Source organism: Calidris pugnax, unplaced genomic scaffold (genome assembly GCF_001431845.1).
Source record: "Calidris pugnax isolate Ruff unplaced genomic scaffold, ASM143184v1 scaffold418, whole genome shotgun sequence".
In the NCBI taxonomy this organism is placed as follows: Eukaryota; Metazoa; Chordata; class Aves; order Charadriiformes; family Scolopacidae; genus Calidris; species Calidris pugnax.
Window position 1 is genome coordinate 855,170 of NW_015091199.1, and position 70,279 is coordinate 925,448.

Sequence of the window (70,279 nt, forward strand, 5' to 3'; positions counted from 1 at the left end):
ATGCTGCTCCAGGAGAAGGGAGTCCCCAGGAAAGGGCAGAAAACTAGAGGGAATAAATTCTAGCAACACAGAAGCCTCCTGCCAGGATTTCCCAGGAACAGTGCGAGCTGGAAAGTCTGTCCTTGGAAGGCTGGACCAGGTGAATTGCCTGATGGCTGCCCAGGAGCATCAGGGCACAGGAAACTGGCACTTGTGCTGATGGCACCCTCCTAGCATTATGTCCTGTTACTTTGGGGATGGAGACAGCAAGCAGGCAGGACTCATGCTTCCCAATGGCAGCAGCTGTCTGGTCTCCCCCTTGGAAGATCTCTGTGTTTAATTAGAATGATTAAAAACATGTACATCCAAGATGAATTTGAGGATTGCTCAGAGCCCACAGGCAAGAGCTGGCTGACACCTGCTGCCTGCCTGGGGATGGCTGAGGAGCAGTTTTCCCCTGCCCTGGTCCTAATATGGGTGCATCTCTTTGCTGGGGTGGAGGTGACCTTCTGAATCCCTGGGGCCACAGGTTTCACAGGGCTTCTTGTGCAGTCGCTGACCCCTAAGTGAAGCCAAGCCTGATGAACACACGTGGAGTCCCCGTGCCCAAGCCCTGCCAAACCCTTTGGGGATGGCTGGCCTCTCCGCCCAGCGCTGGGCCAGCTTGCTAAAGAGGTGACAGCAACTGCAGGGGTCAGAAGTCTCTCTGGCACCATGTGGACTGAAGGGCTGCGTTCAGCCCTGTCACCAGGACCGGCTGAAACCTGATGCTGGTGCAAGGCCATAGAGATTATGCCATTCACAACAGAGCTTCTTTGCTCAGTGCTTTACAACCCTGGTCATTGCAGAGCAGTGTGTGACTTTCTAGAGGGATAAAATAGCACTTCTGAAAGACAATAAAAAGTTTGACTTTTGCTTTCCTGGACTCCCTGCCACACTGCAATCTGTGGGTGATGCATCTTCCTTGGTTGCACTCTGCAGAGCTTCTCTCCAGCAGGGTGCTGAGACTTGCATAGCTGAGGAGAGGTGAGACTCCCATCACTCCCGGGGACTCCTCCCCTGCATGCCCTTTCTGTCCAAGTCATCTGCATCACATTGGACTCTGTGTCAGGGCACAGCTCCACCGTCCCGTGTTTCTGGGTTTTGCTATGGTTTCCTGGTTTCCTCTGCTCACCCCTACATGTCCCTCCCAAAGCATCTCTGCTGTCGCTGTGAAAATTACTGTTTTTAATTCATCCTTTAACTGTTAAACCGCTTTAAATCAGCTACTGCTTCATGCATTTCTATGCATTTTTTGACATGGGCAATGTCCCATAAACGAGTCTAAAACGTCACTGCAATTCAGGAGAAATGCAATGCTCCTGGAGAGAAGCTTGTAAATGCACTGTTATTTTCTTCCCTAATGGCAATGTTAGTGGCTCATCCCTGGTGCTACACTGCAGTGCACATCCATTGTGTGGATTTTTACCCAGTCTTGAGCAGTCACAATTCACTGCTCAAGTTTTCAGGCCACCCAAGCCATTAGGAAAATAAATGTAAAATAAAAACCTGCTGGTACACTTGGCACAGCCCCTTGGGATAACAACAGAAGAGAAAGGCATTCAGTGCTTTCCAAGGCTGCTGTGTCCAGGCTAAGCTAGTGTGAGCTGATGCCTGAATGTGTGCTTCTCTGAACAAGAGCTGACTCTTTCCCATCCCCTTTCCCATCCTCTGCCTCTCCCCTTCTCTATCTCAGCATCATTCCTTCCCCTCCTATCCCACTCCTTTCCCTCCATACCTCTATCCTGCCCCCTTCCCCTTTCCTCTACACCTTTATCCAACTTCTCATCTTTATCTTATCCCATGAGCACGACAGAAGGCTCTCACCCCATCTAAAACCCACTCCAATCAGCATCCCATTCACATCCCACCCCATTCCTTTCACATCCCCATCCCCATACCAGAGCTCACTCCCCTGCACTCTGCTGCCTGTGTATCAGCTGCAAGAGGCAAAGGCATCCTTTGCAGCAGTTGGCTCTGGCCCTTCTCAGGCTGATAATTCACTGTTTAAGAGACTCGTTGGCCTGTTTGTACAGGGATGCACAATCCTGGTTTTGTCAGGGCCATTCCCTGTGGAGAGAGGCAGAGAGATGCTGGCATTGGCCATGAGGACAGCACTGGGATGTGCCCTACTAGTCCAGATGTCCAAACTCAAAACCAGTGCACCAAAGCATCTTGTCAACCTAACACAGCATCCAGGGAAGAGCTGATCTTATTTGACCACCCCATGTCAAGAGAGCTGCTGCCTGCCATTGTGGCAAGCTCTGCCATCAGGTCCTGGCACCTTGCTGAGCATGGCTGAACCAAGCTTGTTGAGCAAGATCAAACTCTGCTTCTGTGAATTTAACTCCATCAGGCTTTCAGAGCAATGCTGCCAGGGCTGGTGCATCTGGCAGGGGAGCCCAGCCTCCCCCCAATCTGCCATGCAGGACACGGTGCCCTGCTGTGAGTCTCTGAAGCCCACCCAGACCATTGGCCAAAGTACAGTGTTACTGAGCAGCCAAATGCTGTGACTATTGTGCAGCTCAGTTTCTCATTAGGTTCAACATCATTTGGGATGAAGTTGAGCGATCCCATTCCAGCCACACACTCTCTGGCTTTGTCCCAATCTGGGCTGGGAAGGAGAGACCCTGCTGGACCCAACCTAGCAAACTCTCCCAGTGTCTCTGTGGCCGGATGAGTCAGAGAAAAGGGGCTTCCTGAGCTAGCCTGGGTAGCATCGCCAAAGCTGGGGTTACACAACCTGGCAGCAAGCTCACCAGCTCTCGCATTCCAGTGGTGCAGGGGGAAACCACAGCTGGCTTTGCTCCTGGGGCTGGGAAGGACAGAAACAGCATCCTCACTGGCATCACATCTGGCAGAAACAATGCATAAACACAAACCCTTCTTGCTGTCTCACACAGTCCTTGTTTACACCTGGGGAAACTGCAGCACAGGGAGCTGAGGCTGAGGACTTGGAGCGGAGGAGGACAGAAGAAGGGGGAGCCCAGCTTGTGGCCCTCCAAAATACCTGCGAGCAATGCACTAGTCAGCACCAGCACAGCAGGAAGGGTGAGCGACCCAAGCATCCAGTGAATATACATAATTGTGTCATTAGAGGGTGCCAGTGCATTGCGCTGCAGAACAAGCCTGTCCCCTTGCCTGTCCCCTTACCTGTCCCGGCTGTGGCAAAGGGGCAGCCAGGGGCCGAAGGGGCCCGACAAGATGCTGCGAGGACTGCAGGTGTAAATTCCTTCGTCAGAAGTTCAAATGCCATAGCCAGCCCAGGTGTGGAGCCACGGGACTGGAGCAGCACAATGCAAAGGCCTATGTGTTCCTGGGAAGGGGATGTGGTACTACACAGGGATGCTACCAGTGGCAGCTACAAGGCTTATGCACTGAGCTGACCTATGCCAGAGGCTCCAGCACCTCTGGCAGATGTTGCTCAGCCTCATCCATGGTAGGACATCTGCACCGATGTGGCCATTAGCACACCCAAGAGGGCAGAGAGCTCACAACAGGCACAGAGCAACCGAAACACCACCTATCCAGCCCTGCAGCCCCCTCCAAGCTTCCCCATGACAGTGTAGGACTGGTGAGCCAAATAAATCACAACCAAAAGGTTTAATCAAAGCTATGCTTGGGCTTGGTTATCACAAACAGACCCCTGGATGGAGCCAAGGGCTTACACACGTTCCACAACAGAGGAGGAGCCATGGTTTGCTTTTGAGAATGTTTCAGTGTCAGGACCCCATTGGGACATGCCTCCAGAGCTCCCAGCAAACACAAATCTATATTAATTCCCCTGGAAGGAGAGTCCATGGGCTCCCAAACCTGTTCTGATGAGCTGCAGGGCTTGGCATGCTGATCAAGGTAGTGAGTGGCACTCTAGCCAGGTTTGGGGAACCTGGGGCCACATCACCCTGGCTGCACTGCTCCATGGGTGCCAATGATCATGACCCCAACATCTGGAAAGCCTCCTGCCACCAGAGGAGGAAAATTTTGGTCCTGTCTCCACTAACAAAACTACAGCAGGCACCTTGGAGAGACTTGGGTACAAACCCAGTCCCCTTTCCTGCTGGGGACAGTCCTTTGGCATAAAGCAGAGGTCTTCGCTGATGCTGTTGGGTTCAGCTGATGGACCCTCTCTCCCTGCACAAGTTCGAGGTCTCTAGAGTCATCCCATTAATCCAGGTGGGACGAGGGGCTGTACAACACAGGACAGGCCCTGTGAGGGATAAGCATCCCAGCAGAGAGAAATGCAGGTGTAAGAACAGGGAACAGAGCTGTACAAGCTGGCCTTTTTTCATGAAACCTCCCAGTCTTGTGTCAGAATTGGAGACTGGGCACCCTAAAGGGCCTGGGAACCACAGGGTCCCATACGATGGTAGCCATGAGCAGGGAGAGGGACTCACACAGTAGGTGGAGGAAAGAAGTCCATTCCCAACCTGCTCTTTTGGAGAGGAGAAGCCAGGCACCCAGGCCATGCAATTGGACTCAGTGGAGCAAACACTGCTCGGGGAGCAGCCAATCCCTCTGGCACAGCCTCCCAGAGCCAGCCAGCTCCTCCACACATAAACAACTCATCTGGCAGTGAAGGTCATTCAGATAGAGCCTTTTCTACAACTGGGATTTTCCCCAGGCTCAGCTGCTGCTCACAGTATTTCCTAGAGAGATTTCAGCCTTCAACTCCCTCCCTCTGACACCTCTCTGTGCCAGCGTGATGAGCAGCAGGAGATTTTCCTGAGATGCATGGTAGCACAACAGTGATGCTATTTGCACCAAAAAGTGAAGTTCAGGTGCAGAAGTTGCCATGCATGTCTCTCCAGCACAGACAAGGCTGAAATGACCTGTGTCCCACAGCTGGGAGGTGGAAAGCCAATGTGGGAAACAAACGAGAACACCCACAAAAGACAGACATGGACTTTCCCCGTGCCTTCAAGCTGCTAAATTGTTGCTGAGGTATCTGGAAGGTCAGTCCACAGCAATAGCGGAGCTGGCTGAAAAGAGCCTGGCATAGCCCTTTATTAATAGAGTGGTGCCTACATGCTATCCCATGGGATATAAATAGTGTGCAAATGAAATTCACATGTGCAAGGGAAGAGACCTGTCTGCAGCCAAGGTACAATTCTGCAAGGGTCTGATTTCAGCGTAGGGGTCAGGGTTGGCAGTGCTGGCAGAAGGGCTGTGGGCAGATGCTGTGGGTGTACTGTGAAATTTGGTATTGCTGGAGTCAAAGCCTCTTGGTTAGTGGCACAAGGAGCCTCCGACACCAGTCGTGGGTCTTGAAGCAACTCCTGTCTGCAACCTTTAGAGCCCTTGGACTTTAAAGCCTTGGCGGAGGTCTGTTCTCCAGGTATGTGTCAGGCCCAGTTCTTCCAAGAACAGGGCAAAAACCATGATAATTCCAGCTACTAATAGAGAAACACTGAACAAAATCAAGGTCCAGAGAGGACTGCTGCTGAGCCATAGCCTGGCAATGGTTGAGTATACCACCAAATGTCCCTGCAAGAACACTGGGTGTTCCAGGGAAAACCCAGCTCAGTATTTACTCTGAGCACCCCAGCATTTTGGCCTGGGGGGCTTAGGGCAATTTTTTCTTTCCTGCCCTGCCCATTGGGTCATGCTGCTATGGGCCATCCCAGACAGATGAATTTTAGGAGGGAGAGAGATATTTCTGGTTTGTGTGATACCAGTATTTAAGATCTTGCAAAGCACTTAACATTTTGGGCATAAAATGTTTTGTAGGAAGCACAGGGCACTGTTACAAGAGTGCCAATGTTACTGCCTTCTGTCTAATGCTCTTCTGTCTGCTTCCACAGGGTACCTGCAGCTGGTCTGCTCTGCAGGGTGGTGGTTTCCCTATTAACAGCATAAAACTGCATCCATCAAGATATAATCCCCTTGTGAAATCTCATCTCTTCCCCCTTTCCAGCCATCACGCAGAACCCTGGTAAATCCCACGCTGAAGCCTCCTGTGCTCAGACTCATCTTGCACCTCCTTCTCTCCCCAGACTTGCCTGGGCTTGGAGCATTGTGTCCACGTGCCATCCTCCACTCACATCACACTCTCTGCAATGGCAGCAGTTGACCTACTTAGGCCACCGCAAGCATTGTCCCAGCTTCCTGGTCATGCAGGTAGGTCTCTGTGGAGTGGGGAGTGAGTCAAGCCCAAGAGTGAGACAAGCCCCTACTCCTCAGTCTGACAGCACAAGGAGGGAGGAGGACTTTGAAGCTCTTCTGTACCAGTTCAGCTAAGAAAATCCTGTTTATAGTAAGATCAGTACTGGTCTGTCCTAACATCCTTCCAACCCCAGGCCTCTCCCTGCAGCCTGTGCAGTGTTCAGCATGAAAGAGGATCCTGATGGGAGATCAAAATCCTGGCCCCTTGGAGGGCTAGATCCACATGGCCCTGCTATGAGAGCCTGGACTACAGCAACAAGAAGTTATCTCACCTGCAGAGTAATGAAAGAGGATCCTGATGGGAGATCAAAATCCTGGCCCCTTGGAGGGCTAGATCCACATGGCCCTGCTATGAGAGCCTGGACTACAGCAACAAGAAGTTATCTCACCTGTGAGGCCCCTCTTAAAATAGCACATCTCAAGGACAATTCCCCTCTACAGGTGTTACAGCATTTGCTGCCTGGCCTCCCAGCAGCCTGTATGTCCTGCAGAGCAGCATCATGGGCATCAGGTACTCCAAATATGACAGATCTGCAAATCCCATGCCCTCATGTGAATTCCCCTAGCTATCTGGCTGGAAGTTGTTCTGGCTCCACAAAGATCACCTTGAGACAATTCCCATGCCTTCTCCACTCCTTTGCACCCAAGGCTCGCAGCCCTCCTGCTCTCCACATTTCCCTGCAGTCCCTGCAGGCTCTCTGGTGCTGCTCAGGGCTCCTGGAGGAAACCACACAGGCACCCTGTGGCCTGAACAAAGGCAAGATTTCTGCAGCCCACATCTGCTCTGTCAACCCTCAATCGAATTGCAGTCAGGCCAGCTCAGGAATGGCTTATTGTTGCTGCGTCTTGGTTTCCTGTGGCTTAAACACCTCTGGAGGAGAGTCAGCAGAACTGAAATGTGCTCTGCTTCAGCTGCTGCAGAGCACTCTGTCAAGGAGGTAACATGTATTTCCTTATCAGCTCCCTCGGCTCTGATTGCTGTAGGAACAATGGACTAAACCATCCCCCTGAGAGCGACCAGGGTTTCTCTGCCCAAATCCCTCAGTGACAGCCTGCTGCATGCTTTCTCCTGCACAAATGACACTGGCCTTTCAACAGCACCCAGCCTCAAGTCTCTTCACCTAAACGATGGTGAGTTGAAACCCACACTTTCAGGGGTGCCCCATGCTCAGTCTTTTCTTGCAGATAGGAAACTACGGCACAGCAAAAGTATCTACTTCTACTAGCCACTGGAGTGCAGGAGCATCCATGCATTTGAGATACATCCCAAAGATATAGCAGGAGCAAAGCTATGGCTCTAGCTGCCTCTGCAGTAGGCACCTTCACCATGAGGGTCTTTGAGCCTAAGGCCTTGCCAGGTGATCTGCTCTCTTTCCATTAGTGATCAGACTAGTCCTTGATGATGCTTTATTTTCACATACCCAAACACAACAGCCTTCTTATCATATTTTCCAGCATAAATCGTACTTTACTGGGTGGGAATGAGAGATGAGCATGGAGCAGGCAGAGATCCAAAGACGCTGAGATCCAAAGAGCACAGACTCAAGTCTTCAGAGAGACACAGTACCAGGCAGCAGCTTGGGAAGGACACAGAGCCCTGGGATGTGAGGGCAGAAGAGCAGATCAGCTTCAGGACCATCTTGCACTGGGTGAGGACACAGCGAGCAATGTAACCCTTCTGCACTGCTCTAGCATGTGGTGCTCCCCAGCCCCTTGAAGAGGGGAAGGGAGAGAGGGAGACACTGCTGGTAATCCTCCATTTCACTGCCAGATGGGGCAACTGACACAAGGAGCAGTTGGAGGGTTTCACAAGTCAGCGGGAGACACACCAGAACCCATCCTGAGGAAGGAGGGATGAACAACCACCACTTGTCTGTCACAGAGAACAGACTTTAGAGAACAGGGTTTAGAGTCACCTAGATGAGGCTGGCAAGATGTAAAGGGATGTTGTCTCTGTTTAACAGCATCATGCCAGGATGACTCAGGCTGGACCATCCAGTACTTGGGTTTTGCAGCCTGGCAGTTTTGCTGCTTCTCTGCTCACAGGACCGTGGTTTGCCATCAGGAGTACCAGCCCCATCCACTTCCAGAGCCAGTAGCGCTCAGTTGATTCGAATCAGACACCCGGGCACAGCTCCTGGCAGAGCAGGCAAATACCTCCTTCTAAAGCCATCTGTGTCCCTGAAAGAAATTACGGACCTAAACTTTTAAACTGCTAGTTTTTATCAAGTCAGAAAAATTTCCTGATAGTAAAGGTGATGGGTAAGAAAGACCTTTGTCCCAGGCAGGCCTTGGGATTTCAGCACAGAGAGTGCAGATCCACTGACTTTGCACTTACTTCAAATATTAATGCAGCAGTAGGAATGAACACACAGGCTGGTGGGAGTGTGGAGATGGACCAAGATCTCTTCCCTGATCTCTTCTGCCATGCAGACACTTCTGCCAAAACCAATAGGCAGCAAAACTCAAAACTGCCCTGCCTTGCCTGCAACTGTAGTCTCACAGAACCATCTTGCAAGACAGTGGGGTGTTTCACAAGGCTTTTGCAACAGGTTTAAACAAATGACTGTGTGGAAAGAGGTGCAAAAGGCAGCAAGAATGGGGGCAAGCAACCACAGCAAGAACTCTGGTCCTGCCCTCTGCTATTCCCTTTCTTATGGTTCACCTCTTCTCCGCAGCTTGACATGCTGTGTGGGTCCAGCTTCTGCATCCACCCTCTACAAGGTCAAGTTGTTCCCTCTGGCTTGTGCCTTTCAGGCAATCAGAACAAAAAAAAAAAAAAAAAAAAAAAAAAAAAAAAAAAAAAAAAAAGTAAACATCAAAGACAAAAGCAGATCAGGGCCACTGAGTTTGCCAGCCCAGGAAGGGCTGGGGGAGATAAATGTTGCTAAACCTGACATTCCAGGCAGCATGGATTTTCAAGTAAACAGGATTCACGTCTCCCTTCCCATGTCTGCCAAAGCAAGAGAGAAAATCACTGGTAAAAGAAAAGTGTAAAGGGGGCTGATTTCACAGGTGCAAAAGCTGGTTTGTCTTCCAGCATCTCAGACAACGTTTTTGAACGATCATATTAGTGTATATCAGGAAGTTTCCTGCCCTCGGCTGTGACTCAGTGTGGGCCACGTCGTACTTGGACACAGGTGCATAGCAGGCCTGTGTGGGAGCTCACGTGAAACTTTAGTTCTACATGTGTAACACCTCCAGAATGCTCCCACCACCTCTTAGCTAACTTCTGAGGATGTGCTGACACACCTGATGGAAACTGGGTGACTGTACCCTCCACATGTCCTTGCTCAACAGGAGACCTGTCTCTTCTCATCCCAGGGGACAGCTGGCTTGTCTTCTCTTTGTAGGAGCTAAATCCCAAGCTGTTGTATGGCATTAAATCCCAGCCTCACTTCCAGGGTACAGTAAAGATATCTGCACCTAGAAATTAATATATAATTTCTGTTGGAGCGCTAAAAAGAGTGATAACACCTGGACTGTATTAATATTTGAAGTAAGTGCAAAGTGGGTAATAAACAGATTTAAGCATCAAGTGCTATATTTAGATTTTAATGAAGCCAAGCAGTGTTCTTCAAGCTGCTTTCTCAGTTAATGTTTAACAAGATAATTGGCACTGGAGTAAAGGACAAGACAAGTTTAATGTTAACCAGTGGAACAATGTATATTGTGTCTGCTGCAGAGTACCTGGCCAGGCAGTATCATTTACAAATGCAAATGTAAATAATGTCATGGGACAAAGGGAGCCGTGCAGGAGAATGTGTCTGCAGCTTCCCAGGAGCAGAGCAGCAGCCCCTCCTGGCACCCAGGCATGGGGTGCCTTCCCCTCAGCAGCAGTAGGCCTGTTCCTCACCCCCTTTGTGCCAGTCGCTTGGGCTCACTTGCGCGGCACAAAATAACCCAGAGGAATGTTTTGTTTTGTTTTGTTCTCTTAGTTTTCTCCCATTTTACAGAGTGGGAGGTTCTGAAAGACGAAGGGAGGCAGCAGAGCTGGGGGGCAGCGGGTTGGCGATTCTCTCCCTGCAGCTAGGAAACCCCAGCCTCTGCCAGGGCAGGCGGCTGCGTGGAAAGGGCTCTCTGATGCCTCCCTCAGCCCCGTCAGCCAGAGGCTTTCATTTAGGAGGCACTTACGGTGCTGGGTTCTTCACGTAGAGCAGCGGCAGCTGCGTGTCTTTTCTCTTGCCCAAGCATGGAGCGTGTCCCACCGTCATTTGAATAACATCTTCCTGGCTGAGCCTCACTAGGGACCCAGTATTAAACTGGTCTGATTAGATTTACGAATCAATGCAGGGAACAAGGAAGCTGATTTTGGCACGCCCGGCAGTGCGGGAGCAGGGTCACCCCCCGTGGGCCATCGCCGGCCCCCAGCCCCGGGTGCCACTGCAGGCCCCAGCCCCGCGGCCCGCCCGCCAGGGACCGCCTCGCGCCGCGGGTGGCTGTCACCGCCGTGAGTCACTGCCACGCGCCCAGGGCAGGGGTGGCCATTTCACACTCTGACCTGTGTCCCTGACCCGTTTTATCAGGGCAAACCCCAGCAACTGCGTTCCCGGCGCCCGTCCCACGGCCGCGTGCTGCCAGCAGCAGGAGGCGCCGAGCCCTGCGCGGAAGGGCTGCGAGGGCGGGAGCCGCAGCAGGAGGTCCCCGACTGGCAGGGGACGAGCCCCCCCGCTTCCGCCTCGGCCCTGGCTCCCCGCAGCGGCCGCTGCTCCCGCTCGCACTCAGCCGCGCCCCGCACCCCGGCTCTCAAGCCCCCCGAGTCCGTGCCCGTCCGGGCCCCCGCCGCCCCACGGCGGGCAGGCCGCGAGGCCACGCCCCTACATGTGGGCACGCCCCCCAGGGCGGGGCCCGGGGCTTGTGACGTGCCCGCCCCCTCCTCGTTCTCCCCGCCCGCTCCGCGCGGCCAGGGGCGGGGCCTCTGCCCTCTCTGCCTGACGTCACCGGCCGCCGCGGAGTGCGCAGCAGGTGCTGTCGGCGGCGCGAGACGGACAGCGCCTGAGGTAGCGGGAAGGGGCGGGGGGCGCGGGGGAGGGCCGTGAGGGGCTGCGTGGGGCCAGGAGCGGGGCTGCGTGGGAGCTGTGAGCCCCCCGGGGGCTGTGTCCCCCCGGTTGCGCAGGGAGAGCCCGGAGCGGGCGGAGGGAGCCCGGGCGGTGGGCGGGACTGAGGGTGGCGGTTGGGCCCTTGCTGCGGGGAACGTGCTGGTCAGCGGTGCTGATGTGAGGAGGAGGAGGAGGTCTCCGGGTGAAGAGGGACCCGTCCCGCCTCTGGTAGGCCAGCTGCGGGGTGGCGGCTCTGGTGGCAGGGTCCCCGAGGTGTCCGCTGGGGTGGGTGCCGCTCCGGAGTAGGAGGGCGGGTCAGCAGGGAAGCCCCCAGGCAGGCCGGCGCCGTGGTGCTGCCGCCGCGGGGGTGTCTGGCCCTCTCTGCCCGCTCCGGCACTGCGGTTGTTGTCAAAGAGTGGCCTTGGGCTTTCTCAGGGTTCCGTGGCAGGGGCGAGGTGGCTGTGGGGTTCTGCAGCCCTGCCCCGTGCTGCTGGGGTTGTTTATGCAGCATCGTGGGGGGAAGGGGAAGGCAAGTCTGTGCTCAGAGGAGATGGGCACGTTTAATATTGATGGGCTTGTTTAGTGTAGAGCAAGAGGTCTGCTAGCACTCCCTGAGTAAAAACAATAATTCTGTATCGTGTGTTTAAAAGCCATTATGGTTGTCCTGGATTTCTGTTTCCTGTTCCTATAGCTGTTGGAGGCCTCAGGTGGATAATTTAATGTTGCGGTGAAATAGGAGAATAATTAAAGGACAACACTTGCCTCCTTTTCTCTGCCACACACATCTGGCAGCCCTCTCCAATAGCAGTGGGGAGACCCTCTCTGTCCAGGGCAGCTCCAAGGTCTGTCACGGTCATCCCTGATTCTTATTGAGCTCTGTCTGAAAGGAGAAGAAAAAAAAAGTGCTTTTTGCTTTTGGTACTTTCACCTTTGCTACGAGACCTGTGTGAGCAGAAGGTTCAATGTAATTGTCTAAGTAGGGTAAGTTTTGGTAGGTAGTAAGTGTAGGTGAGTTAAAATGTGGAGCAGCTGCCACCTCCTTTGTGCTGTAGTAAATACAGGGATGAGATGCAAGGTGTGGGAAGTGCTGCTGTGCCAGAAAACGGGTATTTTTTTTCAACTGCATCAGTTGTTTTAATAGAAAGACTAACTCTACAAACATTGAGTGGTAAGAATACTATTACTATATCAGATTAACTGAGGAGGAGACAGAAAACACTGAGACTTGATACATTTTAGTGATCATATTTCAGTGCTTTTTGAGGACAGTCAAGAACTAGTGCACATGTTGGATCTTTTGCACTGCACAGAGTAGTGTTTTTACCAAGTAGTGAAACTTTTTCAGCCCTAAGTCATCTACACTCTGCTTGTTATTCATGTGCTATAAAGGCCATCTTTGTTAAAATACTGATTTGTCATTCCCCTAACGGTTTGAGAGGGGTAACTGATAATCTGCAGAGTCTGGTGGGTGTCCTCTCTGCAGAGGCCAAGGAGGAAAAGAGAATGTCCTGTAATGGGTGGGGGGCTCTGATGTGGGTTGAGCAGCCCCTGTGAGGTGGTAGCCTGGTGTCAGTTTCAGGAGAGGGCTCCAATGCTTTGCTGCCGTGTGTCCCCCCAGGTCTATATTACATTTAAAAATAGCAGTGGTTTGCTGCTCAGAAAACCAGAGGTATTCCTGTAAGAGTAAGCAGCGATGTTCCTGCTCATAGAGTTGTGGTGGGATGATAGAGAATTGCCTGGAGGACTGTGTTTATGGTAAATAGAGGAGCTACCCATTTTCAGGGTAGTTCTGTGCATGATTAATATGTTACTTAATTTTTTCTAAGAGGGCAGAGCAAGCTTGTGTAACTCTGGATTTTCAACAAACAGGTCTGCATTTCTCCTGGTACCTGTTTGTGATTTCCTGTGGCGTGGCTGTAGGCTTAGCAGGGGGCTGTGAAAACTTCTAGTGGCCGCTGAAGACTTGAATGAAGAGGGTTCGAATGTCTGCCTTCAATATTGATGTTTTCTACTCCCTCCGCTGTGTGTTGTGTCTTTCTCAACTTCCTGCTTCTGCACTGAAACCGTATGGCTTAATGGGTAGAAAATAGCACTCTGTCATTTCTGGGAACAGGGGAAGGTAGCAAGAAGCCTGAGTCATTCAAGCAGACGGTCAGTGTTGCCAGGGCTGGCATCCTGCCGGCTGCAGCTCGGCTTCCCACGAGGCAACCTGGGGGCCTCCAACTCACCCGGGGAGGGGGGAGGTTGCCTCGCTCTAGACTTGGTTTGAAGTGTCTGTCCTGCTGCTGCCACCACCACCCTGCTCTCTTGAGGAGGGAGCTGTGCTGTGCTTTAGGGCCTGCCTGCGGCCCCTCAGGGCTGCAGGGGGCTTCAGGGAATGCTCCTACTTGGAAATGTCTAATCCCTGGTATTCCTTATGCCAGGCACTACCACTACTAAACACTGCTGCTTCTTTCACTTGCATATCAGAAAGATATATTTCTACATCAGCATTATAAGACATTGCTGTGGCTTTATTTGGTCTCATGACTTATTGAGGGCAGTGTCCTGAACTGTAATAGCTTCTCCTCAACCTCTGACAGAGTAAGGCAAAGATTTTCTTGGTTATGTGACAGCTAGGATCACTTGCTTGTGCCCTGTGACAAGGAGCCATTAAAAGATTCTTGCATGTGCCCTACAAGCATAAAAGCATCATGTTGCAACTGTAGATAGGATATGGAAAAGCAGAAAAAAATGAGGAAACGTGAGGAAAAAAATAATCTCTGAATCATTCAATTTTCCAGCCTGTAATTTCCAAAATATCATTCTGAGGTATGAGATCTTAGCTGTAGAAAATGCACGTATTTCTGTCTGCATATGCTGACTTTGCTGTGTCTGACAAGCTGTATGCTGCCCTTCAGTGTCTTTCCTGCTCAAGAGGGTAGAAAATAATCATGCAGTCGGGATAGTATCTTCCACTAAATCTGTCAGTGCATCATAGCTGGAGAGGTTATCGTGAAAGACTACTGCTGTTTCACTGCTGGGATGCTGCCAGAATACCATCTGAACATCACATGTGAATGTATTAACTGTGCTTATTAATTTTCTTGCCAGTCGTTTGTTTCGCCTTCTCAGTTGGACCAGCAAAGCTTTCTTTCTTAAACTAGACCCTGCAAATAATAGTTAAACTTAACAATCAGGTGCTTTCCTTAATTTTTGGTTTGGATATTTGTTCCACCTTAAAACTGTCTTAATACATCCCTTTAAGAACAAAATATATTTATGTATTTCTGGAAGTGTCTAATGTAACACATTATACAAAGACTTGAACAAGAGCATTGCACGCAAAGGCATTCAAAACCTGAAAGCAGGGTGTTAGCACCTGTATCTGGCACTGTGTGAAGGGCTTTGCTTTTTCCTACGTTTTGCCACAGGCACTTCTGTAACCAGGCAGAGTGCTGGTGTGTCAGCAGCAAGTGCCTTGGCTTATAACATTAGAGGGGCTGTGCTGTGTTACTTCCCAGCATAATAATTGTTAGTCTTTGGTGTTAAATTGCGTGTTCTTAAAATCTTTCCTCAACTGTCTGAAAAAATTGAAAATTTTTCACCATAAGGGTGTAGTTCAGGTAATAACAGTAGTAGACCACTGGATTTTATTTTTTTTTTTTTCATTAAGACTTTTGTTGTAGGAACTGTACAGGGAGTTCTTTCAGCTTCATCCTTTTGCCGTGCAGAACGTATAGGTGGACAGCAAACAGGAAAACTGGGCGGTAGGTTACAAGTAGAAGTTCTAAGTGTTTGTAGTGATTGAGGAGACATTGAAGCTTGTCTGCAGAAGGCAAATCCTGGCATTCAAACCAGCGTGGGCATAAGGCTGTGTTGTTAGAGAATCCCGTGGAGACAGCAGCAAGGACAGATCCTGTGACTGTGAAGCTCTGCAAAGGGCATTGTGACTGAGGCAAATACTGTCAACGTGACTACAGGCCCTTTAGAGTTGGTCAGAACCCTGGTATCCAAGAAGGCAGATGATGGGACTGGAGATGTGGGAAAGTCTGTAGTGTCAGCCTTGTACATCATTTGCACAGACTGGGCAAACCTCAGGCCTCTGGAGGGCTCAGGAACTTGAAAGGTTAAATGCCTGTTCATCCAGACCACTTCTGGTCACTCAGCAGAGCCGTCTCATCTGGTGGCTTCAGCCGCTCAGAACAGCAGCTGAGTACTTTTGTGTGGGAAGTGCCTGGCAGCCACTCCGGTGAAGGTGAGGAAATGCACATTTTCCCAATTTACCGGGGAGTATCCCAGAGACCTCTTAAGGAGGTTTGGTTTGAAAAAAGCAGCATTTTCTAGCTTTTCCTTTGATAGCACAATGCTGGGCTTTTCACTTTTGCCTAGACCTGCGTTTTAGGAAGTAAACCAGTTTTGAGCAGCTTTTGTCAGAAAAGGCAAGTGCAGTTATTGTGCAGTTCTCCTTCAGCTATTACCCTGGGCTGATGGCGAAGTGAGTGGGCAGACCTGGGAGGAGGCTCTTCCTGGAAGCAAACCATGCAAGAAGGCAATCTCTTACAATTTATCCTTAACATACCTTTCATGCAATCACTAAATGGCTTGCAAAGAAGCTGGTAAGAGGGAAACACAGAACCAGTGCCATTTAAAGGCCACTTGTCCTTTTTTTTCGTTTGCATACTGTTCATACAAAATGTAATTTAAATTCTAGGCTGGTTGCCAGGAGCTGGATTGTTGATGTTAAATGTACTTTCCATTAGAACTCTGTATTGGAAAACTACTTCCTAGTGCTGCAGGCATTGGAAGGGGTGGGTTACATGAGGGTGCCCTGGTTGCCCTTCTCAGGATCGGTGCCTCTCACCATGCCCTCCATCTTTCATCTGTTGAAAAGCCAGCTGAATCAATATCTGATATGCTCAAAATGTGATTCCTCCTGACTACAGCAGCGTATGAGGTGTGGTGCTTGTTCTGCTGTCCTAAAAACAACTTCTTGCCTTTTAAATTCCTAAAATCTGCTTTTTTTTTTTTTTTTTTGAGGGAAGGAGGTTGTCTAGGTGTTCCAAACTGCTAATCTGCTTTGGTTTTTTTAACTTATTAACCCCCCATTTGTTTTCAGAAGGCCATTTCTTGCAGTGCTCCCTATGCAACAGAAGGCATTTAACCCTGTTTCAGTACCCAGATTAGACTGTCACCTCCCCCCACATACACAGCTTTTTATTTAATTGATTGACTTGCATAAGAGATTGCATTTTGAAGGATGTGACTTGCAGGCAGCTGTTGGTAGGGACCGGTATTTCTTTGCAGGTGGATAAGCAGCTGTGAACACCCACTGTGTAAGATGGTTCTTCTGTGCATGCTCTTTTCAATTTTGCCAAGATAATAAGGTGCTGTCAGTGCCAACAGGTAGAAGCAGATTTATACTGGTCTCCAGTCACTTTGAAGGCCAGAATTATGCTGAGATGCTTGGGAGCACCAGCCTTGTAAGTGGCCTTTTGGAGGAGGAAAAAGCATAAAACGGGGTCATCTTGGCAGGGTGTGAAGGCTTTTTGTTTGGAAACTGCTCACACTAACGAAAGAGCTTTCCTTCCATCACGCCCTGCCTTGTTCTCTTCATTCTTGGTTGTTTTCCTGCATCATGTTATCTTCTGACCAAAGTCCTACCTGTTCAGGGCCTTGTACTGTGCTGCAGGCTGCTCTTGCGAAGTGAGATGGTGGTCAGATATCTAAATGAGGCTACTGACTTGGTTTTTTTCCTAGTTTGCGGGGGAAAAGTCCTTCCAGTGATTCTTAAACATAGATGGGATAAAGGTGGATCTCACTTGAATCATAATCTACCACGTGCTGATCTCTAAAAGGGGTAGGTTGTGGCAGGTTGTAGATGAGGAGACTTTCCCAGGTTGAAACTAAAGCTATTTTCAAAGACTTGAGGACGAGTCTGGTACCTGGTCAGTGAAATGGTGGACAAGACTGCGTTGGTACTTCGGTGAGCAATGTGCATGAGAAGGATGGTCCTAGCAGTACATGTGCAGTGATAGGCTCTACGTGAGTCGTTCCCACTCGGAAGGATCTTGCAGTTACAGTTCGTACGGTGCAGCTTGAGCTCTGGCATTTGGCTGTGCTGGGAGTGGGCTGGGAAAGGGGCAGAGAACAGAAGGCTGCTGCAGTACTGCACGGCAGAGCTTCCTGCAGCCTGCTCGCTCCCTCTCAGACAAATGGTAAAACTAAAGGTACAGCAATGGGTGGGAAGAATGACCAAGGAATAAGGCAGGCTTTGTAGAAGCAGAGAGTCCTCAGCTCAGGAGGGATGCCTGGAGGAAACAAAAGATAATAAATTGATGAGTGTGCTGGAAGAGGAGAGTCAGGAGCAGTGACCGACTAGTTCTGTGACAGCTGCATTGGTATGCTGACCTTGTATGAGGCAGTAAGTTTAAAGCACTCAGAAAGAAGTAGGTATTTTCAAAGCTTAATGATGAACTGTGTTTCTCCAAGGTGTATTGGTTGCCAAAATGAACAGGTTAAAAAAAAAAATAGATGTAGTGTATACAAAGCATCATAGTTCTGTACATTTGCTTTTGCTAAGCTTTGGTCAAAGACAGGTTATAGATGTAGAGGGACTTACGTTCTCGCATAGGACGGTAGTTCTTACATACCCATCTCTGCGTGTGTGTCTATATGTACATGCATATGTAGTGCCATATGTGTTCTCTGTATGACATACTCTGTGTGTATTCCTACTTCAGTGGTTTCCTTTCTTGCAGACCTTATGGAAGACAGTGCAGCCTTTTGGTAAGCTGCTTGTTTAAAATTAAAACCCTTGTTTTAGTGTAAGGAAAACAGTGGTTGCTCAGAAGTGTTGAACAAAGGACTTTGAAGATAGCTTAAGGAAGCTTAATGATATATTAACAAACTTAACCTCTTAGCAAAGGTATTAACAGTGAGGGGGAGAGGAAAGAATAGGAACATGTTTTGTCGTTCTCTTCAGGTGGACTAGTAATTTCTCTATTGCTAACCAACACCAGATAGGGCAAATGCTTAGTAACAGTCAAGACAATCTCTTTGTTTGCTGGGTTTAGTGCTTAATGTAGTTTCATATCAAGTGAGGCTGTGCAGGGCTGTACTTCCTGATGGACCTCCTGCAGTGCCATGAAAAACAAAGGGCTTTACTGATGCATTGGCTTCTTTCTTTTGAGGTTTGCCTCCAAGAGGTGCCCTTTGGGAAACCCACAGATATGAACCCTGATGCAAGCTCATAGGAGTTGGTTTTAGTTGCAGTTCACATGGAATTACTAGTTGGCGTGAGAACCCACAGCAAAGCTTGATTATACGTTTGACTAGGAGCTCAAGTATGTCTCTGAAAATTATGATTAATGATTCAAGGCTATGCCTTGCAAACACATACCCAGGTGAGTAAATAGGGCCAGTAAGCATGTAAAATCATGTATGAGTTTGTGAGAATGAGGAAAATATAAATATTGTCACATAGTTCAAAAAGGGCAAGTAAGAAAGGGTATATGCATGCCAGTAACTGGTAGTGGAAGTGGGTGACAAGGAAAAACTCTTTCCGAAAACGTAACTGGGGACAGAGACCCTTGTGAGAAGGTTGACCTTAGCAGCTGAGGCAGAGCTGGAAGGGAGTGACTGGAAGTAGTACTTATGGACCTCTGGAGGACCTGGTTTCCACAATTGCCTCCTGGTTTTGTTAAATGCCTTGGTAAATTCTTTAGGAGATTTCTGAGCTGACCTCTGGGGGTTCTTAAGAAAGGGTTTACGAACAAAAAACGTGAGCTGTGGTTTGCTGCCTTTGGATGCCTTGTGTGTATATATACACATACATATATACGTATCTAGGATGCCAGCTTACAGCCCAGAACAGGCCTGGAAGAGCTCAGAGAAGGGGCAGGTGGGTGGAGGGGCTGGCTCCTGCCTGAGAAGCAGACAGTGGGCTAGGGCTCTTCAGCCTGGAAAACAGGGGGCTCCCACATGCCTCGTCCCCTGTTTAATGAATCCCTAAATCCAGGAGGTGGCTGCTGATCCAGACCTCCTGCAGCCCCGGCAATGGGCAGGAGGCAGTTTTCTGCAGGGCAGGCAGCGGAGCTGTGTTGGGCTGGCAGCAGGCACTGTAGCTGTAGGGCAGCTCGGGGGGGCTGAGCAAACTCAGGGGGCGGACACGGGGCTCTGCTGGTTGCCGGGGCCCTGTCTGGCTTGGGCACCACATGGTTACCCTGCCATGTGCAAGGGTATGCAGGTATACACATGTTCTCTCTCTGGCCTTGTTCTTCCCTGGGAACTGCTATTTTGGGGATGATTTTCTGGGTTAGATGAACATTAGTGGCCCATTATGTCCCAATTCTCTAGTTTGTTTCATTGAAGTGAGTCGTAGGGCTTGCTGCTTGCTTTGTACTGCCTCTCTGAAGGGAGAATTTCCTTGCTGCAGACTTGGTGGAGGCATTGCAGTGCATTATGATGGTTAAAGAGCCTCCAGTTAAACGTATGTTGTGTTTGTCCATTTTAAAATGAGCAGTTAAGTGGTCTGGCCAGCCTGGCAATGGAAAAAAAAATATAAAATTCCTCTCATCCCTGGCATTGATTAAACAGTTAAAATTCTTGTCAAAGACATTAAGAAATATCATTTGAAAGGTACCAGCACTGCCTTAGCAGTTAACTGGGGCTGTGCGTGGCTTGCACAGCAAGAGGAGCAGTTAGAATGAATTCAGATGAATGACAACTGCAGGCTGGTGAGGCCTCGGAAGACTCAGCCTGCCGAGACTGAAGGGCTTCTTGGTGTCATTGTGGGAGGGACATCAGCCCTGTTCCCTTGGAGCGTGCCTCTGGAGTCGTTTGGAATCAGCAGTGCTTTCCTGGCCATCATGCGTGAGCAGGCTGGCTGTTACTGTGGGAGTGGGACGGCACTGCTTGGGTGGGAGAGCCCTGTGGTGCCTGCGCAGCAGTGAGCACCGTGACAGCAACACTCAGGCAGGAGTGATGTGTCCATAAGCAGAGAACCTGGGGATCTTTCCTTGGAGAGGAACAGACGGCACTCTCTGAGGTGATGAAACAGCAAGCCATAAACAAACAAAGCTCACTTCAACACTGTCAGGGACTGCAGCAGCTAAACATAGCCCCAGAGGCTTCACTTACTTGGCTTCTGCCTGGCAGATGACTGCTCTGGACTCGCTAAAGGGTTACAAAGGTGAAATTCTTTAATCCGTGGCATGTTAGAGCTCAGTCTAGATGTGCAAATGGTCTCCTCTGGACTCAAAATCTGCACATCCCTGAGAGTGGGTGCACACTACTTAGCATCCAGGTCTGTCTAGCCCAGCTGCTTGACCTTTCCAAAGAGGATCCTGGAGTGAGCCTCAGCAGAGGCAAATTATGCTCCTGGTATTTGTTGCTGAAGCCTGAGGTGTGTGGGAGGAGGAGTGCTGCACAGGGTCACCCTTATGCACCCTGTAATGAAAAAAGGAAATAGCAGAGTACAGGTACTTCAGTCAGGATGGTTCCTGAATACATGGTATTAAGGACACTTCTCTTCTTCAGGGAGAACCTTCAGAGACCTAACATAAGAAATGGTTTGCTTACTCATGCTGCTTAGAGGTTAATTAAAGTTGTATTATTGTGAAAGTCTTGTGTTTTGATGGCTGTACCATGAGTAATTTGTTAGATAGCTTTATGAACATCAACTCTCTGAGGTGCCATTAATGTTGCTTTTTGAATGAGACTGAGTCCAAGGTCCTGATTGCTTGTGGCTACTTAATGTTGCGTATTACTGGAAGAATAGGCAATGAGATGGGTTACAGTGTCATCAGGAAATTACTCATATCCAGTCTTGCTTCAGAGTGCTGGTCTAGATGCTTGTAACAATTAGCAGAAGTGTAATGGACGTTTGTGTTCACTCTTTCTCCTGTCAAGGCTATCAAACATGTCTGGAAAAGGCTGCAATTCTGCATGTTTGTTTTTATAATATCAACAGAAACATGAAGTAATCACCTCTAAATCTCTCTTAAAAGCAATTTAAGCATGAGTGGGAGTGGGTTTGCTTTGCAGGTGCAAGACTTTTAGATGTCTTTGGGTGAATAGTTGATGCATTACTGGAAAGCAGCAAGTTGCTCTGCTGCTGGACTCATGTCACTCAAATAACTTCAGCTCAGTCTCTGCCCCTGTGGTAGGGTTAAAGATAAATTCACTTCTTGATCAAATATTTTGAGGTCTGCTTCTTACACTTAATACAGGCCCCTCCGGAGAGTAGTCTGAAATGGGAATTATATGGTCATGGACGAAACAGACAAAAGCAAACCAGTTCTTCTGTTTGTTTTCCTTCTTCTGCAGGACAGATTGTGCATCCCACATGAACTACGAAAACCCTCCACCTTACCCTGGCCCGGGCCCAACCGCCCCTTACCCACCGTATGCACAGCAACCAGGTGGTCCTCCTGGCCCATACCCAGGCTATCCCCCCGGACCCACTGGGCCATACCAGCCAGGCCAGCCAGGCTATCAAGGTTATCCACAGTATGGATGGCAAAATGCTCCTCCGCCGCCTCCAGGACCGGTGTATGCAGATGGGCCTAAAAACACAGGTATGCCTAGCAGCCGTGGCGCCACGTAATTGTGACCCGTTCTGGTTTGCAAATGTATAAGTACATGTTGGCCTTAATGTGGTTACCAGTGTCTGACCATAATGGGGCTGGTGGAGGGGGAGACTTCTTTGAAGTAGCGATACTCTTTATAGCCTATTCTCTTGCTTCATTTTGCTGTTATGTCTTTAACATATGTTTCTGCCTGTGGGAAGATACTGCTGGACATCCTTAATGCTGATCCCTTAGGGGAATCCTTATGCTGAGGTTGTTATACATGCTTTTTGCTGGCTTTAGATTTGCCACAACTCTCATTCTGTCTGTCTTTTGGTTGATAAGTTTCAACCAAAGGCTGCGCAGTTAAAGCTTGTAATATTCAAATATACAGTTCCTACTGAATCAATGCGCATCAGTTTTCTTGAGCCCATCAATATCTATCCGAGTTATCTAATAGTGCCATTGGAATAATCCTGGGGGTTTGGGTTTTTCAGAAGCTATTATTGTTCTGTGGAAAAACACAGATTGCCAGGGAAGGGAAGGAGGGCATAGTAACTTATCTTGGCAGCTAGCTGGTCCATCTGTGTCCCATGTCCTGTCAATATGGTATGCTGCTTTATTCTGACACCCTTAGCTGTCGTGGAGCTCGCTGCAGTGCTTGGTGCAGGCCCGAGTTGTCAGAGGAGGGCCGAGAAGATGATTAAGGGACCAGAGCATCTTAATATGAGGAGAAGCTGAGGGAGATGGGACTGTTCAGCCTCAAGAAGAGAAGGCTTGGGGGGGCCTATCCATGTGTATAAGTACCTGATGGGAGGGAATGAAGAAGAGGGAGCTGGACTCTTCTCGGTAGTGTCCAGTGACAGAACTGGAAACAATGAACACAAACTGAAACACAGGTTGTCCTTTTGAACACAAGAAGACACTTTTCTACTGTGAGAGTGATCAGACACTGGCACAGGTTGCTCAGAGAGGACGTGGAGTCTCCATCTGTGGAGATACTCAAAACTTGATGGGACAATGCCCCTGGGCAGCCTGCTGTAGCTGATCCTGCTTGAGCAGGTGGGTCGGATCAGATGATCTCCAGAGGTCCCTTCCAAACTCAACAGCTCTGGGATTCTGACAAGGCTGGGTGTGGTCCCTGCCTTTTCCCCATTGGAAAGTGGAGGATTTAGCTTGGCTTTTTTTGCTTTGTCTTGCTGGTGGGGAAGGCTGCCAACAGGCTTTGGTTGTAAAATATCTGCTTATATGTCTTGGGGTGTGCTCACCCCCTGACTATCAGTACAGGGACTCATGCTGTCATGCCACCTTCAGTGCTACCTTTTAGGCTTCTCCATTGATGAAGATACTCATCCAGATTGGGAAGCCAGAAACCATCATCGCCTGTCTTCCTCTTTTGCAGTGAATATCACAAACAGAGCTATTGAGAAGAGTCTTAAGTACTTATAGCTGTTCTGGCTATCTTGGAGTGGTGGAGGATGTGGCCAGAGCTGTCAAAGGGACTGTTCTGCAGGAGGGAGCGCGGGGAGTGCTTCTGTAGAGGCACTGTGCTTTAGGTGGGACCTGCTCCCAGGGAGGAAAGGGTATTCACAGTTTCTATGTGCTTAGTGTGTCTGGCATAGTCATGGACAGACTAACATGGGGTGGAAAAAAATGAGACTAACATACCTCAAATCGAAACCTAGGTCAGTGCTTTACAGCAATGCAAGTTGTTAGCACTTTGGGCACTGCTGCTGTAAGGACCAACTGATAAAGTGGGTACCAAAGCTGACATCACTTGGAAAGTTGTCAAGACTCAGACAATTCCCATAAGGCCTTTACCACTATGCGAAGCTGTCTTTGGCCGTTACACATTAAGGTCATTCTCCACATACTGTTGTTGCCATGGCTTGGGACAACGTGCACTTGCACTTGGAGCCTGCTCAGGACTGAGGTCTATACACATTTGCTGCATTTTTGAGATAACTGCCTGCTGTGCCCTTCTACCACTTTGTGTGACTCTGTGTGCACTGTGACACAGGTCTTTTCAAAGCCCTTATTTTTTGGGAAGCTGGAGCTTGAGAAGTTCCTGGTTTTTTTCCCCAGTATTATTGGCTGTAAATGGTGGACTACTGGACCAGTGTATATACAAGCATCCCTGGATTTATATCTGATATAAGATGTCAGTGATATTCTAGTGTGGGTTTGCCAGAGGACCCAAACATAAGCAGTGAACTACGTGTGTGAGTGAACAGGAACCTGAATGTGTGCAAGTCATGAGTTCAACTTCCTATGTCAAAGAGTGAAAACCTCAAGAGTTTTCCTTTGAGAAGGAGGGAGCAGCAGCATGGTGATACTTCCCGCCACTACCACCACATGGACTTGAAGTATAATCAGAGCTTTCCCTGGGAAAGCACATAGTTTTGGGATGGCTAACAAGCATTTCTCAGTACTGAGGGAGGAAAAAAAATTTCCTTGTATCCCATGTACAATATCTCTGGTTAGTGCAAGTGTCACTTTGCCACTTTAGCCACAAAAAAGGGATATGCCAGCAGAAGCTGAAGGGAGAGAGGGTCTGCTGCTTTGGACAGTCTGGTTTTGAGCCAGATCTGCTGCCTTGGAGGCTTAAAGGAGCTCAGACTGGATGGGGGAACTGATGACACTGAACATCCTCTGCTCAGGTCAGGTCTCCACTTGCAAACCTGTGGGCCAGCACAAATGAGTGGGCTGAGAAATTGGAGAGGACAAGTGGCTAAATTTGAGTATGTCTTTCACTGAGAGGCCAGGCTTAGACTGCAGAAGGAATCGTTTTGTTGTTAAACCTAAGCTAACACAACTGCAGTTCTGCAGAAGCAGCACCCTCACCCACAAACCAGAGTTCTTCTGGTAAGGTCTGTCTTTGAACTTCCTTCTTGTCCGTTCTCTGAACCCACCTTGGAAGCCTCCAATTTGCATTGCTTTTGTTGAAGTGGATGTAATGTGCGAAACAATTTATTAAAGTATAAAATAGTCAGGGCTATAACTTTGTGTTTGCAAGAGCTTTTCCTTTTTCTTGATGCTCCTTCTGTCAAATACCTTTTTCCCTGCCTTGCTTCTTTTTGGCCAAGTCTGTCAAAATGCAGCCTGATGCTTGTCCTGTGCCACTTTAACAGAAGTCTTCCGAGACAGCTTTCAATGAGGCTTTGTTTAATGATCACCTCCAGGAGTGTCTAATATAGAATGGATATCCCTAAAAAAGATAATTTTTTAAAAGTCTGTTATACTAATGCTATATATCTGTTGGTGTGGCTGAACCTCTAGTATAAAAAAAATTGACATCTAAATTTAATCAAGTCATTACAGTCTGCCTAGCTGGTCTCATGGGATTTAATGTGGCTTATCAGTTCTCGTGGTGTTTCCAAGCAGTTATCTGGGAAGAGCTACTGCATGGCGTTTTGCTCTTCTGGGTGATTTTGCTTTATCTAATGAATTAAGCTACTCCAAGTATTTCTGAACATTAGTATTTCTGAAGAAATGTGTGTCCACACTGAAAACTAGGAAATTTGCTATACTTTAAATTTTACGCTTTAAGTTGTTTACTGTGTAGGCAAACTGCAAGTAGGCTTTTATGTTGTGCATCGTAGCCAGTGTGCTGATGTGTGGAAGTACTTATGCATTGTATTTTGGTCTTGAGTGGATCACAAAGGTGGAAATAATTACTGTAGAGCTTTCAAAATCTGACCGTAAAGTAGCATTTCATGGTGACAGTATTTTTTGATCTATCGATTTGTGGCCTGTCTGGAGTAGCAATGTCCAGTTGGTCTTTGGAGAAGAAAAAAACCCTCGTATCACTTGCTGTCTGTATTAAAAAGAAAACTGCATCTGAGGTGTAACGGGAAAACAGCTTAAGCTTAGTACTGTTTTTGCTACCCACACTGCAGAAGAGCTTGTGAACTGCTGAGTCTTGTTTCAAAGGCTGCTATTGATAGACTCTTCAGGTTGAGCAGTGCTGGCGGGAGTTACTCTGCCTGTGCGTGGCATTTGTGCTGCAGCCATGCTTCTCCCCAGCCACAGCACCTGCTCCTCTGCGTCCTCAGGAGATGGGAGCTGTGAGCCCAGGCTGGAGAGTTTGGTCCCTCTTGTTGGGGTCACACTTGGCAAGGTAGGCAACATCTAGGCTGGAAAGGGAAAGTGGGAGCAGGGACAGGTATCCTGGGAAAAGTATAGGGGTGCTGCCCAGTTGTGTAGGGATGGAGTCGGGAAGGCCAAGGTGCGTCTGGGGTTGAACTTCGCATGGTATGCAAAGACTAATAAGAAGGACCTCTCCAGGTCTGTCAAAGGAAGGTCAAAGAAAGTGTACCCCCCTCTATAGCAAGACTGGGAAACTGATAACAACAGACAAGAAGAAGGCTGAGGTACTCAACAAATTTTTGCTTCAGTCTTCACTGGCAATCTCTCTCCCCACACTTCTCAAGTGGATGGACTGCAAGGCAGGGACTGGGGGAGCATAGTCCCTTCCAACGTAAGAGAAGGTCAGGTTTGTGACCACCTGAGGAACCTGAACATACAGAAATCTATGGGACCTGAGGAGGTGCATGCCAGAGTCCCAAGGGAACTGGCTGAGGTAGTTGCCAAGCCACTCTTCATGATAGTTGAAAACTCATAGCAGACAGGTGAAGTCCTTGGTGACTGGAAAAAGGGAAACATTGCACCCATTTTTAAGAAGGGCAGAAAGGAGGACCCTGGGAACTACTGACCTTGCAGTGACAAGCAGTGTCCCTCAAGGGTCTGTGCTGGGACCAATACTGTTTAACATTTTTATCAATGATATAGACAGGGGGATTAAAGGCACCGTCAGCAAGTTACCGTCACAGTCAGCCAAGCTGTGTGGTGTTGTCGATACACCAGAGGGTGTCATCTCTGGATGACATCATCCATGTCATCCAGAAGGACCTGGACAGGCTGGAGAGGTGGGCCCAGGTGAACCTCATGAGGTTCAACAAGAACAAGTGCAAGGTTCTGCACCTGGGCCAGAACAATCCTTGCCATCAGTACAGACTGGGGGTGAGGTATTAGAAAGCAGCCCTGAGGAAAGGGATTTGGGGGTGCTGGTGGATGAGAAGCTGGACATGAGCAGGCAGTGGGCACTTGCAGCCCAGAAGGCCAATCACATCCTGGGCTGTATCAAAAGCTACATTGCTAGCAGGTCCAGAGAGGGGATTCTTCCGCTTTACTCTGCTCTGGTGAGACCTCACCTGGAGTCTTGTGTGCAGGTCTGGAGCCCTCAATATAGGAAAGATATGGACCTGATGGAGCGGGTCCAGAGGAGGGCCACTAAAATGATCAGGGGGTTGGAGCACCTCTGCTACGAGGACAGGCTGAGGGAGCTGGGGTTGTTCAGCCTGGAGAAGAGGAGGCTCTGGGGAGACCTAATAGCAGCCTTCCAGTACCTGAAGGGGGCTACAGGAAGGCTGGGGAGAACCTGTTTAGAAAGGGCTGCAGTGATAGGACAAGGGGCAATGGCTTTAAGCTGGAGGGGAGCAGATTTAGATTGGAGATTAGGAGAAAGTTCTTTACTGTGAGGGTAGTGGAGCACTGGAACAGGTTGCCCAGATAGATGGTTGAGGCCCCATCCCTGGAGATGTTCAAGGTGAGGCTCGACGAGGCCCTGGGCAACCTGGTCTAGTTGGGGGTGTCCCTGCTGACTGTGGGGGGGGTCAGACTAGATGGCCTTTGGAGGTCCCTTCCAGCCTAGACAATTCTATGATTCTGTGATTTGATGACCTCTCAGCCCCACCTCTGTGCCTGGGAAGATCATGGAACAGATCTTCCTTGAAGCTAGTCTAAGGCACATGGAGGACAGGGAGGTGATTTGAGATAGCCAGCATGGCTTCACCAAGGGCAAGTCTTGCTTGACCAACCTAGATAACTACATCAGTGGAGCTAGGGATGAGGGAAGAGCTATGGATGTCATCTGTCTGGCCTTTGACACCATCTGTCACAATATCTTTCTCTCTAAATTGGAGAGATACAGATTTGATGGGTGGACTGTTTGGTGGATGAGGAATTGGGTGGATCTAGAGGGTGGTGGTCAACAGCTCAATGTCTAGATGGAGATTGGTGGCAAGTGGTGTCCCTCAGGGGTCTGTATTGAGACCAGTGCTGTTTAATATCTTCATCAATGACATAGACAGTGGGATCGAGTGCACCTTCAGCAAGTTTGCTGATGGCACAGGGCTGAGTGTTGCAGCTGATGTGCCTGAGGAATGGGATGCCATCCAGAGGACCCTGGACAAGCTCAAGAAGTAGGCTCGTGTGAACCTCGTGAGGTTCAACAACAAGTGCAGGGTGCTGCATGTGGATTGGGGCAACCCCTGGTATCAATACAGGCTTGGGGGTGAAGAGACTGAGAGCAGCCCTGCCAAGAAGAATTTGAGTGTAGTGGTGGGCGAAAAGCTGGACATGAGACAGCAATGTGCACTGGCAGCCCAGAAAGCCAACTGTATCCTGTGCCACATCAAAAGAAGCGTGGCCAGCAGGTCGAGGGAGGTGATTCTGTCCCTCTGCTCTGCTCTCATTGAGACCCCACCTGGAGTACTGCTGGGGGGGCCTCAACATAGGAAAGACGTGGACCTGTTGAAGAGGGTCCAGAGGAGGCCACAAAAATAATCAGAGGGGCAGAAGAGCTCTCCTATGAGGACAGGCTGAGGAAGTTATGGTTGTTAAGCCTGGAGAAGAGAAGGCTCCAGGAAGACCTTATGCTCCCTTCCAGTACCTGAAGGGGGCCTACAGGAAAGATGGTGACACACTTTTTAGCAGGGCCTGTTGCAATAGAACAAGGGGTAATGGTTTTAAATTAAAAGATGGTGGATTTAGACTAGATATAAGGAAGAAATTTTTTACAATGAGGGTGTTGAAGCACTGGCCCAGGTTGCTCAGAGAGGTGGCCTATCTCTGGAAACATTGAAGTTCAGGTTGGACAGGGCTCTGAGCAACTGGATCTAGTTGAAAATGTTCCTGCTCATTGCAGGGAAATTGGACTAGATGACCTTTAAAGGTCAAACCATTCTACGACACCTAAATGTTTGTTGGAGAAAGGTGCAGTCCAGAACAGTGCTGAACAACGAAAACAAGTATATTCCACTCTAGACCGTCATCACTCTCATGATGACAGTCGGAGTTGCAGAAATCAGCTTGCAGTTTAAGCATTAAGACTTAGTGGTCTTGACCATATGACTCCCATGTATTTCAGCACTGTAGAAGAGTCTTGAACCCCTCCAGGGCATCCACAACTTCTCTGGGCCAGTGTCTCACCACCCTTACAGCAAAGAATTTCTTTCTAGTACCTAATCTAAATCTCGCCTCTTTCAATTTAAAACCATTACCCCTCATCCTATCACTCCACTCCTTGATAGAGTTCCTCCCCATCTCTCCTGTAGCCCCCTTCAGGTACTAGAAGGCCACTATAAGGTCTCCCCAGAGCCTTCTCTTCTCCAGGCTGAACAATCCCAGCTCTCTCAGCCTGTCTTCATAGGAGAGGTGCTCCAGCCTTCTGATTATTTTCGTGGCCCTCTGGACCCGTTCCAACAGGTCCATGTCCTTCCTGTGTTGAGGACTCCAGAGCTGGACACAGTATTTCAGGTGGGGTCTCACGAGAGCAGAGTAGAAGGGTGGAATCACCTCCCTTGACCTGCTGGCCACACTTCTTTTGATGCAGCCCAGATGTGGTTGGCTTTCTGGGCTGCCAGCGCGCACTGCCAGCTCATGTTGAGCTTCTCATCCACAAGCATTCCCAAGTCCTTCTCAAGGCTGCTCTCCAGCCGTTCTCCACCCGACCTGCATTTGTGCCTGGGATTGCTGTGTCCCAGGTGCAGGACCCTGCACTTGGTTTGGTTGAACTTCATGAGGTTCATATGGGCTCACCCCTCAAGCCTGTCCAGGTCCCTCTGTACGGCATCCCTTCCACCCAGCATGTCAAACACGCCACACAGCTTGGTGTCATCGGCAAACTTGCTGAGGGTGGGTGCACTCTATCCCACTGTCCATATCTCTGACAAAAATGTTAAACAGCACTGGTCCCAATACTGACCCCTGAGGAACACCACTCGTCACTGGCATCCACTTGTGAGTGCAGCCATCCAGCCAGCTGCTTATCCACCAAGTGGTGCATCCATTAAATTGATGAATTTCCAATTTTGAGACCAGGATGTCATGTGGGACAGTGTCAAACGCTTTGCTTAAGTCCAGGTAGATGACGTCTGCTGCTCTACCCTTGTCTACCAGTGCTGTGGCAATATTGTAAAAGGCCACCAAATTTGTCAGGCTTGACTTGCCCTTGGTGAAGCCATGTTGGCTGCCACCAGTCACCTCCATATTTCCTGTGTGCTGTAACAGAGGTTCCAGGAGGATCTGCTCCGTGACCTTGCTGGGCAAAGAGATGAGACTGACCGGCCTGTAGTTCCCCAGGTTTTCCTTTTTCCCCTTTTTGAAAATGGGGGTTATGTTTCCCCTTTTCCAGTCAGCGGGAACTTCACCAGACTGCCACGACTTCTCAAATATAGCAGAAAGTGGCTTAGCAACTTCATTCGCCAGCTGCCTCAGGACCTGTGGATGGATTTCATCAGGTCCCATGGGCTTATGCACACTTACTGCATCTTGCAAGGTCTAATAACTGACTTGGCTGTTGTTCATTAGAAATAAATAACTTGACCTTTACTTTTAGAGCTGATAACTTACGTCCTGAGCCTGAGGGATGTTATCCTTAAGAGTAACTGATTCATCTCCCCAGCTCTGTGAACTGACTCTTGCTGATTTCTGTCTGGCTCTTTCCTGCTGTAAAAACTGAGGGCTGTCTTCTTGTCTGTCCAAGCATGAGTGCATGAAACACAGTCAATCTGCTGTTTGGTGTCACACAGTGACAAGGGGAACTTACCAGCATCAGGACAAAGCTGGCAAATGCACAGGAGTAGGAGCGTGGTGCCTGCGTGGAGCGTGATGTAAGGATCTGGGCCTTTTTGAGCAGTAGGGGCTTGCTTATGAGGAAGAGAATACCTCACTTCCCCACCAGTATTTTCATTATAGAATAATTTGGTATCAACTCGCATAAGGAAACCACAGTATCTACTGACTGGTCAGCAGGTACTTTCTTGTCTATGTAAATTAGAGGTGAAATGTAATGCTTTTGATAATGGTGTGCTTTAAAAATGGAATGATCCAAAGTACAAAGTGGCATACTAATTTTGAAAGCACTAGCTGATGTTAGCAATTTGCCCAGCTTAATTTCTCCCACCCCCCCTGAACTTCCCCGTCCTGCTGATACAAAACGTAATGGATGAGGCTATTCTGTGCTGTGCCAAAGAGAACCAGGCTCTGTCAGCAGCCTGCCTTGCAACCCAAGGCAAAGTTCAGTGTTGCATTTGACCTATTGTACCCACAGGGTGGAAATCTTACTTCTGGAAGTTGATTACTTGTAGCAGAGCCAGCTGTGATAAGAGCAGCAGTCACAGTGATGCTGCCTGCCTCCTAATGTTTGCCCAGCTGCAAGAATAAACAGGTGACCTAGATACAGCCACTGCCTTCTGCTAGAGGGGTGGATTTTCCCTCTTAGCAGTTTCAGTGTGGAAAGGAGGGGATCCTTATCGCTCTGCTCAGGCTCCCTGGTGCCTTTCAGTGATTATCCCTCGCTTCTCAAACCCTATCAAGCTGAGCCTTCCCCAGGAAAAGTTTATTTGGAGGGCAGCACATAGCAATTCCAGGAGACTTTCTCTCTGTATATTGACCCTTTCCAAGCAGTCTGTTGGAGCATTTAGTTTAACTGTTACTGTACTTTCAGGACCTGTAACTCTACAGACAACTGATGTCCTGCCCCCCAAAAAAATAAAAATCTCATTTGGCAATTTTCCTCTGATCTGCTTCTCATACTGTAGTATGTGTTAAAACCTGGTGTTCTTGTTCAGCTAAGATTGCTGTATCATACCTCCCTCTTGTCCCTGGCTCATGCCAGCTGACTGCACAAACAGGGGGGGCCGTTTACTGGCGAACAGTGTTGTGCTGGGGCTGGTGTCTGACCTTATATTTTCTGTTTTCCAGCCCCAAGGAGGGCATAATCTGAGAAGAGCCTGATGCAAAGAGAAGGATTTCCAAATTCAAGTGCTCTATCTGAAAACATGCTTCAGACAAACTGGCTAAACAAGATGAAGGCTGGCACTGTAGTGGGCAGAATTAAATGAGGCTGCCCTTCTGGGTAGCCAGACGTTTGACACTGTCCCTTATGACATCTGCCCCTTCTTGTCAGCTGGGCACCTGGCCTAGGTGAGAAGAAAATTGCGTAAAGCCTTTTTTCAGCACTGCAAGCACAGCACGGATGTGGTACTTGCCCTGGGGGGACTGTTCAAGGAGACTCCTTCTATCCTGAGTGACTACTCACAGTGGCACATTCCCTTTGCTTAAAAACCGGACTTTGTCCTTCCTCTCTGTCTCCCAGAACACTCTTGCAAGACCCTTGTAAGACTAAGTTTGTGCTGTGTAAATCCCTCCCAGCCAGGTCTTATTTAAATCTAGGACCTGTGCTGATTTTTAATGAAAACACTGACTCAAGCTAAGGAATATGCAGTCCTTAGCCCTGTTGTTGACTTGGTGGACAATGCCTTCTTGCTTTAACAGTAAATACGGATTTCACTGATTTTAAAAAAAATATTAGAGCACGTTCTCAAATTCTGTAGTTTTGGGAGATATCTCTGCATCTCTTGCAGTCTAGAAGAAAACCGAAAGGTCTGAAGCCCTGTATTTACTGTTCTTTTGAGGTGGAGGAATCTGGTTTCTTATATGACAAGTCTCCTGTGTGCTTTCTAACTGGGCACTGGGGAGAGCTGGCTGATGCCTGCTGACATCCTGCAGAGACTTGAGTACTTAGTACGCAAGGTATGCTTTTCCCCTCTCAGGAGTGCTGGTAGCCCTGCTTTTTAGAGACATTGAATCCTTCCTGGACACATCTATACTCCGTAAATGGGGTTTACTATGACTTCCATTATCTCAAAGATCTGCAAATACCATCCCTGTGTGCTTAGGTGAGGAAACTCCCCTCTTTCCCCGCCCTGAGCTCAGCTGCAAGAAAATCTGCTGCCTGGTTTATGATCAGACATCACCCGTGCTCAGAGCACATGCAGCGTGTGAGAGGGGAACAACTTCACCCTTGGGTGAAATGTGGCCAGTGCCGCATTGGCTCTGGAAAACCACTCAATTGGCACAGTAATTTCCCTGAAACATGTTGCCTGTTCAGCTCCCTGAAAGCTGAAACAGCTCTCTAGGGTGACCATAAGAGCTTCTCAGACTAGCAAGAACTGAAAGGCAGGGATTTTCCTAACCTGCTGGACACAGTTGTGCAGCCAGGGAAGAGGGCAGGTCTGATACCACCGGGGGTAGTTACAGATCAGTCGATTCTGCTCAAGTCTGGGCTGAAATCTGGCCTGGGTCAGCAGCAGCTGCCTGGTGGCAGAGGGGATTTGCAGGTGAAACCATCTGTATTCACTGGCAGTTTGCTTCCTTGTTTTTTTGCTCAGGTGGCTCTGGCCATAGAGCTGTGTTTGGCGCTGGGGATTGTGAAACTTGTTCTGAGAGTGTTGCAACTTTGGAAGTTTTTTGCTTGGAAGCGGGCTTTGGTATCTGTTTCAGGAGTGTGCTGAGGTATTTCCTGAAATCTGAACAGGAGTCAGTAGAGGCTGGGCATATGGTGAAAGCCTCTGGGCAGGGAGGAGTTGGTGGGCCAGGGAATGTGATGTGACAGGTGTGAAGCTGTAAAGCATGAGCAAATATCCCCCAGAGAGGAGAAAGAATAATTAAATGCTTTTCTTGCCAAGGGAATTAGATCTCATCTGTGGCCAGGCTCTGCCCTGGAGGTCTTGTGGGCAAGAGACATCTGAGGCTGAGATGAGCCTTGTTGGCAGCTAGTATGAAAGTTTTAGTTGAAGTCCCAGCGTCCCTGTTCCCAAGTCGTGCAGTCTCTTCTTCTGCACTTGCTGCCTGTGTGAGATATGCTCCAGGACACATGGCTGTCTGGAAGGTCAGGGCTTGGGTGTTCCTTCCTCCTGCAGTACTGGGTCTGTAGACCAAGAGTGTGTGCCCCAAAGAGTGGCTCAGATACACTTGATTTATTGTCACTGTCACCTCTGCATCCCTTAGTTGCTACTAATGCCCTTGTGCTGACTTTCCCTTCTCTGGCCTCCATCCTGAAGGGAGAGACTTTCACAGGACTTGGGTAAGAATGTTTTCAAGGTAGAATCAGATGCACAGACTGACTTAGCAATCTGCTGGAGGCAGCACTTAACCCTGTAAGAATTTATTATTAGAATGGTATTGTGCAGTTTTAAGCAAGACTTCTTGCTTGCTGGCTGGACAAGCGAAAACAAAGCTCTTGGTGCAGAAGGGACTTGTGATTAAAAAGCACTTTATTCACATGTGGGAAAAGGCTTATTGGTCCCTTCTCTGCTGTGTACTTCCTCCCGAATGAGAAGACTGTGGTATTAGTACTTCTGCTCTAAACAGCTGTTACTATGGAAAACAGCCATTCAAATACCACGGCAAGAGTTTTTGGTCTGCAGTAGCAGTGGTTGATAAACTGCTTGTTGCTACTTCCTCGTATGTGCTCCAGGCCTTGCTTAATAGGAGTGTAGGTATCTTGTTTGCATGCAGATTGGGTCTGCGTGCTAGCATACAGCTGGGGCTAAAGAAGAAGTGAACTCCCGGATGTATTGCTTTTCTCATGCTCTTGACTGTCTCGCCTTGGGAAGAGGAAGGAGTCCTCAGTGCTGGTGCTGGGCTGGAGGTGCGCACACCTCGCTTCTCCCCAGGCGCTGCCGGACTGGCTTGCCTGAAGTGAGCTCTTGCTTGCTGTCTGTCTGCCTGGATGTCATACCTGGAATACCTAGACAGGGCCCCCATGACATGCAGTAACACTTATGGGAGGGCTTGAAGAGCTTGAGAGCTCTTGGTTGCCATTGCTGCCTACTTTTTGGGAGGGTAAATTAGTACCTTAATGGTGATGACTGTGCCTAGGCCCCGGGACAGGATAGACTGTTTCTGTCATCAAAGCCAGTGTTCTTGTAGACCCACTGCTATAAGGAGCACTAAAGTCTACGGTCACAATTTTAGTTTATAGCAAAACAGGTGAAAAGGACTGCTCATGCCTTTCCCTCATGGAGCTAATGATTAACATATCAATTAGGTATGAGAAGAAACAAAATGTGTATGCTTAAGATAAAGCAGGCTGTACATGAAATAACAAGGTATTGTAGTATTTGTTTTAAAAACAAAGTGGGAGTTATTTGCACTGGATTGTGCAGGCTGGTACTGTGTGATTACAGGGAGTGCTACCCTTTTCAGGGGAAGCATGATTCATTGTGATCTGCGCTCTTTAAGGTTGATTAGAAGATGGGAGGGTCTGCGCAGCTTACACCCTCTACCATTCTGTTTTAGGAAAAACAATGGAAGCATCAAAAGCTGTGCCTAAACCTGAGTGCTGTCTAGTACCTCTGAGGGACACTGCCCTTGTTTCTCTTCTGTATCAGACTTTGAGTTCCAAAGTGCTAATGCGCATCTAATGTGCATCTGCTCGTGGTGGCAAGGACCCTGGCATGCCATGGGAGATCTTTAGAGTGCCTGACCTTGGACAAAAAGAGAGGCACAAAGCAGCTAATGAAGTCCCCAGTAATGCTCGCCTTAGCTTGGAGGCATTTAGGCTTCTGACAAGAAACATACACAACCAGCAGTTTCCTTAATTGTTGTATTTTGGGTTGGGGTTTTGCTGGCAAAGCTATTCCAGTAGAAAAGCTGTTAATGGAAAACTGCTGGTTGAAGTGAATTGGGAAGTTGGGTGGCTTGCATCAGTAGTGTGTTGTATGAGGCTTCCTAACGAAATAGTTTTAAGAGGACTGAGTGAGGCACTATGGGTTTTGTTCTGCTGTCTCTTACTGTGCTGTTTACAGGGGATCCTCTGCATTTAACATAGCCCTAACACGTTGACTGGGAAGAGTGAATAAAGGTGCTACCATGCACTCTTGGTTTCCTTGGGCACTTCTGTCGCTGTATCAGTGTTAGTGCTTTGAGGCTGATGTTCAGTTGTGCAGTGTCCAAGATGAGGATTGATATTGGATGTCTTCATCTTAATGAGAGGCTTGGCTGGGAATAGTTTATCCAGCCTTCCTTTGAACTGTTCTTTACCCAGTGCACTTTGCTAGCTGTAAGTGAATAGTTCTGTTCTGCTCTTCTCCTCTCTTGCCCCAACACCCAACTGGTCGCTGAGAAAAGCTTTTCAGCATTAATGCTGTATGACTGTGGTTTTTTAAAGTTTCTCTGGCAATTTGTCTCGTGATGGCGACAGAGCTACAACTTCTGAAGGATTGATGAAGTTTCAAAGAAAATGATCATTAAACTCAAACTGTAAGGGAGAGGTGGTTGTTTTTATTTAGTAGAGTATTGCCCAGGGGCTCTTGAAGTCTGAAAACTTTCGGTGGCGATTGTATTTCTTCTCAAACCACAGCAGCAGTTGACACCAGCTCCTGTGAGCTGGCAGTGGCAGAGAGCTGCCCTCTTGAGACTCTTGCTTTCTCTGGGGGAGGAACTCTGTGGTGGAAGGGAGCGACTTCTCAAGTGTGTTTTTCAAATGGTCATCTTTGGGGCTTTCCTTCAACTTGGAAATGGTAAAGTAATGTAACCCCTGCATGGGGAAAAACACATTGTTTTCTCAGAGTGTTTCTGCAGGAAGGTAGTTGTGCCACAATGTATTCCTGGTTTAAATGACTTCCATTTCTTAGCAGAAGAGAGTGAAAAGATGTGGTCTCTCCCTACTGCTGTTTCACTGTTTCTAACAGGAAAGCACATACCTCCAAACCCATGGTGAGTCCTGGAAAGCTCTTGACGCGGCTGCTGTCCCTTTTTCTGCCCCAGTCCTGTCCCAAATCACTAGTGGGCAATTGTTCCTGTGTATCAGTCAGTTCAGTGCAGAGCCTCCCAGCACATGCTGCCGGCAGCAGGGCCGTGCAGGCAGCCAGAGGTGCTGGCTGGCTGGGGAGGAGCAATGCCCACTGCTGCCATGAACCACTTGTGCTGAGGGAGCATCACGCGAGTGGCCACGCAGCACAAGTGCCATTCTCCCTCTGCACAGCCCGGATTTGGAATAGCCTTTTTGTTGAATATTTCAGCAAGTGTTTCAATAGCAGCGCTTTATATATGCTTTGAATGTGCTTTGTCAGTGCATCCTTGGCACTTGGCTGTAGTTTAAAACTTCTAATGGAATAATCATAAGTACTTCAGGCAAACTTTTCTTGTATGCCTGGAGTCATGGACAGCTTGCTATAAATTGCACAGGGTGGCATCCATTTCAACTCTGCTTTGGGGTGGGGAAGGTTATACAGTCCCATCTTCCAGCAGAGTATGCAATTAGACTCAATTTCACAGACTTCTTTGCAAGTTGGCAACTAACCAACAAAAGCCTTGACTGGTTTGTGTGCTGTGATGGAGGACTGACAAGTCTCCAATGTTAGTCTACCACTTTAAAATAATGTGTGTCTTTTGTATGCCCCAGCATTGCTCCTCGGTATCTTAGGGCTGAGCTGCCAGAGAGTAACACTGCTTTAGCAGTAAATGTCAGTGGTGTGAGAGCTCTTCCCTGCATGGTGCCTTTGCTGCAGCTACAGATATGGCCACCTTCAGCCAGGTGAAGATGGGCTTGACCGTGGGGGCCAAAACTAGTAACTGCCCCCCAGCCCGTGGTTTGTGTTGCGGTGACATGGCCTCCTCTGGTCGGCAGATGCCTGCTGGCAGCCAGCTAGGTGTGCCTGCACTTGGTGTGAAGTGCCAGCCTTTGTGCTCAGAGAAGAGGGTGCTGTTGGCCTGAGAGCTCAGTCCATCCCAGCTGCTTCAGCAGGGGAGCTGAGGGCACTCCCGGAGCAGTGTAACCTTACCCCGGTCACCAGATTTGGGACTGTCACATGCTGCAGAGCTTTTTCTGGGGCAGGGAGGGGTGTCAGGTTCCCCTGGGTTTCACTCAGTCTGAAGTTGCAAGGACTTGCTCTAGAGGCAGTTCTGTGGTATCTGTTCTTGCTGGTGTTTTCCAGAGGTCAGAGTCACCCTGCTGCCTCCAAACCACCAGGAAACAGGGCTCCCCTAAGCATCCTCCCAGCCCCCTTCTGCTGCATGGATCTGGATGTCTCCAGGACACCGTGGCACACCTTTGGGTGTAGCAATGCTCTGGCAGCAGCAGTATCTAGCTCTCCATGGCTATGAAGCAGGACAGCTTGAATGGCACCTGGCAGCTGGTTAGAAACCAGAGCTGCCTCAGGGCTCCAGCATAAGGAGCTGGTTTGGGAGCTTCCTGAGAAAGCACCCTTGGCTGTTTGCTCTGAGGGGTGGCAGGAGCCAGTGAGCACCTTCTCCCACCTGAATGCTGGCAGGAGAACGTGGCTGGTACCCCATTCTGGTGAGGATCCCTGGCTATCGCTGCCTATGGTATCTGCGCTCTGCCCTGCCCAACAACTGCATGACATTGTCTTAAGCAGGACTGTTGGAACATTTGGTATGAGTTTTGCCTTTGCTCATTGTGACAGGGCCTTCTCAGAAGAAACAAAAGCACCAAAGCTTGTTCAGAGCTCCTGGATCCACCAGGGGAAGAAAAGCCAGAAGGTTTTTCCCAGCCTGAAACACACCAGTGCCTCCTTTGGCCCTTGCAAGCTGAACTCTCTCTCTGTGCAGCTCTGCCCTGCGGTTCCCCTTCCCCAACAGCTCCGTCCTGTGACTGGGTTTGCACAAAGGCAGTGTGTGACACCAGGGCTCACGTCTCTTCTTGTGGCTTAGTATGTTAAGCCAGACAGAAGGGCAGTGCTGTCTGCTGCAGGGAAGAATGCTGTGACACACTTTTTAGCAGGGCCTGTTGCAATAGAACAAGGGGTAATGGTTTTAAATTAAAAGATGGTGGATTTAGACTAGATATAAGGAAGAAATTTTTTACAATGAGGGTGTTGAAGCACTGGCCCAGGTTGCTCAGAGAGGTGGCCTATCTCTGGAAACATTGAAGTTCAGGTTGGACAGGGCTCTGAGCAACTGGATCTAGTTGAAAATGTTCCTGCTCATTGCAGGGAAATTGGACTAGATGACCTTTAAAGGTCAAACCATTCTACGACACCTAAATGTTTGTTGGAGAAAGGTGCAGTCCAGAACAGTGCTGAACAACGAAAACAAGTATATTCCACTCTAGACCGTCATCACTCTCATGATGACAGTCGGAGTTGCAGAAATCAGCTTGCAGTTTAAGCATTAAGACTTAGTGGTCTTGACCATATGACTCCCATGTATTTCAGCACTGTAGAAGAGTCTTGAACCCCTCCAGGGCATCCACAACTTCTGGATCTAGTTGAAAATGTTCCTGCTCATTGCAGGGAAATTGGACTAGATGACCTTTAAAGGTCAAACCATTCTACGACACCTAAATGTTTGTTGGAGAAAGGTGCAGTCCAGAACAGTGCTGAACAACGAAAACAAGTATATTCCACTCTAGACCGTCATCACTCTCATGATGACAGTCGGAGTTGCAGAAATCAGCTTGCAGTTTAAGCATTAAGACTTAGTGGTCTTGACCATATGACTCCCATGTATTTCAGCACTGTAGAAGAGTCTTGAACCCCTCCAGGGCATCCACAACTTCTCTGGGCCAGTGTCTCACCACCCTTACAGCAAAGAATTTCTTTCTAGTACCTAATCTAAATCTCGCCTCTTTCAATTTAAAACCATTACCCCTCATCCTATCACTCCACTCCTTGATAGAGTTCCTCCCCATCTCTCCTGTAGCCCCCTTCAGGTACTAGAAGGCCACTATAAGGTCTCCCCAGAGCCTTCTCTTCTCCAGGCTGAACAATCCCAGCTCTCTCAGCCTGTCTTCATAGGAGAGGTGCTCCAGCCTTCTGATTATTTTCGTGGCCCTCTGGACCCGTTCCAACAGGTCCATGTCCTTCCTGTGTTGAGGACTCCAGAGCTGGACACAGTATTTCAGGTGGGGTCTCACGAGAGCAGAGTAGAAGGGTGGAATCACCTCCCTTGACCTGCTGGCCACACTTCTTTTGATGCAGCCCAGATGTGGTTGGCTTTCTGGGCTGCCAGCGCGCACTGCCAGCTCATGTTGAGCTTCTCATCCACAAGCATTCCCAAGTCCTTCTCAAGGCTGCTCTCCAGCCGTTCTCCACCCGACCTGCATTTGTGCCTGGGATTGCTGTGTCCCAGGTGCAGGACCCTGCACTTGGTTTGGTTGAACTTCATGAGGTTCATATGGGCTCACCCCTCAAGCCTGTCCAGGTCCCTCTGTACGGCATCCCTTCCACCCAGCATGTCAAACACGCCACACAGCTTGGTGTCATCGGCAAACTTGCTGAGGGTGGGTGCACTCTATCCCACTGTCCATATCTCTGACAAAAATGTTAAACAGCACTGGTCCCAATACTGACCCCTGAGGAACACCACTCGTCACTGGCATCCACTTGTGAGTGCAGCCATCCAGCCAGCTGCTTATCCACCAAGTGGTGCATCCATTAAATTGATGAATTTCCAATTTTGAGACCAGGATGTCATGTGGGACAGTGTCAAACGCTTTGCTTAAGTCCAGGTAGATGACGTCTGCTGCTCTACCCTTGTCTACCAGTGCTGTGGCAATATTGTAAAAGGCCACCAAATTTGTCAGGCTTGACTTGCCCTTGGTGAAGCCATGTTGGCTGCCACCAGTCACCTCCATATTTCCTGTGTGCTGTAACAGAGGTTCCAGGAGGATCTGCTCCGTGACCTTGCTGGGCAAAGAGATGAGACTGACCGGCCTGTAGTTCCCCAGGTTTTCCTTTTTCCCCTTTTTGAAAATGGGGGTTATGTTTCCCCTTTTCCAGTCAGCGGGAACTTCACCAGACTGCCACGACTTCTCAAATATAGCAGAAAGTGGCTTAGCAACTTCATTCGCCAGCTGCCTCAGGACCTGTGGATGGATTTCATCAGGTCCCATGGGCTTATGCACACTTACTGCATCTTGCAAGGTCTAATAACTGACTTGGCTGTTGTTCATTAGAAATAAATAACTTGACCTTTACTTTTAGAGCTGATAACTTACGTCCTGAGCCTGAGGGATGTTATCCTTAAGAGTAACTGATTCATCTCCCCAGCTCTGTGAACTGACTCTTGCTGATTTCTGTCTGGCTCTTTCCTGCTGTAAAAACTGAGGGCTGTCTTCTTGTCTGTCCAAGCATGAGTGCATGAAACACAGTCAATCTGCTGTTTGGTGTCACACAGTGACAAGGGGAACTTACCAGCATCAGGACAAAGCTGGCAAATGCACAGGAGTAGGAGCGTGGTGCCTGCGTGGAGCGTGATGTAAGGATCTGGGCCTTTTTGAGCAGTAGGGGCTTGCTTATGAGGAAGAGAATACCTCACTTCCCCACCAGTATTTTCATTATAGAATAATTTGGTATCAACTCGCATAAGGAAACCACAGTATCTACTGACTGGTCAGCAGGTACTTTCTTGTCTATGTAAATTAGAGGTGAAATGTAATGCTTTTGATAATGGTGTGCTTTAAAAATGGAATGATCCAAAGTACAAAGTGGCATACTAATTTTGAAAGCACTAGCTGATGTTAGCAATTTGCCCAGCTTAATTTCTCCCACCCCCCCTGAACTTCCCCGTCCTGCTGATACAAAACGTAATGGATGAGGCTATTCTGTGCTGTGCCAAAGAGAACCAGGCTCTGTCAGCAGCCTGCCTTGCAACCCAAGGCAAAGTTCAGTGTTGCATTTGACCTATTGTACCCACAGGGTGGAAATCTTACTTCTGGAAGTTGATTACTTGTAGCAGAGCCAGCTGTGATAAGAGCAGCAGTCACAGTGATGCTGCCTGCCTCCTAATGTTTGCCCAGCTGCAAGAATAAACAGGTGACCTAGATACAGCCACTGCCTTCTGCTAGAGGGGTGGATTTTCCCTCTTAGCAGTTTCAGTGTGGAAAGGAGGGGATCCTTATCGCTCTGCTCAGGCTCCCTGGTGCCTTTCAGTGATTATCCCTCGCTTCTCAAACCCTATCAAGCTGAGCCTTCCCCAGGAAAAGTTTATTTGGAGGGCAGCACATAGCAATTCCAGGAGACTTTCTCTCTGTATATTGACCCTTTCCAAGCAGTCTGTTGGAGCATTTAGTTTAACTGTTACTGTACTTTCAGGACCTGTAACTCTACAGACAACTGATGTCCTGCCCCCCAAAAAAATAAAAATCTCATTTGGCAATTTTCCTCTGATCTGCTTCTCATACTGTAGTATGTGTTAAAACCTGGTGTTCTTGTTCAGCTAAGATTGCTGTATCATACCTCCCTCTTGTCCCTGGCTCATGCCAGCTGACTGCACAAACAGGGGGGGCCGTTTACTGGCGAACAGTGTTGTGCTGGGGCTGGTGTCTGACCTTATATTTTCTGTTTTCCAGCCCCAAGGAGGGCATAATCTGAGAAGAGCCTGATGCAAAGAGAAGGATTTCCAAATTCAAGTGCTCTATCTGAAAACATGCTTCAGACAAACTGGCTAAACAAGATGAAGGCTGGCACTGTAGTGGGCAGAATTAAATGAGGCTGCCCTTCTGGGTAGCCAGACGTTTGACACTGTCCCTTATGACATCTGCCCCTTCTTGTCAGCTGGGCACCTGGCCTAGGTGAGAAGAAAATTGCGTAAAGCCTTTTTTCAGCACTGCAAGCACAGCACGGATGTGGTACTTGCCCTGGGGGGACTGTTCAAGGAGACTCCTTCTATCCTGAGTGACTACTCACAGTGGCACATTCCCTTTGCTTAAAAACCGGACTTTGTCCTTCCTCTCTGTCTCCCAGAACACTCTTGCAAGACCCTTGTAAGACTAAGTTTGTGCTGTGTAAATCCCTCCCAGCCAGGTCTTATTTAAATCTAGGACCTGTGCTGATTTTTAATGAAAACACTGACTCAAGCTAAGGAATATGCAGTCCTTAGCCCTGTTGTTGACTTGGTGGACAATGCCTTCTTGCTTTAACAGTAAATACGGATTTCACTGATTTTAAAAAAAATATTAGAGCACGTTCTCAAATTCTGTAGTTTTGGGAGATATCTCTGCATCTCTTGCAGTCTAGAAGAAAACCGAAAGGTCTGAAGCCCTGTATTTACTGTTCTTTTGAGGTGGAGGAATCTGGTTTCTTATATGACAAGTCTCCTGTGTGCTTTCTAACTGGGCACTGGGGAGAGCTGGCTGATGCCTGCTGACATCCTGCAGAGACTTGAGTACTTAGTACGCAAGGTATGCTTTTCCCCTCTCAGGAGTGCTGGTAGCCCTGCTTTTTAGAGACATTGAATCCTTCCTGGACACATCTATACTCCGTAAATGGGGTTTACTATGACTTCCATTATCTCAAAGATCTGCAAATACCATCCCTGTGTGCTTAGGTGAGGAAACTCCCCTCTTTCCCCGCCCTGAGCTCAGCTGCAAGAAAATCTGCTGCCTGGTTTATGATCAGACATCACCCGTGCTCAGAGCACATGCAGCGTGTGAGAGGGGAACAACTTCACCCTTGGGTGAAATGTGGCCAGTGCCGCATTGGCTCTGGAAAACCACTCAATTGGCACAGTAATTTCCCTGAAACATGTTGCCTGTTCAGCTCCCTGAAAGCTGAAACAGCTCTCTAGGGTGACCATAAGAGCTTCTCAGACTAGCAAGAACTGAAAGGCAGGGATTTTCCTAACCTGCTGGACACAGTTGTGCAGCCAGGGAAGAGGGCAGGTCTGATACCACCGGGGGTAGTTACAGATCAGTCGATTCTGCTCAAGTCTGGGCTGAAATCTGGCCTGGGTCAGCAGCAGCTGCCTGGTGGCAGAGGGGATTTGCAGGTGAAACCATCTGTATTCACTGGCAGTTTGCTTCCTTGTTTTTTTGCTCAGGTGGCTCTGGCCATAGAGCTGTGTTTGGCGCTGGGGATTGTGAAACTTGTTCTGAGAGTGTTGCAACTTTGGAAGTTTTTTGCTTGGAAGCGGGCTTTGGTATCTGTTTCAGGAGTGTGCTGAGGTATTTCCTGAAATCTGAACAGGAGTCAGTAGAGGCTGGGCATATGGTGAAAGCCTCTGGGCAGGGAGGAGTTGGTGGGCCAGGGAATGTGATGTGACAGGTGTGAAGCTGTAAAGCATGAGCAAATATCCCCCAGAGAGGAGAAAGAATAATTAAATGCTTTTCTTGCCAAGGGAATTAGATCTCATCTGTGGCCAGGCTCTGCCCTGGAGGTCTTGTGGGCAAGAGACATCTGAGGCTGAGATGAGCCTTGTTGGCAGCTAGTATGAAAGTTTTAGTTGAAGTCCCAGCGTCCCTGTTCCCAAGTCGTGCAGTCTCTTCTTCTGCACTTGCTGCCTGTGTGAGATATGCTCCAGGACACATGGCTGTCTGGAAGGTCAGGGCTTGGGTGTTCCTTCCTCCTGCAGTACTGGGTCTGTAGACCAAGAGTGTGTGCCCCAAAGAGTGGCTCAGATACACTTGATTTATTGTCACTGTCACCTCTGCATCCCTTAGTTGCTACTAATGCCCTTGTGCTGACTTTCCCTTCTCTGGCCTCCATCCTGAAGGGAGAGACTTTCACAGGACTTGGGTAAGAATGTTTTCAAGGTAGAATCAGATGCACAGACTGACTTAGCAATCTGCTGGAGGCAGCACTTAACCCTGTAAGAATTTATTATTAGAATGGTATTGTGCAGTTTTAAGCAAGACTTCTTGCTTGCTGGCTGGACAAGCGAAAACAAAGCTCTTGGTGCAGAAGGGACTTGTGATTAAAAAGCACTTTATTCACATGTGGGAAAAGGCTTATTGGTCCCTTCTCTGCTGTGTACTTCCTCCCGAATGAGAAGACTGTGGTATTAGTACTTCTGCTCTAAACAGCTGTTACTATGGAAAACAGCCATTCAAATACCACGGCAAGAGTTTTTGGTCTGCAGTAGCAGTGGTTGATAAACTGCTTGTTGCTACTTCCTCGTATGTGCTCCAGGCCTTGCTTAATAGGAGTGTAGGTATCTTGTTTGCATGCAGATTGGGTCTGTGTGCTAGCATACAGCTGGGGCTAAAGAAGAAGTGAACTCCCGGATGTATTGCTTTTCTCATGCTCTTGACTGTCTCGCCTTGGGAAGAGGAAGGAGTCCTCAGTGCTGGTGCTGGGCTGGAGGTGCGCACACCTCGCTTCTCCCCAGGCGCTGCCGGACTGGCTTGCCTGAAGTGAGCTCTTGCTTGCTGTCTGTCTGCCTGGATGTCATACCTGGAATACCTAGACAGGGCCCCCATGACATGCAGTAACACTTATGGGAGGGCTTGAAGAGCTTGAGAGCTCTTGGTTGCCATTGCTGCCTACTTTTTGGGAGGGTAAATTAGTACCTTAATGGTGATGACTGTGCCTAGGCCCCGGGACAGGATAGACTGTTTCTGTCATCAAAGCCAGTGTTCTTGTAGACCCACTGCTATAAGGAGCACTAAAGTCTACGGTCACAATTTTAGTTTATAGCAAAACAGGTGAAAAGGACTGCTCATGCCTTTCCCTCATGGAGCTAATGATTAACATATCAATTAGGTATGAGAAGAAACAAAATGTGTATGCTTAAGATAAAGCAGGCTGTACATGAAATAACAAGGTATTGTAGTATTTGTTTTAAAAACAAAGTGGGAGTTATTTGCACTGGATTGTGCAGGCTGGTACTGTGTGATTACAGGGAGTGCTACCCTTTTCAGGGGAAGCATGATTCATTGTGATCTGCGCTCTTTAAGGTTGATTAGAAGATGGGAGGGTCTGCGCAGCTTACACCCTCTACCATTCTGTTTTAGGAAAAACAATGGAAGCATCAAAAGCTGTGCCTAAACCTGAGTGCTGTCTAGTACCTCTGAGGGACACTGCCCTTGTTTCTCTTCTGTATCAGACTTTGAGTTCCAAAGTGCTAATGCGCATCTAATGTGCATCTGCTCGTGGTGGCAAGGACCCTGGCATGCCATGGGAGATCTTTAGAGTGCCTGACCTTGGACAAAAAGAGAGGCACAAAGCAGCTAATGAAGTCCCCAGTAATGCTCGCCTTAGCTTGGAGGCATTTAGGCTTCTGACAAGAAACATACACAACCAGCAGTTTCCTTAATTGTTGTATTTTGGGTTGGGGTTTTGCTGGCAAAGCTATTCCAGTAGAAAAGCTGTTAATGGAAAACTGCTGGTTGAAGTGAATTGGGAAGTTGGGTGGCTTGCATCAGTAGTGTGTTGTATGAGGCTTCCTAACGAAATAGTTTTAAGAGGACTGAGTGAGGCACTATGGGTTTTGTTCTGCTGTCTCTTACTGTGCTGTTTACAGGGGATCCTCTGCATTTAACATAGCCCTAACACGTTGACTGGGAAGAGTGAATAAAGGTGCTACCATGCACTCTTGGTTTCCTTGGGCACTTCTGTCGCTGTATCAGTGTTAGTGCTTTGAGGCTGATGTTCAGTTGTGCAGTGTCCAAGATGAGGATTGATATTGGATGTCTTCATCTTAATGAGAGGCTTGGCTGGGAATAGTTTATCCAGCCTTCCTTTGAACTGTTCTTTACCCAGTGCACTTTGCTAGCTGTAAGTGAATAGTTCTGTTCTGCTCTTCTCCTCTCTTGCCCCAACACCCAACTGGTCGCTGAGAAAAGCTTTTCAGCATTAATGCTGTATGACTGTGGTTTTTTAAAGTTTCTCTGGCAATTTGTCTCGTGATGGCGACAGAGCTACAACTTCTGAAGGATTGATGAAGTTTCAAAGAAAATGATCATTAAACTCAAACTGTAAGGGAGAGGTGGTTGTTTTTATTTAGTAGAGTATTGCCCAGGGGCTCTTGAAGTCTGAAAACTTTCGGTGGCGATTGTATTTCTTCTCAAACCACAGCAGCAGTTGACACCAGCTCCTGTGAGCTGGCAGTGGCAGAGAGCTGCCCTCTTGAGACTCTTGCTTTCTCTGGGGGAGGAACTCTGTGGTGGAAGGGAGCGACTTCTCAAGTGTGTTTTTCAAATGGTCATCTTTGGGGCTTTCCTTCAACTTGGAAATGGTAAAGTAATGTAACCCCTGCATGGGGAAAAACACATTGTTTTCTCAGAGTGTTTCTGCAGGAAGGTAGTTGTGCCACAATGTATTCCTGGTTTAAATGACTTCCATTTCTTAGCAGAAGAGAGTGAAAAGATGTGGTCTCTCCCTACTGCTGTTTCACTGTTTCTAACAGGAAAGCACATACCTCCAAACCCATGGTGAGTCCTGGAAAGCTCTTGACGCGGCTGCTGTCCCTTTTTCTGCCCCAGTCCTGTCCCAAATCACTAGTGGGCAATTGTTCCTGTGTATCAGTCAGTTCAGTGCAGAGCCTCCCAGCACATGCTGCCGGCAGCAGGGCCGTGCAGGCAGCCAGAGGTGCTGGCTGGCTGGGGAGGAGCAATGCCCACTGCTGCCATGAACCACTTGTGCTGAGGGAGCATCACGCGAGTGGCCACGCAGCACAAGTGCCATTCTCCCTCTGCACAGCCCGGATTTGGAATAGCCTTTTTGTTGAATATTTCAGCAAGTGTTTCAATAGCAGCGCTTTATATATGCTTTGAATGTGCTTTGTCAGTGCATCCTTGGCACTTGGCTGTAGTTTAAAACTTCTAATGGAATAATCATAAGTACTTCAGGCAAACTTTTCTTGTATGCCTGGAGTCATGGACAGCTTGCTATAAATTGCACAGGGTGGCATCCATTTCAACTCTGCTTTGGGGTGGGGAAGGTTATACAGTCCCATCTTCCAGCAGAGTATGCAATTAGACTCAATTTCACAGACTTCTTTGCAAGTTGGCAACTAACCAACAAAAGCCTTGACTGGTTTGTGTGCTGTGATGGAGGACTGACAAGTCTCCAATGTTAGTCTACCACTTTAAAATAATGTGTGTCTTTTGTATGCCCCAGCATTGCTCCTCGGTATCTTAGGGCTGAGCTGCCAGAGAGTAACACTGCTTTAGCAGTAAATGTCAGTGGTGTGAGAGCTCTTCCCTGCATGGTGCCTTTGCTGCAGCTACAGATATGGCCACCTTCAGCCAGGTGAAGATGGGCTTGACCGTGGGGGCCAAAACTAGTAACTGCCCCCCAGCCCGTGGTTTGTGTTGCGGTGACATGGCCTCCTCTGGTCGGCAGATGCCTGCTGGCAGCCAGCTAGGTGTGCCTGCACTTGGTGTGAAGTGCCAGCCTTTGTGCTCAGAGAAGAGGGTGCTGTTGGCCTGAGAGCTCAGTCCATCCCAGCTGCTTCAGCAGGGGAGCTGAGGGCACTCCCGGAGCAGTGTAACCTTACCCCGGTCACCAGATTTGGGACTGTCACATGCTGCAGAGCTTTTTCTGGGGCAGGGAGGGGTGTCAGGTTCCCCTGGGTTTCACTCAGTCTGAAGTTGCAAGGACTTGCTCTAGAGGCAGTTCTGTGGTATCTGTTCTTGCTGGTGTTTTCCAGAGGTCAGAGTCACCCTGCTGCCTCCAAACCACCAGGAAACAGGGCTCCCCTAAGCATCCTCCCAGCCCCCTTCTGCTGCATGGATCTGGATGTCTCCAGGACACCGTGGCACACCTTTGGGTGTAGCAATGCTCTGGCAGCAGCAGTATCTAGCTCTCCATGGCTATGAAGCAGGACAGCTTGAATGGCACCTGGCAGCTGGTTAGAAACCAGAGCTGCCTCAGGGCTCCAGCATAAGGAGCTGGTTTGGGAGCTTCCTGAGAAAGCACCCTTGGCTGTTTGCTCTGAGGGGTGGCAGGAGCCAGTGAGCACCTTCTCCCACCTGAATGCTGGCAGGAGAACGTGGCTGGTACCCCATTCTGGTGAGGATCCCTGGCTATCGCTGCCTATGGTATCTGCGCTCTGCCCTGCCCAACAACTGCATGACATTGTCTTAAGCAGGACTGTTGGAACATTTGGTATGAGTTTTGCCTTTGCTCATTGTGACAGGGCCTTCTCAGAAGAAACAAAAGCACCAAAGCTTGTTCAGAGCTCCTGGATCCACCAGGGGAAGAAAAGCCAGAAGGTTTTTCCCAGCCTGAAACACACCAGTGCCTCCTTTGGCCCTTGCAAGCTGAACTCTCTCTCTGTGCAGCTCTGCCCTGCGGTTCCCCTTCCCCAACAGCTCCGTCCTGTGACTGGGTTTGCACAAAGGCAGTGTGTGACACCAGGGCTCACGTCTCTTCTTGTGGCTTAGTATGTTAAGCCAGACAGAAGGGCAGTGCTGTCTGCTGCAGGGAAGAATGCTGCTCAGATGAGGAGGGTAAATGATGAAGTATCAGGATGTCCAGCTGCTCCCGGCAGTGCGGGTTGGGGAAGGAAAGCAAAACACTCTGGGCAGCTCAGCTCAGCCAGCTTCTCCCTGGGCAGCAGGACACAGGTCCCTTCCTTCCCAGTGCTGCGCAGGCGGTGACTGCTGTGGCCCCGTGCTCTGGGCACGGACCAGCCGCCTGGTGACAGTTTGCACTGCACGGAGGTGTACGGGAGCCAGCGGACCTGGATCACCTCACCGAGGAGAACAGGCAGTGAATAGAAATCTGCTGCTATAATGCTGTGTAAGGTGAAACACTAAAGTCTTCATGCTTTTGAACATGAAGCCCTTTCAAGTCTTCCACGCATGGTCCTGAGTGTGAGTTTGGGGCTGCGGGCAGGTAGGAGGGAGCAAAGTCCTGTCTGCCTTGGGACAGATTCCTCCTTTGACTGGGATAGGTCTGTGGTCCACCCTGTCACAGGGATGAAATAGGCTCTCTTGGATTGCAGGAAGAAGCCAGGGTGCTGGGCTCACCGGTCTGACGTGGCTCTGCACTCCTTGCTGCTGTGGCAGTGCTGTGGCCCTGGGTGTGGGGAGGGGATGAGGCAGCGTCCCCTGATCTGTGGCACTGCCCAACAGCCCCTCAGGCCCCGGTGGGCTTCTGCTCAGAGGTGCCTGCTTTGGCTCCGCAGGGGCAGGCAGAGCCTGCGGGAGCAGAGTATGTGGCACCTCTTCCTGCTCCAGCACAGCATGTCACAGCACTGCAGCACCTGCCGCCTCCTTCTGGGGCTGGCTGGAGAAGTGCTTTGCCTGACATTTCTGGAGCCAGGGTACCCCAGGCTGTGACTGAATGCTCACAGGCAAAGCCCTGGAGGGAAGGATGGGAAGCGGGGCCGTGCAGTGGCTCCTCTGGAGCACAGCAGAACCCTCCCAGCCGTATTCCCCTGGGCAAGGGGGAGGCAGCCTGAGGCTGGGGAACAGCCCCTACCTGAGGGCAGGCAGTTGTGGGGGCTGTTCCTCTCTCTGCCCACCCCTGACGGTGGCAGGATTTTGGTGTAATGTAAGCTAGAGCACATCGTCCTCCACCCATCGCTCTTGAGAGGGGAACAACGTTTTTCTGAGCATGCTGTGCTCGGAATCAGGCTGTGGGAGGGCTGGGCTGATGGCCTGAGCCTCTCAACACCACGTGTGCAGCCACGCGACTTACAGCACCAGCTGCCTGCTTGGGTCAGACTCCTGTGTGAGGGCACATTTCCCACACAGACCACAACAAACAGACCTAAGGAAGCTTTAGGGAAGGAAACTGCTGCAGTTCTGGGTGTGATAGCCCAAGCTCCACGAGGGCAGTGGGGGAGGCAGGGAGGCACAAGTGCTCCCAAGGGGCAGCTCACTGGGAGCAGACACCATCCAGGCTGAGCCAGTTTTCTCGATCAGTAACTGTGCATGGCATAACAGAAATCTGGTCCTGGCTGACCTGAACCGGCTGCTTGTGTTGAGATCATGACGTTGTGCAGTCCCAGCAGCGTACGACCGGCTGCGGAAAGAAGTGCTTCTCCCAGGACCCTTCCTGCCCAAGGGGCTGCAAAACCCAGCACAGCAGTTCGGCACCTCCCCTCCCTCGAGTGCTCGCCTGTGCTGTCTCCAGCAAGCCTGGGCTACCTGGAGTGAGCGTGGGGACTCGGAGGGGCACCGCAGCTGTGCTGGGGCGGCAGAGGCGGGTGGTGGGATGCTGAGGGCATTGTGCGCTGCTCTTTGACTGACCAAGCTCTCCTGTCCCCGCAGTGTACGTGGTGGAGGAGCGGCGGAGGGATGACACAGGCGAGAGTGCCTGCCTGACAGCGTGCTGGACCGCGCTCTGCTGCTGCTGCCTGTGGGACATGCTGACCTGACGCCTCTGCGGCCGCGTCCTGTACCTCTCACTGAGTGCTATGCAGGCTCCCCACTCCCGTCCCAACTTCTTTCTGTTACTGTAATCAACGCTCTGCTTTGCACAGCCACGAGTTCCCGTCTGTCCGTCCTAGCGCCTTGTTGGGGTGGGGGGTGCACTCCTTTATTTTAGTAACGGAGAAATCCCTTTTTAACATTTCTAAGACTTTTGTTGTAACTTTGAAGAATGTGCTAATGGTATATTTCAGCCAAAGGCATTCTGATGAAATGTATATTTATCAGTGGAAATTTTCCTAGTCCTAGAAATGAAGACATATGCAATAATTAAAGGCAATGGTTGATTTTCTTTGCTAGGTCCTGACTGTTTCAATAAATTTCTGCCGTAGAGGGTGTGCTTACCCCATCGCTGTCTCTTCTCAGCCTCCTGCATACACTGACTCTGCAGCAGCAATGATGGACTTCGCTTCAAGCTGCTTCACTGCAGAAGTTCCTGCCTCAGCTCCTCTATGGGGTCTGGACCGGGGGCGTCTGGCCCTGCTCTTACCACCATCTGGGGGCTTTTCTGCAGCAGCCTGGTCCATGAGCCCTGACAGCGGCTGGGCTGGGCAGGGGTGGAGCACCTGTGTCCAACACTGCCACCACCTCTCATCCCACACCCAGCAGCTCAGGGCTGGACATGCAGGTCCCCTTCTGGGACCGGGGGCCTCTCCAGCAGCTCCTGGGATGGCTGCCAGAGAGCTGGGGGAAGCGCACGCAGAGCTGCTGCATGTGTGCCAGCAGCTCCTGGGGGTGACTGGTCCCACTGAGGGATTCTGAGCAGCAATCCATCATCCCCCTGCTGTGGGGGGTGTAAACTAATGGATACGAAGAAACAAGGCCGTGGATTAATTTAGTGCTGAGGATTTGTAGCTGAAGCTGTTTAATGGTATGCCTACCTAGAAGGGGAATAAAAAGCTTTCATCTGGAGAAAAGCAGAGAAGCCTGCTGCTAGTTGCTCGGGGGAGGTGGTGCTGATCCCCTGCCCTGCTGATCTCCCCGCCTGGGGTGCAAAACCCACCCTGATAGTCTGAACTGAATTGGCTTTGCCTTGTATTGCCTGAGAATCACTTCAGGGCTTCAAAGGGCGCTGTGCTTGCCCTCCCTTGCTTTGTGTGCACTGCATCCAGCTCCCAGGGCCCTGCCAGTGGGTGCTGGGAGAGGGAAGGGTGGCCTGTGCTGAGTTAAACGAGGGTTGTGCTCGTCTGGACCCTGAGGCTCTGCTCCCATGTGGGCCTGGGGCCGGCGTCCAGGCCTGAGGGAACAACGTAAGGCCAGGGCTTAGCTGCCAACTACATGGCAGGGCCAGGGCTGCCATGCTGCAAGGCTTGATGAGGCCTCACAAGGCACCTCGCTGGGTTCCTCTGTGCATTTTTCTCTGGCAGTTCCCCCTGACCAGATGCCTGTTGCATCCGGCACAGCCCAGACGCTCGGTGCACCTCTGCCTGGGTCTGAGAAGTGCGGTTTGGGGGCTCTGGTCTGGAGTGAGATGATTTGGTTTGGCCTGATGAGGGCGCCTAGAGCCCTCCAGCCCCCTGGCAGGCCGTAGCCTTAAGCTCAGCTCTGCTGCTGGATTCTTCCTGCCCTGGAAATGGTTGTTGTCACCTTCTGGATCACTCTGTCACCTCCCCGGCAGGGCAGCAGCGTGGTCCCTAGCTCACTCCGCCTTGGCAGGGGGTTAAAAGTGGAGGGTTCAGCTGCCCTGCACCCGTGCCCCTGCTTTCCCCTCCCTCCAGCCCCTGGTCCTAATGCAGCAGGCAGCCCACACACACCGCCCCCCCAGCCTTGGCTGCTCCCAGAAATGGCCTCGTCAGTCACAAGATGAGCCCCCAGCCCTGCACAGTCAGCCATGGCCACTCCACCACTGCCCTGGGCAGCCTCTTCCAATGTGTAATAATCCTTTTGGTGAAGAAATGTTTCCCAAGATCCAGCCTAAACCTCCCCTGGTGCAACTTGAGGCTGTTTCCTCTTGTCCCATCGCCTATTCCTTGGGAGAAGAGACTGACACACACACACACCCCCCCCCAGCTACACCCTCCTTTCAGGGAGTTGGAGAGTGCAAAAAGGTCTCCCCTTTTCTCCAGGCTGAACCCCCCCAGCTCCCTCAGCCTCTCCTCACAAGACTTGTGCTCCAGACCCCTCACCAGCTCTGTTGCCCTTCTCTGGACACGCTCCAGCCCCTCAATGTCTTGTCATGAGGGTGCAAAACTGAACTATATTTGAGGTGGGGAGCCTCACCAGTGCCCAGTACAGGGGGACAATCTGGTCAGACTGTTCCTGATACAGGCCAGGATGGTGCTGGTCTCCTTGGCTACCTGGGCACACTGCTGACTCATATTCAGCCTCTGTTGACCAAAAACCCCAGGTCCTTTTTTGCCAGGCAGCTCCACCCACTCTTCCCCCAGCCTGGAGCGTTCATGAAATTGGTGTGCCCCAAGTGCAGGACCCGGCACTTGGCCTTGTTGAACCTCATACCTTTGCCCTCAGCCCAACCATCCAGCCTGTCCAGATCCCTCTGCAGGTCGACACTCCCACCTAACAGCTATGAGCTGACGCACCCTGCCTCAGGACCAAACCTGGGGGGGGGGAGGACGGGGACACCAGGTCCAGGTGTGCCAACCCCCGCTGGGTGCTGCCATGCATGGTAGCTGGCAGAGGCCAGCCAGCACCAGAGCCACAGCTGGGAAGCCAGCAGACACGGGAGCTGGTGGTTGGTTATGGGCTGGAGCAGCTCTGCCCACCCACATAGAGACCCAGAAAGGTCTCCCCTTTTCTCCAGGCTGAACCCCCCCAGCTCCCTCACAAGTTCTCCAGATCCTCTCCTTGGTCTCCAGACCCCTCCCCAGCCCCGGTGCCCTTCTCTGGACACGCTCCAGCCCCTCCATGGCTTTCTTGGAATGATGGGATCCCAGTGCTCCAGCTGGGGCCTCCCCAGGGCAGAGCAGAGGGGCAGGATGACCTCCCTGGAGGTTCTCCACACTCTTCTTGATGCCCCCCAGGATGCCATTGGCCTTCTTGGCCACCAGGGCCCATTGCTGGCTCATGGGCATCCTGAATATTAAGATATACCGAATACTAAGAATACTAAAGAATAACCCAAACCAGCTGCACAGACACAGAATCTCTGTGGGCACAGAGAGCTGCTCCCTCAGCCCAACCATCCAGCCTGTCCAGATCCCTCTGCAGGTCGACACTCCCACCTAACAGCTATGAGCTGACGCACCCTGCCTCAGGACCAAACCTGGGGGGGGGGAGGACGGGGACACCAGGTCCAGGTGTGCCAACCCCCGCTGGGTGCTGCCATGCATGGTAGCTGGCAGAGGCCAGCCAGCACCAGAGCCACAGCTGGGAAGCCAGCAGACACGGGAGCTGGTGGTTGGTTATGGGCTGGAGCAGCTCTGCCCACCCACATAGAGACCCAGCAGGAGGGGAGCCCACGTAATCCCCAGCTGGGTCACTCCAGGGACCACCAGCCCCGCACAGGTCCAGTCACAGCCCAGATGAGCCCATGGACACAATGGCAGGCAGGAACCCCACCCAACGACACAAGGCCCTTATCTGGGGTCTTTCCAAGGGCTGTCCCCAGAGCGCCCACACTGGGTCCCCCGTGTGACCCAGAGCAGATGTCCAGACCACCTTTTGGAATAAGGGAATGATGCCTGGGGTGATTATTGGATTGCGTTATCGGATACAGGGAAAAGCTGTTTGGGATTGCACAGGATTTGCTATGGGATGTTTAGTGGAGGTGATTTTTTAGGAGTAATAAGTGTGTGGAAAATTAGTGAAGTGTGGGGTTGAGAGGACCATTGGGTGTAACCATCTGGGCAGTATGCGCAGCCAGTGCCTGATCAGTGCAGTCTGTCCGAGCTTATTAAATTCCTCTTAAACTCTGTCCTGGGTGAGGACTTCCTATTGAGTGTGCACATGTGCCTGCAGAGTGTGAGTGCACTGGGGGCATCAGCCCATAGCCCCCACGTCCATGGGGCAACAACTGCAGCCAGTGCAGGTGTGTGATCGCTGGCAAAGATTAAGCCAGACCAGCTGGTGAGGAGGTGATGTATCTGGGGTGGCAAAGGGCCAGTCCACAGTGATGGGGGTCGGCAGAGGGACCTGGAAACTCCTGCCCAGCTCCGAGATCCCAAGCAGCTGCTGGCAAGAGAGGAGATGTCCCTGAAAGCTCCATTTCAGAGAAGCACCAAAGCCAGGAGCAGGGGAAGGAGAGGCCGGGCTGGTGCACTGCAGGCATGAAGCACAGGGTGGCACTGGCCTTCCATGAGCTCACAGCTGCGCTGGGGCTCTGCCAGGCCCCTTTAAACAAGGAGGGAACCAGGGCCTGTTGTAGCCGAGACAGAATAAATGACCACCTGTCATGAGCCTGGAGGTGCCTGTGCCGGCTGATGCTGCTCTGCCCGGCCCTTCCCCACTGCAGTGTTGCCAGCCCGGCTCCAGCAGAGCAACACAGCGAGCCCTCCCTGGTGCCCAGGGCCGAGGAACATGCCGGGCCTTCCCAGAGGGTGAGGGCGACAGCTCCTTTGGAGTGAAGCAGGAGTCCCTGAAGGGCCCTCATCCCAGATCGCACCCCATCTCCTTTCTCCACCAAATCCCCACAGGGAGAGCAGGCACCGTGAGACGCCAAGGTGGCAGGCAGTGCAAACAAGCTCAGGCTTTGCAGCAGAGTTTTATTGGAGTTGCCACAGACTGGGGTCGCGCAGGCAGAGCTGCTCCCACCCAGGGGGTGTCACGGGAGGCCAGGGAGAATCACACAGCTACTGCGCCCTCCGCGCCATCAGCATTTCCCGGATGTTATCTTCTGCTTCCTTCACGCTCCGCTCCAGGTATGACTTCTTCTGCTGCAAGGCAGAAAACCCAGAGGAGAGTTAAGGTCCACCTTGGCACTGACAGCACGTGGGGCCAAGAGCTGCCCAGGGCTGAGCTGCAGGCAGCCTCTGAGGGCACGCACCACCCTGTGGGTTTCCCAAAGTGAGGACAGCAGTTACTCATTTCCAGAGGCATCCTGGAAGCATTAATATTTAGCCTGGGCAATGTTTACAGACTTTGAATTTTGTTCCCTCTCCTTGGAGCTGCAGGGGCTGTTGCAACAGCAGAGCTGCAAAAAGAGGGGATTCATTAACCATAGCAAGGAAGGAAAAGGAACTCAGATTCCATAACACTTGGAGCCTAGACAGGAATTCACATGCTGAGGTCTCCTTATGGAGACAACAGCAAAATCCTTTCACACTCGGGTAAAAAAGGCTCTTTTTCCCAGCTGTGCCAGTTTTCTAAACCCAGACACTCCTTTCTATCAGAAATTCCCTGGCATCATCACCAAATACATGTGTTTCCTTAATCATCTTTAATTAGGCTAGGCTTGGCAGGGAAGCAGCCCAAAACTGTGCATCCCAAGATAGGAATTCAGCATGCAGCGTTTTTTTCCTGCTAGTCTGGGTGCTCCTAGGTGACTGGAAAAATCAGCGCTTGGCTCTTTTGATTATTTTCTCAGGGTTTCCAAACAACAGACAACACAACAAACAACAGTCTCTGGTGGATGCCAGGCTGGCAGCAGGCGCTGCTGTGAGTGCAGGCAGCAGGGAGAGCATTGCTCCAAATGCATTTTGGTGTGGGCTGGGTGGGGCCCTGTGGAGGCTTCCCAGAGATGGGCTTGCAGAAGACCATGGGGAGAGCCTTCGGGGACACATGGGGCTCCACAGGTGGGACCTGCTCCATGCTGGTGTGGGGCCTGCTGTCCTCACAAGGTCCTGCTGGGGACGACTGCAGCACAACACTCCCACTACGCCACGGTGGTTACAGCCCCACACGGAGCACAGGGCTGGGGAGCTCCAGAGAGCTCGGTCTCCGGGCCAAGCAAAAAATGGCTTAGCCAATAAAAAAGCGTTGGCAGGATTATTATTAAATTACAGGAGTCTGGGCCTCAGACTAGAGCAATCTGCCGTGGGCTCCACTAATCATCTCCCCGGTCACAGGCAGAGGAGCCCAGTATGGTATGCATACCCTCCAAAACCCACCAAAAACCAAGGACAGCTAAAGGGGGAGAGCCAAGGGCCTCAGCACTGCTCAGCCACACTGGGGGGCTGGATGAAAGGCTAAAAACACATGCTGCTCTGGGATGCTCCCTCAGCTGCCAGCTGGCTGGAGCAGAGCAGCACCCATGGGTTCAAGCTGCAGCAAAAGCACCCTCCTGCTACTGGGAGCAGATTGGGGGACTTGTGTGTGCACCCACATGTGTGGACGTGACCACTGCCAGCTGGTGACAGGCAAGAACTGAAAAGTTGATGCTCTCCTGACAGCCTCCCCCTGACTCCTGCAAGCCCATGGGGAGCTGGGGCCCGTAACGCTGAAGGAAAATCCATTAGCACATTGGACAGCCCTGCTGCCATCCCTCCCCATGTGTCCCCTTGCAGTAGACCTGCAGTGACACTTCTGTGCACTCAGCTGAAATGCCCACGCCATGAGGACAGCTCTTCCAGACCAATTTCTAAATACCGAAGGGCTTTTATTTAAACAGCAAAGGATGCTAGCGACAGCTAGGGCCATGGCAAAAGGCTCCTTGTCCCTCTCACGTGGTCCCCAGGCACATGGCATCCTTCTCACTTACAAGAGCTGCTTTTCAGGAAACTGCTGGGAGAGGAGGCACAGCACAGGTTCCTCCTGCCAACGACTCACAAGTAGGACTTCTGCCACTGCCGCACCATTCTCATGCTGCCCAGATAGATGTTGAGAGATTTCACATCTAAGGAACTGAATCTGAAAGTTGTGAGGGGAGACAGGTCCCAGAAAACCTCCATGGGTCTGAGCTCCACCTCACTCTGCTCACTGCAGGAGAGTGCCATCAGCAGAGCTGACTTCTATGCATTCATTTATTACTAAAACATTTTTTAATTCAATTAAACTACCCTATGAAACAGTTCTGGCTTTCTGTCCTCTCCCCACCCCCTTCTGCCCACCAGGCAGCAAGAGGCATTTCCAGAGAGCAGGAGGGGGACGGCAAGGGGGGAGCCAGGCAGCCCTGTGCCGCACACAGACACCTCCAGACGCAGCCAGGAGCAGGCAGGCTGCAAACCACAGCTCTGCTCTCCGGACGCAGGGGGATTTCAAATGTCTCTGTTCAGAAGCCATGCTGACAACCATTTGCGGTCCACTTCCCCGAGGATGAGGGACCCTGAGCACTAAGGTGGCCTGATGCAGCACAGGAGCAATCATGTGGCCAACGTGGATCCATGGTGCCCACTCCTGCGCAGCAGCATGCTCTGCCCTCCCCGGGGGAGCAGGGGTGCTGGAGCTGCACAGCTCAGGGCAAAGGGACGTGGTTTAGTGCCATTTCTTTACTTAAGCATGACCTGCAGTCCCAGGCAGGGGAGCATTCAGGGAATTTGTATTTCTGTCAATCACTCTCCTAGATCATGTAGTTTCTGGGGTAAGAGGATCTAGGCTGGTCCTGAGGCTTTTACTCCTTCCTCCCAAAAATAGCCCCCAGCAAGCCTCCTCTCTGGGCTCAAGCAGCAGCCCTTGAGCGTCAAGAGAGACCTTGCACTAGCAGCCGGGGGGCTGCAAACTTCCCCAGCTCTCCTGCAGGCCAGCAGCATGGAGGCAGCATGGCAGCTGGCTCCCACCCGACTAACAGCCCCAATCAAGGGGGGGTGAGAAGCAGGTGGTCTCTGAATTTTCCAAGACATATGGCAGAAGTGAGGTGTTCCTTCCCAAGGAGCTGGGGCCTGGTTTCTGCTTTGGTAATCACAGGAGAAAGAGCAGGAGCTTGCGTGCAAACCCCTCTCACCATGATTACTGGGGTCTAGACAGGAAACTCGGTCTCCGACTGCTGTGCCTTTGCAGGGAGGAGCACTGTGAGCAGCCAGCTGACACACACACACTCCGCCTGCTCACACCAGCTGCCCAGAGCCTGTCTGGCAATGCAGCTCCTAACTCACTCGGAAGGCTGTGCCGGTCCAGCCAGCTCTGCCAGGCTGGTGGTACCTGCTCCCGTGGGAGGAACACTGCCCAGGCCTCCCAAACCCCACCTCCTGCTTCCCTGAACTCACAGGCTTTCATTTGCACTTGGTGGTGACTTGCAGCCCAGTTAACCCCATATCCTCTGACCCCGCATTTCGGGCCAGCCTGTGCCTGCTCGGTTTTGGCTCACCACCCGATTAGCTGCAGAGATTTCCTACGAAGGTGTGTTTACTGCTCTCGGCTGCCTGTGCCAAGGCAAGCACAGCTAGCAGCAAATCTCCAGTGTCTCTGGTCAGACAAGGTAATTACCCCAAACAGCAGTAGATAGCACTGCCTGAGTCACGGAGTCTCAGGGTAGGTCCAAGAGAGAAAACTGGATTTAGGAAGGCAATGGGGTGACTCATGCCACTCAGCTCCCAGAAAAGCCCAAACTCACGGCTTACAAACAGGGCCACACTCTGCAGCGAGGCCAGGCAGTACCATGAGGTGCTGGCATCTCCCCAGCAGTTACCCAAGACCATGGCATGGCTGGGATGGAGGAAACATAGAGAGCAGAGCAGGAAGAAGCTGGTTTGTCAGCCAGTGTCTCTGGCTGCAGTGAGGGCCAGTTCCTCCTCCTGGTTCATGATTGCCACATCCACTTGCTAGAGATTTATTTACCACACTGCAAAATACACTTTTTGAGTGTTACTGAAATTTACTTAAGAGGCATAGCTTCTGAATGCCCACTCGGCCAGGGCAGCGAGTGCACCCTTCCGCTGCCTCTGGGGCTTTTGGGGGTTTCAGAAATGTCGCTTTGTTTCCAAGACCCACGCACAGTAACTCCCACGGAGGGAGGAATGATCTGAGGTTGCAGGTCCCATCAACATGCAAGACGCCTCTCCACCGCAGCAGAGGCCACCTTAAAGGAAGCAAGATTTGCAGCTGCAGCTTTCCAGGCAGGCAGCACACTTCACATGCACTCCAAAATCCAGCTCGCTACCACTGCTCCAGCACAGGACAAGTTCTTGTCCTCACTTGTTCCCATCACAGACCACCCACCAGTTCTTATCAAAACTCTCATTTGCAGTGACAGTCCCTCAATCCCCTCCTGCCCCACTCTGTCCCCGCACAGAAAGGGCACTGCCACCTGCACTGGGACACAAGACCAAGACAGAGCTACCATGACAGGAGAGCAAGGTCTGGGACATGTGCAAAACAGCAGCAGATGCCCTTAAAAAGCCAGTGCAGCCAATGCCTCCCAGCCTGTAGTTTCACAATTCCTTTAAACTAATCCTGCTGCCAACAACAATCGCTGTCCCCAGCCAGGAAGGGCTGCAGCACTTGGGAGCAAGACAAACCACAGCTTCAATGATCCGTCTGAAAACTAGTCCAAAAGGAAATGTTCTCATCTAAATCTGCTTTCTGGAAGTAGGTTTGCCATGCTAATGGCTGCCCAGCACTGAGACAGAGGGCAAGAAGACATTCCCAAGAACTCTCCTTTGAGGAGCAGAGCCAACCCCACCAGCTGGACCTAGCAGCACCTACGGGGAACTCTGAGGCTTTCCTGCACCTGACCACAGATGGTGCCACCAAGCCTGGCCCTTCGTCTCCCCTCCCAAATCCCAGGAGTCTTCCCCACTTCCAAGCCTTCCTGTAGCCTTCCTAAATCAGGTGTGTGGAACAAGGGGCTACATGTGTGGGGTTTCAGTTCTGATACACAGAGTGAAAGCACCGTGATCAGAGATGCAGCCAAAACCAGGACTGGCTGCTCAGGCAGCCCCATCCAACAGGCAACACACTCTGCTCTTCTGGGAAGCCATCCTAGGAGAAAGGACAGCTGTGCAGCCACAGCCAGGCAGGGAAGACACCACTGACCCCAGCCTCAAGCAGAACCCCGTGACCCCAGCAAGGACCGGGGGTTGCGATGCTGCCACCAACATGCTCCGCTCTCAGGCAGCGCCAGACAGCTGCAGGCAATGGCTGCGGGCAGCTGCCGCCAGCCCTGCTGCCTCTTCGCTCAACTGCGCAGCAAACACAAGCTCTTGGAAGCGCCAGCTTAACCAGCTCCAGCCAGAGGCTACATACGGCAGCACCCACAAGCCACCCCTCACTCTGCTCACTTCTTGTTGACACGCGCTGGAGCAGTGAGCCTGTGTCCTGGCGCTGGTACTTTGGGGAAGAGCAGTGCCATTAACACTTGTCCCTGCCATTATCCCAACCGCAGCTCTCCCCTGCACTTCTCTCCCTGTCCCAGGCAACACTTGCTCCCTGACCAGCTCTGCGCTGTTTGCTGTTGGCAGTAGCTGTGGAAATACTAGATTTAATGCAAATACAATTACAGTTCATATCCTGAAGAAGAAAAGGAGTTGCGGTTAACAGAGGTGGCCCGTGGCCTTTTGACACAGTGGGAAATCACCTCCTGCTCGAGCCTCCCACCTCCATTCCCATTGCATCACGCTGCCAGCGCCTCACCGCAGAGGCACTATGACGCACATAGACCTTACATTCCTGACAGATTAAAGAGCCAGTATCCACAGATTCCACAGCAAGAGAAAACTATTAATCAGCTCCTTTCGGACAGGCTTTTAATGATCAAAGCAACATATTTCTCCCAGCACTGCAATTCAGATGCCTCTGCCTTTAGAGAGAGCCAGTGGCCAGACCCACGTGTCTGTGGAGCCTTGTCTGGCGCTGGTAGTTGAGCACAGCATTTCACAGCCTGCACGTTCAGCTCCAAAAGCCAAACCAGCACTTCTGCTCTCAGCAGGAAACCAGTGCACAGCAGCCACGCTTTATTCATGCTGTATTATGCCTCGCGCCCACAGGTGAGTCTTCTGTTTCAAGTAGCGGTTTCTCATTCAACATCTACTTCTTTGGCTCTTCAAATTCCACTTCTCTCTCTTCACCTCAGCAAGAGAAAAGGAGCTTCAAACTCTGACCTGCAAACATAAATATGCTTAAACCCAAACAAAAATGTTTCCATGGAAATTTAAGGATCTGGCATTGGAATGCACCTTCTCATTTCAGCCTTTTCTTTAATTTGTTTTTTAAACTGTTATTCTACAAACTTGTTTTACATCCAACTTGTGAGGATGAAGCAAGCCAGCAGGTTCCTTCCCAAAGGACACCTCCCTCCCCACAGCTCCCAGCATGCTAGGTCACCAGCTGCCAGATGCTGGCAACCCACTCTCATGCTTAGAAGGCTTTTGTTGAGGAATGTTGCAGTCTTCAGGCATGATGCAGTGCCTCAAATGGGAGCCCTGATACAACTCATCTTGTGACACCGTCTCAATAAACCTGATAGCCGAGAGTTTCTGTATCTCCCAAAGTTAACCCAGGTCATTTTTGGCATTCCTCGAGGGCTCTATGTGTGCACTATTTGGGAAAGTGATCAGCAGATCCCGAGATAGAGCTGGGAGCACAAGCCTGTCTGGGGAATGATCTTCCCCAAGAGGAAAGCAAGCTGTGCTGCCCACACGCTAGGGACCAGGTGGCAGCGGCAGCATGAACTGCCCTCACTCTTGAGGCCACCGCTGCCATCAGGGTGGCTGGAATTGTCCAAGCCCCCCTTGCCAGAGAACAGCACAGCCAACTGTCATTGCACACACCACAGACAAGGCAAACATTTGGGTCAGCCTGAGATCACAGAAGATGATGTGCCCAGAACATGCACTCTGTTCAACGACATGTTGATGGATGTTTGGTGGATGAGAAGCTCGACATGAGCTGGCAGTGCATGGTGGCAGCCCAGAAAGCCAACCACATTCTGGGCTGCATCAAAAGAAGTGGGGCAGCAGGTCAAGGGAGGTGATTCTGCCCCTCTACTTGCTCTTATGACAGCCCATCGGAGTACTGTGTCCAGCTTTGGAGTCCTCAACACAGGAAGGATACGGACCTACTGAAACAGGTCCAGAGGAGGGCCACGAAAACGATCAGAGGGATGGAGCACCTCTCCTATGAAGACAGGCTGAGAGAGTTAGGCGGTTGAGCCTGAAGAAGAAAAGGCTCCGGGGAGATCTTACAGCAGCCTTCCAGTACCTGAAGGGAGCCAACAGGAGAGACAGGGAGTGACTCTTTATCAAGGACTGGAGTGATAGGATGAGGGGTATGGTTTTAAATGGAAAGAGGGGAGATTTAGATGAGATATCAGGAAGAAATTCTTTACTCTGAGAGTGGTGAGACACTGGCCCAGGTCGCCCAGAGAAGTTGTGGATGCCCCATCCATGGAAGTGTTCAAGACCAGGCTGGATGAGGCTTTGAACAATCTGGTTTGGTGGGAGGTGTCCCTGTCCCTGCCCAGAGCAGGGGGTTGGAACTCTATGATCTTTAAGGTCCCTTCCAACTCTAAATGCTCTATGACTTCACTTGGAACCCATAAACAGGAAAGAGGTGGACCTGCTGAACAGCACCCAGCTGCTTCTGCTTCAGAAGAAATTGAAATAGTGGGCACCGGTGATGGGGCGTGGTGGGTCTGCAGGCAGTCCTACACCCTGATGGGTCCACCCAGCACTGGTCATCACCCAGTTCAACACTGTGGCACATGTACACATTTGTAATTACCATGGTACAGCAACCACCAAATATTTAGATGTACTTCAAGACTTTCCAAGCAGAGTTGTTGCTTTCAGGAAGTTGCACAGAGTTTGCTCAAGAGTGAGTTAACTGCAATAGGAAAGGAGCGCAGCTGGTTTCTGATGACAGCTGCTGACAGAAGCACGACGATACCTAAGAGGAGAAATGATGATTCAGATCCTTGGGTTTTCCTTTAGGCCTTCTTTCCAGAAGGCATCAGGGACCCTCAGTCACTTCAAAACCATCTGGATTAGACTGAAGAAAAGAAGACATCAATAATACAAGTGGACCTGCCAACTCAGGAGGATCTTTAGAAGCACCTGCCTAAAAAACTGCTGGTGCAAATCCACCTTCATCTTGTATTGATCCTACCTATAGCACAACCAGCAGGGCTTCCCCCATTGTTACCATAGCGCCTTGAAACCCTGAGAAACATATTCTGAAAAAGCTGATTTGGAAAAGCACCCACTGCTTCCCACACTTGGTACTAGGGAGGCCACCTTCAAGGGAAGGGGGAACAACACAATAGGAAAGAAAACCTGCTTGCAGAGCAGCCTTTCTTTCCCCAGATCCCAGCCTGGCTGGTAGGACACTGCACGTACCAGTTGTCCCAGCCACAGGACAGCATTTTCAGTGGAGGTGGAGGCAAATTGCTCTCTGTGACCAGGAAATGATGGATTATTCCAGTGAAGTCCTGCACCCCAGCCTGATGTTAACTACAACAAAAGCCAGACAACTGGGAACCTTTCAGTAGGTGGCAGCAGAAATTTATAATCAACACAAAGGATTGCTTTAGGGACATCCCTTCTTGGCAAAATTACTCATTTAGAGCAGTTTTTAGAAGCACATTGCTTCAGGTCAGATACTGTACCCTAACCAGACTTGCGCCAGCAGAGTCAGGTCAAACAAAGAAAGGGACCCTGACAAGCTTGAGAGGTGGGCCCATATGTACCTCAGGAAGCTCAATGCAGCCGAGTGCAAGGTCCTGCACATGGGTCATGGCAACCCCAAACACAAATACAGACTGGGCAGGGAACAGACGGAGAGCAGCCCTAAGTAGAAGGACTGTGGTGTGTTGATGGATGAGACGATCAACACACCCTGGCAACGTGCACCTGCAGCCCAGAAAGCCCCCCAAATCCTGAGGTGCATCCCCAGCAGCATGGCCAGCAGGGTAAGGTAGATTCAGCCCCTCTGCTCTGGGGAGACCCCCCTGCAGTGCTGCCTCCAGCTCTGGGGTCACCAACATCAGAAGGACATGAAGCTGTTGGACTGGGGCCAGAGGAGGCCCAGAAGATGCTGAGAGGGCTGGTGCCCCTCTGCTGAGAAGACAGGCTGAGACAGTTGGGGGTGTTCAGCCTGGAGAAGAGAAGGCTCCAGGGAGACCTCAGAGCCCCTTCCAGTCCCTAAAGGGGCTCCAGGGGGGGGGGGGGGGAAGGGGATGACTCTTAATCAAGGAGTGGAGCAATAGGACAAGGCGGAACAGTTTTAAACTGAAAGAGGGTACATTTATATTAGGTATTAGGAGAAATTCTTTACTCTGAGTGTGGTGAAACCCTGGCCCAGACTGCCCAGAGAAGCTGTGGCTGCCCCGTCCCTGGAGGTGTCCAAGGCCAGGTTGGAGGGGGCTTTGAGCAACCTGGTCTGGTGGGAGGTGTCCATGCCCAGGGCAGGTGGGTTGGAACTAGATAATTTTTAAGGTCCCTTTCAACACCAACCAATCTATGATTCTATGATAACTTGGGAAAGGGAAACTCACCCAGATTCTGAGAATCCCCATGTTTTGCTGTGGCGGAAGTGTCCCTCACTAAACCACCTCTTGCAAAATGTGGTAAATTCCCTAATTCAGTACCTTGGTTTCTATGGTCCTGCAGAGCCAGTATGGCTCATCAGAATACCTCCTAGCAATATCACTTTTGCAAAATCATACCACACCTTTCAACTCTTGCAGTCCTAGCGAAACAAGGCCATTTTAAAAGAAAAATTACTTCCATAAATTTCAAAGACTCAACAAATCAGCAAGACAAAGATGACAAACTCCCATCTAACCAGCATCACCCCCTAATTCAGACACCCTTGAACTCAGCTGCCTCACAGGCAGAAAGTAGCACGTCCCCCCTAGGAATGCACTTCCAGACAGAGGAGAGGAGCGAGCAGGGCAGCAGTGCGAGCAGGAAGTCGTGACGGCCTCCTCGCATACCTGGCGAGCAAGGTGTGGCTGGCTTTACAAAGCTGACTCAGGGCTGGGTCAGATCTCCTACACGCAGGAGCACGCTTTCCAAATAATTGTTTCCTGTTCTCCCCAGACAAGATGAAGGAGATGGGGGCCGGATGGAGGTTTATCGGGCATAGATAATCCCCCTCCCCAGAGCTGCTGGGTATAAAGGACAGCAAGGAGTGACTGCATGGGTCTGGTGACTAAGGCAAGGACAGCAGCTCCGGTTTTGTGACTAACTATTACTCATGCAAGGAGGAATTTGGAGAGGGACCCGCATCCAGCTCAGCTCATTGCTTTGGATACTTCTGCAGCCATAAGCACAAAGGAGAGCTTTGACAATGAATCAGACCCTGGTTTAAAATGACAAAGACAGACTTATCTACCAACTTTGTGTTAAAATGATTTCAGTGTAACCATAAAAGCAGCTTAATGCTAATCAGAGGAAACAAGCAATGTTTTCAGACCCAGATGACTAAACGTAGGCTCCTGAACGGACAAAACCACTTAGACACAGCAGCAGAAGTGTTTTTTTATTAATACATTTCACTTTCCCCCAAATTACAAAGGAATGTGAGCATACTGGCAAAGTTTGCTTGAAAAGCTTTTTCCATTAGGTGGTATTTTGTGGTTTTTTTTGTTTGTTGGTTTGGTTTTTTTGCGGGTTTTTTTGTTTTTTTTTTTTAATCAGAGCAAATTAAAAAAAAATCTTAAAACAATTTCAGGGATACATTTCTTTTGAAAGCATCTCTATAGCTAGCTTCTAAAGGATTTAAAAGGAAGCAATCAACACCCATGTTAGTTATTCTCCTGCTTTTAAAATCCACAGTTATCCACTTAAAAATAAAGGTAGGACCAGTGAAAAATAAAAGAGTCATCAAATTCCAGTTCTCCCTTCAATGAAGCCTTTGACCTCTCAGCTAGTTTGTGTGCTTACTTTGCAGTTTGCAGTGCAGGGAAGACTAACAAAGAATTACTAATTAAGCAGTTGCTTGCAAAAATCTGAAAGTTTGAAAACTTGTTGCGGTGAACAACTGCTCCAAATGAAAGATCCAGCCTTGCAAATGCTTACCCATACCCATGTGATGTTATAAATACACAACATTCAACCAAAACCAGCATCATCCACAATCATTCCTCACAAAAACATGGTGAGACATTAAAGTTTTTATAAGCTTTATAAGTTTTTATCCCAGGTCTAAACCAGTGGAATACCCTTTAGAGAGCCGGGAATCCCCTCTTAAATGTGATTATTTCTTCTTCCTATGACTCTAAGATTACAACGTCATGTTTTGCAACCAGTGATTTGTGCACTACACAGGACAAGCTTCTTACGCAATTTTCAAAGCGGAACATTCTTATTTTATCTTTATCTAACAAATCCAAAGGAATCAGAACCAGTATTTTTAAAAAATACACCTCCTTTCTTATGATTACTAAAGAATATCTGTGCCCTTTTAAAGGGGCTAGCTGCACACAATCAACTTTCATCTATCTAGGACCAGAGGTGATCTGATTCCAATAAAAAGAGAGCATAAAATACACATTAAGTTAGGCAGTAAGAATACAAAGCTTTTGCTATCCTCACTTTTGACAAATGATAATTAGACTGAGAGGCTTTAAACAAAGAAATAAGTTAAATCAATGATTCATCACCGCCTTGAAAGCAAGGAATAAGGCCTATTATTTAGGAGTTATTTATTTTATCAGCAGAGTCAGTTTAGGGGACAGAAAGAATTACAGCAGCATTAGCTATGCTAGAGTTCTTCCAGTTTTTACCTTAAATTTTTGTGCCCCTAGTCCAATGTCAGAGGGCTTCTCCATAAAGAAGGCCTGCTCCGGGGCTCTTCTCCCCAGCTCTGGGGCCACCAACACTAGAAGGACATGGACCTGTTGAAGCGGGGCCAGAGGAGACCACGGAGATGCTGGGAGGGCTGGAGCCCCTCTGCTGGGATGGGTGGCTGAGAGTTGGGGGGGTTCAGCCTGGAGAAGAGAAGGCTCCAGGGAGACCTTAGAGCCCCTTCCAGTCCCTAAAGGGGCTCCAGGAAAGCTGGGGGGGACTCTGGATCAGGGAGAGGAGCGATAAGACCAGATGAAAGGGTTTGACACTGAAAGAGGGGAGATTGAGATGAGATGTGGGGAAGAACTTCTTTACTGTGAGTGGGGTGAGACCCTGGCCCACATTACCCAGAGAAGCTGTGGCTGCCCCATCCCTGGAGGGGTTCAAGGCCAGGCTGGGTGGGGCTTTGAGCAACCTGGTCTGGTGGGAGGTGTCCCTGCCCAGGGCAGGGGGTTGGAACTCTATGTTCTTCAAGGCCCCTTCCAACCCAAAGCATTCTATGACTATGATAAAGAGTGGTTCTGTCCTAATAGAGTTAGCTCTACGTCCATTGCACTCTCAACCTTCTTACCATTTTGTTATTTTAAAGCCTATTTTTCTCATTGCTCAAAGTATTTTTTATTTCAAAAATCAGGAATGAGGATGCAGATTCTACTCCCTGTAAGACAGCTAGACCTATAGGAAAAAAAAAGTAGCTTTAGCTACTCCCTTCTTCAAAACAAGTGTCTCTGTGGAGGGCAGAGTGATGCTGACAGCCATGCAGGCTGTGTTCTGCTCTCCTATGGGAGTGCCTGAGGATGTTCCCCAGCTGACAGGAAGGTTAGGCAGGCACCTGGATCACGCGTGTCCTCAAAAAGCAAGCTAAGCCTTCAGCTTTGCAGCCTGAAAAGCAGGAGCAAGCCTTCAGTGAAGGCACAGCCTCAGGCTCAGATGACAAGCCAACAGAGTCAAGATAAAAGACATTTCCCAGAAACGTCACCACGTCCAAATGTTCGTACCCAGAAAGATCTGCTCAGACACCTGCAGCTGCCTCAGACACCCAAAGCCATGCAAGATGAAGGCTATTGCCTGAGCTGGTCCTCACAAGGGGCCTAATGAGACTCTGAAGCTCACTTCCACACCAATCTCCATAATTTGTGGAGCTCCCACAGCTTCCTCCTAAAAGGTCCACACAAGCCCAAATGTTAAACCTACAAGAGGAGAAGAGATATAACCACTTTGAATTCCACTGTAAGGCTGGGAGGGGAGAAGGAGAAACATATAGAAAAAAAAAAAAAAAAAAAAAACCCAAAACCAAAAAGCCAACCAACCCCACAACACACCACCTGCTTCCAGGACAAGCAAATTAAGAAAATAAAAATCAGTCTACTCCTCAGCAATGTCCCAAACCTCCAAATGATCTGTGCCAGGGGAGTTTTGTACATGCTTACGAATCATGCTTGCAGCCAAGCCCCCAGGTTACGTGGATGGTGGTTCTGGCTTGGCTCCTCTACCAGTAACAGCAACGGAAGCACACCAGCCTTCCCTAGAGCAGAGCAGGCCATAAAGCCAACAGGGCTGAAAAAACAGAGAGGTACTGACCTAGACTGTGCACACACTTAGAATGACTTAAAACCATGTCCTCGGTACATGCATGTATGCCAGCAGTGGAACAAGAGAACAACACACTCATCCAAAGTAAAATCTGCTCCAGGCTAAAGCACAGAGGGCTATTCTTGAGGCTTCCCCTCTCCAAAGCAAACAGGAGCATTCCTTATTTTCCCTTGTGTATTTAAAAAGCCCACCACACATTCCTGGGCACTGGCTTATCCTGAGGCAACCATGGAATAAGAGCTTCTATGCTGTAAATCCCAGGCAGAAATTCATCTAACTTGGGAACAGCTTAACAATTGCTACCTCTGATGGTCGCTTAGTGGTCTGCAAAGTACACCACAAATCTCAAGAGACTTGTTTTCAATCATTAAAGCCACCCTCAGAATCGCGCTCCACAATGACGGTTTGAGCATAAAAACCGAAGGGCATCCAGAGAGCTGCTGCTGGAGCACATCAGAGGCATGTGGCCACACTGAGCAGGTCCATCCAAGCCATACCGGCTCAGAGAACATCAACTCCCAGGCTCTGGCACTCCTCCCCAGCCACACCTCACTGGCTTAAATCTTTGTTCCCACAGGGTATGAAAACACGGTTGTGGCAACCATCAGAGACGCCCTGGTCGACTCATTGAGAAGGGGGGCACCACCAGTACGCCTGAGGGCTGCAGCAAAGCCATTTTAAAACTCCTATAGAAAGAAGATTAGAGAAATGGAAGCTGCAGCACAAGCAAGTTTGCTTCCAGGCAGCACTAGGGAAGAAGTCTGTTGTTAACCCCTGACAGCTGGTCACCATGAGGCATTGCAATGCAGTTACTTTTAAACTTTGCCAGGAAGGAGCCCTGCAACAGCATCTAAGCCTTTAAACACAGAACACAGTGGTGTTTGAGAGCAGGGTGTTCATTTCTCCACCACGAATGAGATCAAAGAAGTTTTCTGTGTGGGACAAGGCAGTTGGACATGGCATTTAAGGATCACATAAAGAATTTCTGAATTAGAAATCAAGTACTTCGGTATAGCTTTCCCAATTGTATTTTCTACTCCAGGCAGACAGAAAAGAAAACAACCAACCCTTTATCTCCACAAAGGTAAACTTTCAGTCTCCCATACATGTGTGAAAGAACTGCCCGGGAAGCACGCACATAAGTGTTGTGATCAGAGTTTAAAACCA

The 70,279-nt window shown here is 50.0% G+C and overlaps 2 protein-coding genes across 4 annotated transcripts in view; one reads left to right on the forward strand and one right to left on the reverse strand.

Annotated features, from left to right (window-relative positions):
- Window positions 1–11,059: 11,059 nt before the first annotated feature.
- CYSTM1 (cysteine-rich transmembrane module containing 1) lies at window positions 11,060–51,312 on the forward strand. 2 transcript variants are annotated; one of them, XM_014959673.1, is made up of 3 exons: window positions 11,060–11,180; window positions 21,528–21,778; window positions 50,805–51,312. In XM_014959673.1, the coding sequence occupies exons 2-3, from the start codon at window positions 21,547–21,549 to the stop codon at window positions 50,909–50,911; spliced, it is 339 nt and encodes a 112-aa protein (XP_014815159.1). In that variant the 5' UTR covers window positions 11,060–11,180; window positions 21,528–21,546; the 3' UTR covers window positions 50,912–51,312. The 2 variants fall into 2 exon arrangements, with proteins under 2 accessions (XP_014815159.1, XP_014815160.1); XM_014959674.1 differs by lacking the exon at window positions 11,060–11,180 and adding an exon at window positions 11,303–11,447.
- Window positions 51,313–55,604: 4,292 nt separating this feature from the next.
- Window positions 55,605–70,279, reverse strand: part of PFDN1 (prefoldin subunit 1) — a 33,677-nt gene continuing 19,002 nt past the window's right edge. Inside the window, exon 4 of one of the 2 annotated variants that reach the window (XM_014959675.1) lies at window positions 55,605–55,795. In XM_014959675.1, the coding sequence (XP_014815161.1) occupies window positions 55,712–55,795 (84 nt within the window). In that variant the 3' untranslated portion in view covers window positions 55,605–55,711. Of the gene's footprint in view, window positions 55,796–61,460; window positions 61,832–70,279 lie in introns of those variants that run through there. The other variant, XM_014959676.1, reaches the window with a different exon arrangement.

Excerpts from the sequence above, each read along its gene's own strand:
- CYSTM1 (XM_014959673.1), top strand. The coding sequence starts at position 21,547 with ATGAACTACGAAAACCCTCCACCTTACCCTGGCCCGGGCCCAACCGCC. Across the intron at positions 21,779-50,804 it reads AGATGGGCCTAAAAACACAG|TGTACGTGGTGGAGGAGCGG; the intron begins GTATGCCTAGCA and ends CTGTCCCCGCAG.